At 43.8% G+C, this 69,149-nt stretch overlaps 9 protein-coding genes across 14 annotated transcripts; 4 read left to right on the top strand and 5 right to left on the bottom strand.

The window, feature by feature from the left end:
* On the top strand, positions 2,376–12,239 carry LOC8077047 (basic leucine zipper 23). 2 transcript variants are annotated; one of them, XM_021447900.1, is made up of 2 exons: positions 2,376–6,004; positions 6,098–12,239. In XM_021447900.1, exon 2 carries the CDS (start codon positions 11,318–11,320, stop codon positions 11,969–11,971), a length of 654 nt encoding a protein of 217 aa, XP_021303575.1. In that variant the 5' UTR covers positions 2,376–6,004; positions 6,098–11,317; the 3' UTR covers positions 11,972–12,239. The 2 variants fall into 2 exon arrangements, with proteins under 2 accessions (XP_021303575.1, XP_021303574.1); XM_021447899.1 differs by having other exon boundaries at positions 2,376–6,269; positions 6,929–12,239.
* On the bottom strand, positions 16,028–20,036 carry LOC8077046 (zinc finger protein 830). Its single transcript, XM_002439960.2, has 7 exons — positions 19,797–20,036; positions 19,165–19,264; positions 18,427–18,586; positions 17,269–17,695; positions 16,892–16,967; positions 16,731–16,777; positions 16,028–16,635 (listed from the first exon to the last, which is right to left on the bottom strand). Exons 1-7 carry the CDS (start codon positions 19,883–19,885, stop codon positions 16,449–16,451), a joined length of 1,086 nt encoding a protein of 361 aa, XP_002440005.1. The 5' UTR covers positions 19,886–20,036; the 3' UTR covers positions 16,028–16,448.
* LOC8077045 (transcription elongation factor SPT6-like) lies at positions 27,013–36,898 on the bottom strand. 4 transcript variants are annotated; one of them, XM_021446845.1, is made up of 18 exons: positions 36,704–36,898; positions 36,454–36,508; positions 36,249–36,350; positions 35,884–36,010; positions 35,720–35,804; positions 35,494–35,635; positions 34,814–34,952; positions 34,439–34,700; positions 34,168–34,356; positions 33,960–34,094; positions 33,473–33,859; positions 33,203–33,313; positions 32,146–32,940; positions 30,254–30,395; positions 29,009–30,174; positions 28,706–28,915; positions 28,075–28,546; positions 27,013–27,685 (listed from the first exon to the last, which is right to left on the bottom strand). In XM_021446845.1, the coding sequence occupies exons 2-18, from the start codon at positions 36,482–36,484 to the stop codon at positions 27,234–27,236; spliced, it is 4,947 nt and encodes a 1,648-aa protein (XP_021302520.1). In that variant the 5' UTR covers positions 36,485–36,508; positions 36,704–36,898; the 3' UTR covers positions 27,013–27,233. The 4 variants fall into 4 exon arrangements, with proteins under 4 accessions (XP_021302520.1, XP_021302522.1, XP_021302521.1 ...); XM_021446847.1 differs by having other exon boundaries at positions 36,249–36,347; XM_021446846.1 differs by having other exon boundaries at positions 36,454–36,504.
* LOC8064183 lies at positions 41,225–41,791 on the bottom strand. The gene has a single exon (XM_002439958.1). The coding sequence runs from the start codon at positions 41,789–41,791 to the stop codon at positions 41,225–41,227; it is 567 nt and encodes a 188-aa protein (XP_002440003.1).
* LOC8064182 (EID1-like F-box protein 3) lies at positions 45,729–47,169 on the top strand. Its single transcript, XM_002441266.2, has one exon. It carries the CDS (start codon positions 45,993–45,995, stop codon positions 46,872–46,874), a length of 882 nt encoding a protein of 293 aa, XP_002441311.2. The 5' UTR covers positions 45,729–45,992; the 3' UTR covers positions 46,875–47,169.
* LOC110430334 (probable sugar phosphate/phosphate translocator At2g25520) lies at positions 51,371–53,447 on the bottom strand. The gene is made up of 2 exons (XM_021447889.1): positions 52,116–53,447; positions 51,371–51,725 (listed from the first exon to the last, which is right to left on the bottom strand). Exon 1 carries the CDS (start codon positions 53,219–53,221, stop codon positions 52,148–52,150), a length of 1,074 nt encoding a protein of 357 aa, XP_021303564.1. The 5' UTR covers positions 53,222–53,447; the 3' UTR covers positions 51,371–51,725; positions 52,116–52,147.
* On the top strand, positions 57,547–58,796 carry LOC8064181 (cysteine proteinase inhibitor). 2 transcript variants are annotated; one of them, XM_021448389.1, is made up of 3 exons: positions 57,547–58,099; positions 58,316–58,519; positions 58,627–58,796. In XM_021448389.1, exons 1-2 carry the CDS (start codon positions 57,767–57,769, stop codon positions 58,508–58,510), a joined length of 528 nt encoding a protein of 175 aa, XP_021304064.1. In that variant the 5' UTR covers positions 57,547–57,766; the 3' UTR covers positions 58,511–58,519; positions 58,627–58,796. The 2 variants fall into 2 exon arrangements, with proteins under 2 accessions (XP_021304064.1, XP_002441310.2); XM_002441265.2 differs by having other exon boundaries at positions 58,316–58,665.
* On the top strand, positions 61,664–62,656 carry LOC8077044 (cysteine proteinase inhibitor). Its single transcript, XM_002441264.2, has 3 exons — positions 61,664–61,955; positions 62,043–62,241; positions 62,391–62,656. The coding sequence occupies exons 1-2, from the start codon at positions 61,683–61,685 to the stop codon at positions 62,238–62,240; spliced, it is 471 nt and encodes a 156-aa protein (XP_002441309.1). The 5' UTR covers positions 61,664–61,682; the 3' UTR covers position 62,241; positions 62,391–62,656.
* Positions 62,698–67,733, bottom strand: LOC8077043 (dr1-associated corepressor homolog). The gene is made up of 7 exons (XM_021447763.1): positions 67,637–67,733; positions 67,410–67,539; positions 66,220–66,292; positions 65,248–65,341; positions 64,485–64,598; positions 64,349–64,397; positions 62,698–63,489 (listed from the first exon to the last, which is right to left on the bottom strand). The coding sequence occupies exons 2-7, from the start codon at positions 67,440–67,442 to the stop codon at positions 62,968–62,970; spliced, it is 885 nt and encodes a 294-aa protein (XP_021303438.1). The 5' UTR covers positions 67,443–67,539; positions 67,637–67,733; the 3' UTR covers positions 62,698–62,967.

Here is a 69,149-nt window from a genome sequence, read left to right as displayed (position 1 = left end):
TTTGTATTTGGTTCACTTGGATAGCATCTTGTACGTTGTTATTATGTGATTGATTGTCTGCATAAGTGTGAGAATGTACCTTACCGTAAAACGAGTGCGCAAGGGAGGCTGAGTTGTAGAGGTGTTGAAAACCAAGCTAGGCTCGGGTGATTAGTGTAGCCAGCCAGCCAGGTGTGCTGGCTGCCGGTGTATAAGTTTGATTCTTAGAATTAGCTCGTCTCTCTCTACAACAGGGAGAACAGAGCCTGGACTCGACATGAGCACAGCACAAATTGCCGAGTTTCTTGATCTGTGATAAGTTTCAGTGCTCATCCAACTATGGGCGCAGCCCGACCGCACTGTTTGGCGCAGGACACCTGACGGCAGGTACACCGCAACATCTGCGTATAGGATGCTGCATGAGAGCGCAGTCTCGTTCCATGGACACAAGCTAATCTAGAAGACATGGCCCCCTATGAAGATGAAAGTCTTCATCTGGCTGTCCTTCTGAAGATGACACGGGACAAATGATCGACGTGCATGACACGGGCTGGAGGCCAGGGTGGAGTGTTACCTTTGCGACCGGTCTCCAGAGAGAGAGACTACATCCTTTGTACTTGCCCGTTCACAAGAGATGTGTGGTACCACCTGTGTCAGACGCTTGGGCGACCCTTGCCTAGATATAAGTCACCACTCTTAGCCAGGTGGTCTAGTCTGAGGAGCTCTTGGCAAGAGAACTCGAGAAAGGGGTTCAATTCACTTTTCGCGCTAACCTCCTAGAACATTTGGAAGGAACACAACACGCGATGCTTTAGGGACACCGCAACCATGATTCCAGAGCTTCTGATGATGATCAAGATAGAGGCGGAACAGTGAGCGAACACGGGCGCCAAAATTCTATGGTGTTTAGCGTCGGGGGTAGCTAGCTGCCCCTTTCTTCAGTGTAATCTCTAGGGTGCTCGCTCGGCCAAGATGTACCGAATGTTTCTCACTGCTTAATACTCTCTTGTGTATTTGAGAAAAAAAGCTCGTGACTCTCTTCAGGATTTATACTTGATAATAATCTATTGCCTCTCTCAGGTGGTAGTACATAATGTGTCCATCACCTATGGAGCCATATAAAGTCTTAGTGATGTCAAAAAAGATATGGTCTTCTAATCTATTATATGTAGTTGTGGATCTAGTTGTGAGGGTTAGCGTGGTCTTTCAATCCGTATATTTAGACCTTGTTTAGTTCCTATGGTCTTTTAATCTATTGTATGTAGTTGTGGATCTAGTCATGACTCATGAGGGTTAGCGTGATCTTCATCAGTATATCTAGGCTGTTTAGTTTCCAATTTTTTTTTTGTTTAGGATACACTTTCGTTTTTATTTGTTAATTATTGCCTAATTATGGACTAGACTCAAAAGATTCATCTCACGATTTACAGGTAAACTATACAATTAGTTTTTGTTTTTATCTATATTTAATGCTCCATGTATGTGCCATAAGATTCGATATGATAGACAATCTTAAAATGTTTTTAGTTTTTGAGGTAAACTGAACAAGGCTCTGGTTGTGCAGTATGATGTGTGTGTAGGGGGGGGGGGGGGGGTTTGTTATGTGCGTGTGTAGTGTGGCTGTGAGCATATGTTCGTGCAGAAACGAATACTCTACTCAGGCTTGTTTAGTTCCAAAAAATTTTGCAAAATTTTTTAGATTCTCCGTCACATCGAATTTTTAGACGTATGCATGGAGTATTAAATATAAATGAAAATAAAAACTAATTGCACAGTTTGATCGGAATTGACGAGACGAATCTTTTGAGCCTAGTTAGTCTATAATCGAATAATATTTATCAAATACAAACGAAAGTGCTACTATTTCTATTTTGCAATTTTTTTAAGTAAACAAGGCCTCGGACGACAGGTTTTTAAAAAAAAATAGGGGGAGGAAAAGGTGCTCCATGCCTGCACTTTTTCTACGCACAGGATTAGCACGCCAACGGTCGGCAATCAGCGGCGAAGATGTCCCACATGTAACCCACCCACTGATGAGCTTCCGCAGGTCCTAGAAATTTCTCGGTCCACGGCGCCTTCCCAGTCTCGGAGCAGGCAACACGTGAATGAACCCCCCACCCCCACCCCACAAAAAAAAAAGAAAAAGAAAAAAGAACATGCGACGCGTTGCCGACCAGTTCAAAACCAACCCGGATCCGACCAAATCAGCCCACTTTGCCGCCGTCCGCTCGGTTCGTGCGAGCGCGACGCGACCCCAGCTTTGCATAACGTCCGTCCCCGCGGGCCAGCGCAGCACAGCGGGGCGCCAAAGAGCCGTGTCCGCCTGGGATTCCTCTCCGGCTGGCGGCAGGCCTGATCGTGGCCTACCCTCCACCGCCTTCTCCCCGCCCATAAATAGCGCCCACCGGACGACCTCTTCCCCTCGCGCTCTGGTTTTCCTCTCTTCGCGTCGGTGTTCAACCAAGCGCCTCGCCTATCCCGTCCCATCTGGCCGCCTTCGTCGCATCGCCGCGTTTGCGTTTTCCATCTCTTCGTTTTCTTCTATGCTTTTCGATTCGATTTCGATTTCGAACCGGATCGTTTCTTCTCCGGTTGATTGATTTGTTTCGCTGCTACTGCGCTTCCGTGCTCTCGCAGATTCCCTGGGGCGTTTCGCTTTCGTGCGACGCGGGGAGCGAACCTGAGTTTGATTTGGCGGGGTTGTTCGGTTAATCGGTTTGCGGATTATTCTTTCCTGCGATTCCGTCTAGCTTTCGTGTCGATCCTGTTTCGTCCTCTCCTTCTCAGCGTGTGGGTTGCAGGATTGGATTGGGTCCGATTGGGGTCATATGGCGTCGTGTGTGGCGAGGAGATGGAGGCAGGTCAGTCTTCTGTCAGATCCGGCGATTCACTATTTTTGTCACTTGGACATGGATTCAGTGGTTTCAGGCTCAAAAATTGTCTGCCGGTGTGGTACCATCAGATAGTGGCGGCGTCGTAGCCTGGACACGAGGTGGATTCGAAACCTTTGGTCCATTCTTATTTTAACGGCTGATCTCGGTTGTGGCCTTTTGGGTGTTTGTCCTCCATTTACTTTAGAGAAGATGCAGATAAGGAAGTGTCCTTGCTGGTTATGGAGAGATCAGTTGATGGGTGGAGGTTTGCTTATGGTTCAGTCCTCGTTTTTTATTTGGTATATGGCTGTTTTGTTGTCATCATGGTGGTGTGAAGATTGCCACCGGACTAATTAGATTAGAAGCTTGATTGGAAAAATGTTGTTAGCTGGATCTGCAGAGGCAACAGAGGTGATGTTTTGGAGGTAGATTGAGGCGTTGACTGGACTGGATTTCCTAGCATCGGGAGAAGATCGTTTGGATATATCTACCTATTGTTCTTCTATTGATTCATCATCATACTCTTAAATTTGTGTCCGTTGCAATTCTTTTCTTATATTGGGGCTGGTGGTTTTGTCCAGCAGTTTGAGGAGGCGAGTCAGCAACTCGATTATATGGAAGGATGGGTTGGAGGCGAGTTCGATCCTGCTTCTGCTTGTGCAGTCAGAAGTTCGGAACTGTCCAGGGTTCCCTGTGTTTGTTCACCAACCGTCCTCTCACCCTTGCCAATGTTCTTTGAAAATTGACCTTCCTCATAGGCTGCCTTTGACCTTCATTAGTAAATCTGCAGTTTTGGAAAACAGTTTGTCCTCCTAGATGCAAAAGGAAAGGTCCTTGCTGGTTATGGAGAGATTAGTTGAAGGGTGGAGGTTTGCTTATGTTCGTTGTTTTTTATTTTGTTATACATATATGGCTATTTTGATGTCAATCATATGGTGGTGTGAAGATTGCCACCAGACTAATTAGAAGCTTCATTGTCCATAATTGGAAAAACTCTGTTAGCTGGATTTGCAGAGGCAACTAAGGTGGTGGTTTGGAGGTAGATTGAAGATCTGACTGGACTCAGAGTTCATAGCATCTGGAGAAGATCTGTTTGGATATATCTACCTCTCACTTTCTATTGATACTCTTAAATTCCTTGTTTCTTATCCATTTGGGCTGGTGGTTTTCTCCTGGATGATATGGATGGATTGGAGCCTGAGTTTGATTCTGCTTCTGCATGAGCAATAGGAAGTTCTGAACTGTCCAGATTCCCTGTGTTTGTTCAATAACAGTCCTCTCCTGTCGATGTTCTTTGAAAACTGAATTTTCTCGTAGGCTACCTTTGATGCTTCGATACTAAAACTGCAGTTTTGGGAGGCATCGCCACAGAGATAGGAATTGCATCTGAAATTGTCGGCGATTGATCAGGCTATCCTATCCCCACATTATTTGATGAATGTTCATGCTGTTTTAGTGTTCTCATCTCACTATCAAATAGATACTCACGAGAGGGGGTGGTCTCGCTGATTGCAGATCTCTAGGTGATGCTTGCACGGGCACAAAAGGAACCAGTCTCTTCATATACTCAAACCTACAACCTTGAACTCTCAACTCTCATTGTGTTTGTTCAGTGTCTTCTACCTCAAAGTAGATAATGATCGGGGTCGTTGTTGCAAGTCTTCTGATATTTTTTGCATGGGCTTGTCACGTGGAATATGTGTTGGGAGTACTTCTAACCTTATCAAATTTACAAAATGCTATGAATCATGATACTTCTATTGAGTTAAAATCCGGATACTTCTAATTCCATCTGCAGTGGTAGAAGGTACTGGGCATGTTTGGGACTTGGGAGATTCAAGCAGAGATGGGTAGAACTACAGCACTACAGCTTTCATTTAATCAAACTTGTTTCTGCTTTATCATGCTATGCTTTGACCGAAACTTTAATTCTTGTGCTGCTGGCATTTCTGTGTTTCACAGATCAATTAGCTGAAGTAGTAATTGGTAGTCCAACAGTCAAAATGTTTGGTTTGGGATTTCTATCTGTGGATGCTTTGTCTGGCTTTATATGTTTTTGTGCTCGCTTTTACATGTGGTTGCAGGATGAGTTTGGCAATTGGAAATTCCTGTAGCAAAGAACTGAAATTTGAAACTGGGGGCAGGTCAGAGTCTAGAGCACGATCATTCCGGTTTTGTTAGTTTCGTCACTTGTTCTCAGTGATTTCAGATCTAAATGGTTGGATAACATTCTGGCTCTCCATGGATATCACTGATAGTAAAACAAGGTTTGAGACCCTGGATTTATTCGGTACTGTATATAGCTCAAATTGGTTGTGGTGTGTGTTCGTGTCCTTTAGAGATGCAGGAGGACATTGGAGGTGGACTTTCCTCAATTGGAGATAACAAATTGGGAAAAAAATTGTGACACTTGACCTTTCACTTCTCACTTTTGTTTATTTGGTCTGCAATTGTGTTCATCTGTTTTGATTATATTTCCAGCCACTTAAACTTTAAAAGGATGGTAGGATGCCTAGGAATTCCTTTTGTGCTGCAACAATCTAAATTACAAGGAGGCTTCTAATTCTTCATTTCTATCAACAGTCCTATCCAGTTACTTCCTTCAACCAGTAACTCTTTCAAGTTTCTGCAGATGTGACACACAGAAGCTGAGATAGAATTTCCAACCATAGTTGCTGTCTCCAAAGCCCATCCCTGTTCCACTGGCCATTTGTTCCGCCTTGGATTTGAAAGTTTTTGAAGCCTATCCCTGAACCAAAATAGACAGGAATCGTAGATGGGCTCTTTGGTAAATGTAGATTCTGCACTTACAAATTTGCAAGTTCAATCTGATCCTGATCGTAATATGTGCCTGTCCTTCGAACTCTGCTACCTTCACTTCTGCACTGACCAGGGAACTTCCGGACTGACCTGCTGTTTGGATGCTCTGCGCTAGTTAGATGATTCACATGATCACAACCAAGACAATGCTCTGCCCAGAGTTTGCGCCAACTACTATTATGATTATTGACTGCACATCACTTTCCAGTTCACTTGTTTGATTTGGATTGGTGGTTTTCTTGGTTTCCAGTTCTTTGAGAGCGTTAATGCTTGGAATCTTGGATGTTAGGAGTGATGGGGCACACCTTACAATATTCTTCCATCTAACCAGAGTTGACACCTAATACTCTTTGCTCATACTGGTCCTTTATTTTGGATCCAGTTGTCTGATTTAAGTTGATGGATGTTTGGTTGGATTCCCGCAGTTGGAGCTAAGGTGTGGATGGGATGGTTAGGCCTTCTGAGTTCTAGACGTTTCCACCTATGGAGTCTTCCTTCCAGTGATAAATAATCCTTTGCATAAACTTTATTTTGAAGCTGCCCTTAACCCACATGCCTCAACTGATGGTGCAGGTCCACTATTTGTGTTGATTTCCAGTAAGAACTCTTGCTTGACATGCATACCTTCATTGAGCAAAATTATTCTGATTCTGGAAACAATTGGTTCCTAGTAGGATATTTTACTTGAGAATATGTGGTCATCATATTCTTATGTCTCAAATTCCCAATCTCTCCATTAGGATCTCTACTAATGTTTAATCTAGTTCCTAGTTTGCTTCTGATTTTACTAACTTTGGTATAACCCCTAGTCCACCTACTCGTTCAGTAAGTGCATTCGTTATTAAATTTGTCATATTGCACAGTTCTTTTTAGTAAGCATATAAGTATTATATATATTATATATTATATATTATATATTATTATTATGAGCAAAGGCAACTTACTAACTAACTATACTCCTTTTAGTTCCTGGTTTGCTTTCGATTTTACTTCCTTTGGTATAACCCCCAGTTCAGGTATTTGTTATTAAATTCGTCATATTGTACAGTTCCTTTTAGTAATTTATTTAGGTCTTATTGTGAGCAAATTCAACTTACTAACTATACTCTTTTTTGAGCTGTAATAACTGGAATAGAAGAGAGATCTCATGTGATACTGTTATTTAGTTTTGTTTGTTATCATGAGGTTGATTGCCTGGAACGAACAGAGCACTTCCTTTACTGCATCCTTTATGCCTTTATCTCTATTTTATGCAGATCCAATCTGCTGTTTGTGACATTGGTCCTCCCTTTTTTTGAACTTCGTTCTGCAATTTCCTCACTTTGGGCTTCCATCTGGTGCATCTGCTGTGGATCAAAACCGAGAAAGGATGTTGCTCCTTTTGTTCCTCCCAAAGAAAATCTGTCTGAACAAACTTGTTTGGTTGCTCTTGACTATGCCAGCTTATATGCCCATCTTGGTGACGCAGTGCAAGCTTCTCTGTACTTTGGATGGAACTGGAGTCTTCTGTTTGCTTGCTGTTTGGCCATTTCTGTCATGGACTAGCAGCTTACATACATGGATTTTCAATTTCACATTCGGTTTCACAAGTTTGGGTTGAAGTTGAGTCATCCTGGTTCAGATTATTCAGGCTGTTGCATTGATATGCAGTGTTTGAAGTGGAAGATCTTTAGGATTGGAGTGTAGCAACAAAAACTCGGTGGAAGCTTCAGTGCTTGCCTAAATTCATTACGATTGGGTTTCTTGACCTTAAATGATTAGTGAACTGGTTGGTTCCATTTGTCACCTGTACATGTTGGTGTTTGGTCAACTTGAATGCAAGCTAGGCTGGAATTGGTTCTGTTTGTGTAGAATCTCCAAATTAGTATGGTTCATCTTGTTATGTGGTGGTTTAGTAGTTAGTTTAACTTCGCACTAGGATTGGTTTGATTTGGTTAGGTTGGAAACCCAACTGCCTGCCTTGCAAAGTGGTACAAGCAACATAGGCCATGGCAATAGTATCGTAACATCTAATGTACCATGTTTGTGTAGTATCTGCATTTATTGGAGCTGACAGCTGAGAAATGGGGATGCTAAAATGAAGAATATCAGTTTAATCAAATTATTAGCCAAAGAAACCATATTTTTTACTTGGATTTCTGGTTATCAAATAATAATATATGGAATTTGGGAGAAAACTTGGTACTTCTACTAGTGAACTTGAGCTGGCACCTGTGTTTCCCTATCAGCGGTCGGATATCTCAACTGTAAGATTGCACGCGTGCTGGCTGTTTTTTTGGTTGTGCACTTTGACTTTATTGGACAAGATTAACTGGAAGCATGTGATGTTTTACAATTGGCACACGTTGAATGTTCGGAGTCCTGAGACTAAATAAACTACTAGATGCAAACTCCACATATTTGAACTAGGTTTATTTACTTGTTGATTGTTGATTTTTGACTTATTGATTGTTCCCACTAAATGTTTTGTTGGTTTTTTTCAAAGGGTCTTCCTTCCTTGTTTGTTGTTTTGCACGATTAACTTGTCATAACACATGTGCTCAATGCTCATTCATAAGCTATGCCTTGTTTATATGCTGAAAGAATAGCTACTTTGTTTGGCGCACAAACCGGTGGCATGATTTGTTTAAATTTTTTCAAATAATGTCTGAAAACATGATTTTTTTTCCTGGCTATTATTTGTGTTTCCTTGATTGTTTTGTTTGTTTGTTTGTTTGCGGTTTAACACTGCCTTTGCCGGTCCCAAGCCCGGATGCGAAAATGTGGAGGGAACTGCAGGTTGCTCAGTTGCATGATTGGCATTAGGCTACTGGGAAGAAATGTGGTTTGGTCAAACAGCTAGACGCTGAAAGCTCAGAGTAGCATACCTAACCATCGTTCAGCACCTGTATTCTGGTGTCGCATTCTGAGTCTCTTTCAGTTCCACTTTATACCATTGCAATCTGGAATCTGCTGGCTAAATGTTCAGTAGCTGCCGCTGGTTCTATTCATTTCAGGTCTGGTGTTCAGACTTGCAGATGAGGGAGCAGGGCATGTAGCAAAAGTGAACCAGTTTTTTTCGAGAACGCATATATTTCTTTAAGCAACAAAAGTGAACCAGTTGTTAGGACGGTCATGTCTCCTGCCGTGGCTGGTAATACTAATTGTTTTGGAGATTGCTCTGCTACTGGTGCTGGACAAGTTCTCCTTTTCTTTTAAAGAGAAGTGCTGGTCAAGTTTATTTCATTATCCACTGAATGAACGCATCAAAATAAACTTGTCCGAAGTGCCCGGACACTGGAGGCACATCCTTGTCATTGTCCCTGTTAGGCGCGCGGCAAGCTACCTGAACCCGTTTCATTTCATCTACTGAGAGGTGGGAACTGATTTTTTTTTTTTTTGAGCAATCAGGGGGGGGGATTTTCCCACCTGGTTTTATTGAAGGGTGACTCAATGTCACAAAGGATTACGAGAAAGTTTTTGTAAGGGAGACTTTACAAGTATAAACATGCTAGTCTAGGTAAGCTGGTTTAGAATCGACTGTAGAAAAATACACCAAGCTGTGTTGATGTCCTTCTCTTTCTTCTTGAACCTGGGACGCCAAGCTTCTGCATCCATGGCACAGGCGTGTATCACCTGGCGAAGCGTAAGACTTTCACCGGTTCTCCGACTTCACATGAAGAGTTGATCTTTGATCCAATGGATACCTTTAATCTTCAGCAGTATTGGTGCCTAAGCGTGCCTTAATATTGTTTATCTAATTATTAGCTTTGTCAAACTAGCTTAGAACTGTAAGTTAAGCCATGTACAGTCCCAGGCCTGCGGGCTGCGCCCTTATCGTGGAGATAAACGCTTAGCAAATAGCAGTAGCTATCCAGCTCCTTCCCTGGGAGATATCTGTACTGATGGACTCGCTGGATTCAGTGAAGTAGCTGCTACTTGGTCCTAATTTCTCCTTCCGTTCTTGTTTGCATGTTGATTTCTGTTTGCCACTCATGCTCCTCGCATCCCTGTTTGGAGTAGGTATTTTACACCACCTGAAAGTTTTAGCTAAGTTTGTCAGACCTATGCACAAAGCACAAAACTTTCGAACAGAGAAACGAAGTAGCCGCAGGAGACGAGTGGCCGTATGGGCGCACGGGGCAGGGAACAGCGAGGGAGGCTTCGTCGGCGGCGGGGGTGAGGGGGTTCGCTGCTCGCGGCGCCGGCCGCACCGCCAAGCATGGCGCCGCTGCAATGGTAACGTGTGTTCAGACCTAAGGAACGTGTAAGAAGAAATGTAACTCTGATCACTAACCTGCATACATGAAAATGGTAATTAGAGTGAAGATCGGAGAAGTAGAGAAAAACTGTTGGACACGAGGTTGTAGAAGAGGACAATATTCTTCTGTTTAGGAATAGGGTGGATGGTCGGGCAACATAATCTTGGGCACATTGGATGCGACCCTGAATGCAACGAGCCCAATTTGTGAGTTAAACCGAGGTATTAAATTCCACCTGGATGCTGAAGTTTTATGCAACTAAAGATCAAGTTCTCCTTGTTATCTCCATATATACTGCTTCTTTATATATTATTGCAGTTCTAATAATGCAGCGACCTTACCAACCCTTTGCTGCTTGTGCATATATTTATAAATAAATAAATACATGATGATGATGATCTTTCAAAAAAAAAAATATTGATGCGAATAGTCAACTAGGCAACAATATCTTACCTTAAGGAGTGGGCAAAAAAGTCTAACTGAATGACAAAAACCTGGCCAAGTGGCAGGCCACCGCAAGCGAAAAGATTCGATCATCTACGAGCGAACAAAAACCTTCGTCCAGCAGTGGCAAGAACAGGGGATCATCGTCCGTCGCCTCTCCCTCCGTCCGTCTCCTCCACCCCCACAACTCATCCAATCACGTCCTCCTCCTCCTCCTCCTCCACACCTCCCTTTCCACGATTCTCCCCTCCTCCAATCGCCGCTAAAACGCAAAGCACTGGATCGGACGTCACCAAACAAAAAGATCGGTGGCGAGACGAGACGAGAAAGAAAGAAAGGAGCCGAGAGAAAAGGCGAAAAGGGGAGGTAGAAACTAAAAAGTTGGTTTTCTCCCCGCTAGAGGCAGAGGTAGCTAGCTCGGCGGCGGTGAGGGAGCGAGAGAGACCTGTCGCCTGCCCTACCGTCGATTCCATATCGTCTCCCCCCGAGGTTCTGATGCCGGAATCCTGCTTTTCCGGCTAGTTTGTTTACCGATACCGCCTGGGACGGGTGGTTTCCAGCAGTCCTCAGCTCACTCTTCCAACCTCTACCATCTTGTGAATTTGTCTTTCACCCAATTCGGCCGGCAGCTCGCCATCTCTTGCAGGAGTTTGCTTGCTGTCCTGTCCGTTCTCGAGTGCATGCTCCCGGGTTCTACTGTTGTTCAGTGGTGAGGTCTGCTGCCCTGCCCTGCCCTGCACCTGCAAGTTAGTTTCATCTGTGATCCGCCAGTTTGCCCCCAGCCACAGCCAGCAATCGCTGCTCAGAAATTCAGCTCTTATTGAAGCTTCAAGGAGCATCCTTTGAACAAGTTCTTGATTCCTTCCTCTCCCTCCGGGCATCTTTCTTGTGCAACTTGTCCATTGACCACAGCCACAGGAGAGGAGAAATTTGTTCTCGGGAAGCACATTCTCTGCCACAATGGACGACGGAGCTGACCTCCCCTGCCAATTGCTCTTCTCCCACCCGGAGATGCCTGACAGCTTCGACGAGTTCTTCAGCAGCGCCACGACGACGACCTGCACCCACACGCACAGCTGCAACCCTCCCGGCCCCTCGGCCGCCATGCACACCCACACGTGCCTGCACACGCACACCCAGGTCCTCGGCAGCGGCGGGGAGGACGACGACGACGCCAGGGAGGAGGAGGACTCGGCCAAGCCGCGGAAACCTCTCGGGAACAGGGAAGCCGTGCGCAAGTACCGGGAGAAGAAGAAGGCGCACGCCGCCTTCCTCGAAGAGGAGGTCAAGAAGCTCCGTGCAGCCAATCAGCAGCTCCTGAGGCGGCTGCAGGGCCATGCAGCTCTGGAGGCGGAGGTGGCGAGGCTCAGGAGCCTCCTGCTCGATGTCCGGGGCAAGATCGACGCAGAGGTCGGCGTGTTCCCGTTTCAGAGGCCGTGCAGTGTGGGCTCTGTGGCGTGTGCTGATCCAGCTCTGTGCTTCAATGGCAACTCGGAGGTAGGAGGCTGCTGGGAGGAGAGCTCAAGACCAGCAGTTGCGGATGTTTCAGAAGGTTTGCGTAATTCCATGGATGTTGTTGCAAGCTTCGTGAGTTCTGATCCTCTCGCTGAATGAGCAAGTTTGCCTGATTGGCAGTTTTGGGGCCTCTACCAGCTTCTTTGGGCTTGCTTGAAAGATCATTTTTTTTTCATGGAATTAAAAAGAATGAGGATTGATAATCAGTATAACTATCTTCGCTGTGGTTTATGCTTCTTGTGCTGGTGTTCAGTGTGTATATAGGGGTACAGAACACTTACATATGAGCACTGAAGAAATCAAAAATGCAAAATTGTACTGCAGGTATGTCAATGAACAATGAAGTGCACTTGACTTCTGATTTGGAGTTTGTTTGTACTTAGCTGAAATTATATTAAACTATTAATACAAAATGCATTGAATACGGTTTACATCTGAAAACTCATTTCTGTGAGCACAAGAATATTTATTTTCTGCAATTATTAGACAACAACTACAAAATTGTCAGATTCTTTGTTCATTCTGCAGAACATTTGAGGATATTTTTTTCCCAGGTTATTTCTGGAATACCACGGGCCTAATCATTTGGCAAGGTTGTGGTGTGCAGACTGTGTTGAGCTTTCAGTGCTGTCTGAACCAACTTGAATTTAGTTCACCAGCTGTCAGGATTCTCCTGCAGAAAAAGATATGATCTCCTCAAGTCAACGTTTTTTGTCATTCTGCACTGGTCTGCTCTGAAAGAACTTCTGTTGCTAGTTTAGGCCTTGTTTAGTTCATGAAGGAAAAAATTTCGCGACACTGTAGCACTTTCGTTTGTTCGTGGTAATTATTGTCTAACTAGACTCAAAAGATTTGTCTCGTCAATTTCGACCAAACTGTGCAATTAGTTTTTATTTTCGTCTATATTTAATACTTTATGCATGCGTTTAAAGATTCGATGTGACGGAGAATCTTGAAAAATTTTGGGTCTTTTGGTGGAAGTAAAACAAGGCCTAGAATTTTGCCCGGGACTACAACACTTCACTGATACTACTGCAGTACTGCTACATGCTTGCTTTCAGACTGTTATGGAGTTATCTGACTGCTACAGCCTTGTTTCTCTAGATTCTGTGTGCAGCTCAGCAGATGTATCATGTATGCAGTCTGATCTGCAGAATCTTTGTGGAGCTGTATAGGTTTCAGTTACTGGTTGGTAAACCCTTCTGAGTAATATGAAAAAAGGGGAGAAAAAAAAAAGGAAAAAATTCAGACCCATGTGGTCCATGGAAATGAATTATGATACACATTTAAGGCAGTTTTTTTTTTAACGATGCAAGCGTTTAACGTCAGAGGATTTATGCAAAGAGCAAAAAACTGGAGTTAAAAAATATTCGTAAGAAGAAACTGGCTAGATCTTTTCTTTTTGTGAAAGGAACTGAAGAGCTAGCAGCTGCAACTCTCTAGCTTGGCATGTTACTGATGGTGATGTAATGTAATCTGGCCATCTGGGAGAGGCATCACCGCACTGTTCTTGTTTACTCCAAACAAGTTGGCCTTCGCCATTGCATTCCTGATTCCTCCTGAGCCAAACATGGCACAGGGGAAAGATTTTTATTGGACATGGTTCCCCAGCGATGTTTTTTTTTTTTCCTTCGACAACTGGTACTATTGTAAACTTTAAATGATTGAAACTTTTGATTGAACTGTTTCTGCAAGATAATGGGACCTTGGTACCATCTTCATACAGTACCCCTCCAGGCATTATTGGTCTGTGTCTTTGATTTGTCGCCTGAGAAACTATTGTTGTCAATTGGCTATCTAGTGCCCTGCTTCCTTTTGATAAAAGTCTTGTGCATCATTTTTCAGCTATGTACCTTTTGCAATCGGCTTTCTATCAAGATTACCCAAACTGGTATATGTCTATTATATAGAGCTACAAGTTATCTCCTTAAGCGCTAGAAAATTGAAATTAGAATTCACAATGTTTATTCGCTTTATATAAGACCTGATTATTATCATTTGTGCGAAAAATAATTCTGGTGCTGTAGCACCTAGTAGCTGTGTGACTCGCTAGATGCAAGCTAGTACAATGAAGAGCCGTGTTCTTGAAACAAAAAAGGCTGGACCAAATGTTGTTTTCTAGTTTCGTGTACGTATCTTGGATTTGTGTGAATCACAAATATTAGGTATTGACATCTTCATCACTGTCAGTTTCAGAGAATTTATTCTGATTATAATTGGCTACAAGCACTCGTCTATGATTGCGAAATCCTACAAACACCAAAACATGTTGTGATCGAATACTCTTGTACTAGTTCAGACCTTCATTTTCATTTGCGATTGCATGATTAAAAATAAGATGATACTGTTTCCAGTACCATCCGTGGATTATTTACTATGCTTTCTAGATGAGTTCTATGGATTGTTTAGGCAGGTGGCGTCTCCCGACGTAATTTTTCAGGAGCGCACGCACCCAATGAATTGACCGGATTAACGTGTTTCTTTACTCCATATTTCATATGTTGCAGCTAGTTATCGGTCTGTCAAGAATCGCATAAAAAATCATGCAACCAACAGCGGTCCAAATACAATAAGCAGATGACAAACCTGACAAGAAAGAAAAACAGTTTCGACCTAGTTTTCCTATGTCATTTGAGTTGAAAGTTCCAACAATTATCGTTTTGTATAATGGCCTGTCATTGACAGCTTATCCGTTATCATTTGCCATTTAATTTCTCAAATGCCTCATGAGACGTCAAACGGCATGTTCCCAATTGACAAACCAAACTCCCGTTTGGCTCAACAGTTGTTGATCTCTGTTACTCTGTTGTATGTGTGTATGAACAGTCAACCGCCGATCCGCAATCTGCCACTAAATTAACTTTATGTTTTTTTTCCCAAAATAGAATATAGATGTAGAAGACACAGATACCTTAGAGCAAGAGCAAGTATAATAATAGCAGGGTGTAGTGGGTTGGATGCTAATATGGAAGTAAAAGAAGAGAAGAGAAATGTAGTCGCAACTGAACCTGATCAGTTTCAGACATGAGCTTGCTTGGTAGCCGCGTGGGCGCCTTGCAATTGCAACAGGACGCAAGCTAGTGCCCAATTAATAGTTCTAAATCAATGCGTCAATTCATTTATTTTTCCCTTATTTATTTTAGTTTTGATTTGAAACTCAGACTGTTATGTCTATATATGTATTAGATCAAAATAATGACCAAAAGAAGAAAAACAATAACATAATATTTGTTATAGGCGTAGGGGGCGGAGGGAGGGGGGGCACTCACAATGCAGACTCTATCATAGAGTCTAAAGTTATTTATTACCTCGAACAATGTGGAGTTAGAGTCTAAATAAGACTTGGTGTCTTATTTTTTCTACTTTTTTCTTCAATAAATATGCTGCCACATCAGCAAAATACCATAAATAATATGTAATTAATTGTTTTGGACTCTACGATAAAGTCTTGCATTGTGAGTGCCCTAACACTCCCTATGCAAACGTTAACTCTCTTACTATAAATTTACCTCATTTAACAACTCATCTATAAGTACTTAGCTATCATCATCATCATCATCATCATCATCAATTGTATTTTCTTGCTCCGTCCCTGCTTACTCCCTCTGTCTCTTTTTAATTGTCGTCGTTGGTGTGCGTGCCACAAGTTTGATTCGATTTGTAGAAAATACGTACAACATTTGTATTTTTAAATAAATTTGTTAAAAAACTAGATTCAAAGATCTTTCTAATTATACTAATTATGTATTATAAATATTAATATTTTTTAATATATAATTGCCGGCAGTTGTTTTTCGGAAAGCGCAAGCGACAATTAAAAAAGGGACGGAGGGAGTACATCCTTACCCGCCAAAGTACAATTTTTTTCTCTTTCAAAAACAAGGCCACCGTCACTTGGTCAGTCATCAATCAGAAAGAAACATGGTCAGTCATCACTCTTGGTCAGTCATCACTCTTGGTCAGTAATCACTTAGAGAAAGAAACATGGTCAGTCATCGCTCAGACAAAGAAACATGGTCAGTCATCGCCAAGAGAAAGAAACATTATTGGATAGACACAAGCGTTGAAGCATGGACAGGGAGGTCAATCTGCACAGGCGGAGGCGTCCCTTCAACCATCCAACAATCAACCAATTGAAATTGTCAGATATCGTTGTGACGACAGCAAAGATTGAAATGCACGAGCAAATCTTTGACGGTATCGTGATCTAGAGGCAGATAACTTGCTTAACATGTGTTCCTATTGTACAAAATCGGAAGCAACGTGTAAAATTTCTTGGAACAAGTTAAACCGTTGGTCAGAATGTGCTACAACCAACAAGGTTCAATCAGTCAAGGGATTCGCAGCCTGGTTGAGGTAGTCAGAAGACTCAGAACTCCGGTGTATACAAAGTTGCCAATGGGTGCTACACAGAATGATGGGAAGTGGTTACTACTGTGGGAGACGAAAGATGCAAAACTACAGTGTTTTCTTCATGTAAAAAAACTGAAGAACTGGGCTAGAATTCTCGACAATGGCAGGATGCTAAAGGTTCTGACTTTCCACGGTAGTTCATACCAGTTGCAAAATGTTTCCATCATTTCAAATGCTGTGCTCTCCAATCAACAGCAAAATCTGTGTTGTCATCCTCCTCATCGCTTGATGATTCGCTGCTGCTGGACTCAGCATCCATACCGATAGGTTTGCTATTTAATTTAGCAGTACGGGTGGCTTTTGACTCTACTAGCTGTTTCTTCAACATATCAACTTGCTGCCTGTACTCCCTGTGTAGAAAAAATAAAAGGATGGCCACGGTAAAAACCTTCACTTTGGTACACATGTTTTTCAAAATCTAACAGGATGTGGAGAAGTATATTACTGTTGCTCTAGAGTCAAGTACTCCTCCCTCTCAGCAGCAGCATCAATCTACAGCAAAAAGGAAAAGTTTGCTCGTATCAGCAGTCTGAAACTAACATTGATAATGGTAGGTAAATATCTTTTTCACTGTTAGAATATAATGTAGATATAAATTTGACTAACCTCCTCTTCTTCAAGGCGGTCATCAACTTCCTGCAAATCCTCCTGAATTTCCTTCTCGAATTCTTTGTATGCATCACTGCAAAAGATTTTTAATGAATTGACATGATAATGGCAGTGTACAGACAGCAGATAATATTTTACTGACAGATGCAAAAACACAAAATGGGCATGGAAATGACAATAAAATGGTCATAAAATACTATCCAGACTCCAACGTATAATCTGTCAATCCTAACTAGTGACTGCAGAGTCATGACAACAGAATGTAAAATTGCCAAATGAAGAGGACAATACATGACAAACAGGTAGGTCTAGTAAAAATGGTTATGCATGAATTCTGAACATAATCCTGGCAAGAGATGGACACTAAAACTTACTTCATGTCAACTTTTTGAGGTTGGATACCACGTGCACGGAGATCTGCATCTTTGTTATCAAAGAAACCTTCAGGCAAGGATCCTTTTATTTGAGCAGTTTCTGAACTTGGTTCATTGGGTTGCATGCCACTGCCAGTTTTGTTGTGATCAAAGAAGCCATCAGGGACGCCTTTCACCTTCGTGTGAATGGAACCAGCAACAGTTTGAGATGTACTAAGCTCTTTTGGAACTGGAGCTGGAGCTTCATCTTCTTCTCCATAGTCAAAAAAATTCGCTGGAAGGGTTCCTTTGACACTGGTATTGCCTTGACTCCCTTTCTTTGACATTTGATCCATCCTAACAGATGATTTACCAGTACTTGGTTCTATGGTCTTCGGTTGAACAACAGCAACTTCTCGGCGCACAGACCTTCCCTCAGAACCAGCATCTAGAAATCAAAGTTATTATATCAGGGCACTGATGTTCACAAAAACTGTTGAGATTACTAGGGGCGCTAACAAATAGCCATTTTACTTTTTTTAGAAACAATCCATTTTACTTTTTACTGTACCATATTGCTACAGGTAGAAAGCTATACAGAAAACACATCTAAAATTATATTAGACATCGATATGGCAAATGTACTGAAAACAGAATAACTAAAACATTATACTTACACATTGTAGGTAAAACATTCTAAAACAACTTCATGATGTATTAAAATCCTACACCATGTTTCATTTAACAGTTAACGAAGTGGCAGACTGATAGGTTTAATGATTTAGCATGTACAGCTAGGAAGGACATTAGATTTAAATAAGAGAAGAAAATGAGAATTTTATACAGATGGTTCATTTTAAAATAAAAGTGAATAGGTTATGATGCACAACTCTACAGAAACATGGCATCTGAGAGCAATGCCGTGGGGGCAATCTTTCCCCCCCACAAGTCGAGTTTTTATTTTAACATGGTGTCTGAGCAAGTGTACATAGAGGTTACAACAAAAAATAATGGAAGGACAAATGGCAGAACAAAAGGAGGAGAAATGTAAGCTCAAAAGCAAAATAAGACATGTTTATTTCCATGATAATGATAATATATGCAAATGCCTCTAGAGCAATACTACAGACCCAGTTGATTTTACACTATTTGGAGCAAGGGAGGTCATTAGGTATTCACCATCACTTTGCCTTTTAGTTCCCTGATTATCAAAAAAATTGGTAGGTAGTGTGGAAGATTTTTGTTTCTGAGACTCCAATGGTTGCTCTTGCTTGGCACTGTTGCCTCTAGATCCTGCACTTGTTGCAGCCTTAGCGGCGGCGGCGGCTGCTGCTTTTGCCTGTAATCAGAATACAAGCTCAGTTCAGAAGTAAAAAAAAAAAACTTCAACTTCAAAAGCAAATACACTTTGAATGCAGTATATCAACATGATTTCATAAACCATAAGCCTATTCTTGGAGCAATTAAAGTATATTTAATTAATTATGTCATCACAGAAATCATGTGCATGAGGCTCTGATCAAATGTATGTTATCTAGTAGTAAGCAGAAACTAAAAAATTGAGGGATGGGGGCGTGCGCATGGGGGGAGGGGGATATAATGGTTTCCAAAAATGCTTGAGGTGTTTTGGATCGAACAGACAAAAATAATCATAACAACAAAAGCATCAAATATATATTTATCTAACACCATTCAGTTTCAGATGGAACTAGCAAAACAAGCAGCGGAAACAACCATGTATGGTTTCATTACATAGTGATTTGTCTAATCTTTTTTAAAATGAAGTAAGGACAAGACTTATTTTATATACGATAAGATTGCACAGCAATGTATTGTGTCAGGTGGTTTTTTTCAACAAGCAGCCGTAAACACCAACTCAAAAGTGTAAATCAATTAACACAGACAAAGCTTTCTTACCTCATGATGCTTCCGTGACACTTGGTGTGCAGGCCAAAGTGCTTCAGACTTTAGCGTAATATTGCAAACTCTGCATATAGGCTGATCAAATTCGTTATACCTGCACAAGATTATGAAAATTTAAGATGTCAATTTGATGTCTCATAGTCCATAGTGACAGTAGTATATATTAACTAAGATCCTGATTCTCTCAGCACTGCAGAGTGCAATCTGAAACACATTTACAGTTCATAGTTAAAACTCAGGGCGACTACCTGTGGTCTTACATCTATGCTCTCAAGATCTATGACAGCCTGTGCAGAATAACTAAATGATGCACACATGCAGGATACTGGAATCCACTCGAACAAAAAAAAATCAGGATGTAATCCACGCAATGTAAGAGTCCCAACCATGATAGTGCCAAGCATTAATTCAGCGAACCAAGAGCCATACTGTAATCCGGAAGTAGATAACTGCACACGACTAGCCAGAATTCGCGCCGCCTGTTCATCTTAATGCCCTAGGGTTACTACCCTGTACAGGCACAGCAGCATCCCCAGCCACTGAACGAACCTAGCGGCAGGATTTCCGACAGATAATCGAGAGACAAATCGAAGGCACGGATCGAGACAGAGAGTCGAAGGAGGCACCTGACGAGCGCGGGGTCGATGCGCCGCTGCTGCTGCTTCTCCTTGGTCTCGCGGAGCTTCGCGCGGAAGATGGCCTTCCTCTGGTCCATACCGGGCGAGCAAGGCCGCCGCCCCTAGAACCCGAGCCTGCCTACCTCGCCTTGGCGCACAGATGCTGCGGCTGGTGGCCAGGTTCTCTTCGGTCCGCGTCTAGAAGGTTCTGAGGAACGGAAACAGTCGCGTCAGACTGGCCATTTCTGTCACGGTTCGTACCGTTCGTAATCCTTCAGCGACCGAAGGCCCAGCAGAGTAGAGGAAGAGGAGGCCCAACGCTCGCTTCAGCGGCCCAGAATGCGGCAGGAACGCATCGGGAGACTGTTGTCTGAGAAACAGTGGGAATTCCAAACAGTGGTAACGAATGATTAGAGCAACTCCAGGTTTTACAAATAGGTTTGGTATTCTTGTTTTTTTATAAAAACTATCAAAATCTCATATCCAACAGTTTGGCAATTGAGTTCGGCATTTATAGCAAGTTGGCAAATTCTCTTTTCTTGGCATTTATGCACGCCTGAATAGGCTTGGCATTCTGCATGCGCGCTCTTTTATAGCAAGTTGACAACCTGACGTTTCTTCGTTCATCTCCGAAACCAGTAGATTTTTTTCTTTTTTGCCAAGTCAAAATTGTCAAACACTTGTAGATGCCCTTTTTGTTCCCTCCTCATATCGTTTTAGGAGTTGACAAATAACAACATTTATCGAACAAAATTTGCAAAACTGTTAGAGTTACTATAGGAAACCCCAACTTGGCTGGGTTGTTGTCAGCACAAGAGTATCTTCAGCAGCTTCCTAATATCTCTTCTTATCTCTATATAAATTTGCCATGTTAGAGACAGCATCTAAAACTGTAAACCAAACCAAAGATTCTAGTGGGAGCCAAACCTCACAACAGGTGGAGGGGAAGGTGGGGGAGAAACGAAGAACCTATTGATTCACAACAAGCGTGGTCCGTAGCCAATTTTTTTTTATCAATTTGGAAGGGGGGAGAGGAAGGTTGAAGGAACATGGGTGAACTCTTCTTTTTTATAGCCTAACATTGGTGAACTCGAGGAAGATGGTCATGGGAGAATGAGTTGAAGAAAATATAGTTTTGGTGTGTGACACGATAGGTCCATTGATAACATTAAAGGTTTTGTTAAGTGGATTTGGAATAGGGCTCTGGAATAATTCCCTAGTGAAAATTATTCAATAATTTGTACTGATCTTGAGGAGCTAGAATTGTTCCTCGTGCAATCTTAAAAAACCGAACGGCCCTAAATTGGCTGAGAAGTGGCTCAAGCCAAGTTGTTTGATTTGGTTTGGGTTACAAATTAGTGCTCACACAAGGGTCTACACTCCACACCGACCATCTTTAGTTTAATTGTTAGTATTTGTTTGTCAAAATGTGATCACATTGTGAATTGAGCTTAGCTCGGTTGGATAGGATCCTACCTATCTACCCATGTTCAATTTCTCGTAGTTACGTTGTGAGCGTTTGTGTTTGTACTGATTAATTTAAAGAAAAAAAACATATTTTATAAAAACTAGTACTCCCTCCATTCTAAATTGTAAGTCATTCCAAGAATCTTGGAGAGTCAAACTATCTCAAATTTGACCAAATTTATATGGTAGGATAATAATATTTATGATATCAATTAAGTATTATTAGGTTATTTATTAATTATATTTTCATATTATATTTATCTAATTTCATAAATCTTTGTAATTTTTTCTATAATTTTGGTTAAACTTGAGATACTTTGACTCTCCAAGATTCTTGAAATGACTTACAATTTAGAATGGAGTGATAACTTTTAAAGGCACAGTAGAGCCCTAGGGCCAGGGCACCAGTTTGTAATTTTGCACACTGATCTAGATTGGACTGTAAACACAGCTATGGACGAAAATCTAAGTCGCATGCTCATTCACCGTACCTCGTGGCTGTCGAGCTTGATTGGTTGAGCACCAATCTTTGCCACGCCAATTTCAAGGCAAGCCAAAATGTGGGTGTAAGCCAATATCCTGGCAATGCAAGTGGAACTTGGTTTGCTACCAGCGAGAGAGAAAAAGAATTCTTGCCAAAATATTGGAAGAAATTGTAATGTTTTAGCAACAAACCAATTGCATGCCAAATTTTTTGTAACACTCTGGTGTTAAGCGAACTAAAACATGACATGTCATCATGAGCATTGCATAACTTAATTGTTAAGTAAACCCTGATGAATTAACTTAAAATAAGTTTAATTTGGATGAATGTGTTTAGGAATTTAAAGTGTGCTTATTTTGTGTATGGATGCTTGTGTTGGAGTTTTAAAAACCTTGGGTGGAAGTTTTCCGAGAAGCTTAGGGGGGAAACCCTAGTTTTAAAAACCCTAGATTTGCCCCTTTTTGTGCAATTCCAAAACTAAGCAAAATTTGAAGTTAAGTTCAAAAGCAAAGTTGTAGGTCTTGTCAAGATGTATAATTTTGGTGTTTTGAGTTTTTGAAGTTTCAGTACAAAATTCAAAGTAATTTTGAAAATACAGTTTTCCAGAAAGTGTCCCCTTTTCCAATTTGAATCCCCAATTCAAATTCTATTTGGAATTTTGAAAAGTGGTCAACATGAAAGTTGTAGAGCTTAAAACGTTGAACAACTTTCATGTTGGGAGTTTTTCAAGTTGTTATGCAAAATCAAAAGTAATTTTGGAAATTCTATTTTGCCCCAATTCAAAAATTTGGGTTTCTTTGGATTGACTTTAAGTTTCAAAACTGTTTGGCCAAATTAGCTACTTTCCACTCAGATTTAGCTCTGGCCACCAAAAGATGTTTTGTAACTCACAAAATTTTACACAAGTTTCTTTTTGGTGAGAATTTGACTTCAGTTCAACTTTTGGTTGATTTTCGCAAAAGGACAGAAAGGGGTAAATGGGGAAGGAGGGGATAAGTTCTAGCCCTGTTCATGGCGGTGGACAGCCGAGCGTTGATCGGCGTTTGCCAGCGTGTGAGCCACCGTTTCACCTCGTCCAAGCACGTGCTCACGTCCGTGGCAAGGTGAAGCAGCTGCTGGCGAAGTGGAGCGCGACGTGTCCCTTCCTTTCGCGCTCACCGACGCCGATTGCCACCGGAGCACCGACGGACAGCTTTCCACTCCAATCTAAAATTCACCAACACGGTTGATCCATATCCAAATTCACCGTGGGCATATCTTCGTTACTTCCTTGCGCATCTCCAGAACCCACCCTTCTTTCCTCGTTCGCACCAGATCACCGGAGCTCTTCGTTTTCCTCTCCGCCGGTGACAGAGCGCCACCGTGGTCAAGCTCACCGTGGTCAGCCCATCCGGGCAACTCTCTGCTTTCTCTTTCTTTTGTCTTTGCTTCGGCATGACCCCGTGATGCTCATCGGCTCGCTCTTTTCTCCGTTGCTTCACAGCTGTCGCCGGAACATCTTCTTCTTCGTCAGAGCTCGCCGCCGGAGTCACTGATCGCGTGGACGAGTATCACCCGGTTGTTCTCCGCTCCCTCTTTCTGCGTCAACGCACCCAGGGTGAGAAACCGATGCTTCCTGACCTCTCCATTCTTTCTCTACCAGTCTAGAGCCACCGGCGTAAGCACCGCCGCGGCCATGTCCGCCGCCGCTCGTGGCCAGAATTCGCTAGAACAGTAGAGTTAGGGTTTTCTGGCTCTTTCGGTTGCGGGTTGCTTGCTGGTGCTTGTGCTCGCCTCCGTTTGGTTCGGGGTGGCCGGAGTTGGCCGGCGTAAGCCGCGCCGCCGCGTGGTGTCGCACTCTGGACGGCCGGGTGCATCGGGGACCTTGCAGTTGTAAAGATGAGAAAGGGGAGGGGTTTGTTTGTGAAGTCGTAGGCTCATGTGAATAGTAGTCTGGACTGCGGGTTGGTTTCTAAGGAAGCCGAGGGCTTTTCTGCAAATCTGTCAGCGCGCGCGGGGGAAGGCCGGCTGGGCCAAGTTTCGCGCGAGCTTGGGCCGAGCTCCTGGGCCGCAGAGGCACAGTGTTGCTTTTCTTTTTCTTTTTGTTTAAAAATGATTGATGTTTGAATTTATGCTATAAATTATGTGTTGATCCAAAATTTATAAAAAATTTTGTGTAAGTTCCAGAGAATATAAAAAGAACAGGAAAAATGTTAGGTTTTATTTTCTGGTAACTTTCATATAAATATAAATTGCCTTTGTTTATTAATAGATCAACCTTCCATGAATTTTAATAATTTATGGGTATATCCAAAAATCATGAAATTTAATATGTAAACTTGTGTTACTGTTATCTAGCTTCAGGAATAATTTCAGCTCTTTTTTTTGATAAAGTATGATCTGTTTAATAATAAAGCTATTTAAAATGCTTATAAAAGAAATAGAAATAATTAATCCTTTTAGGATTTGAGTGGTATTTTGGGTTGATTGACAACCAGTGGTCACTTAGCATGATATGCTCCCTGGTTATGGTTTATTTCATATAAATGATCTTTGTGGTATGATGGTTTCACAACATTGTTTAATAAAGATGATAAAATTGGTTTAATAATAGACCATGCTTTGATAGCAAGATTAGTTTGTTTCTTTACCATGAAGGTAAATTGTACTCGAGATAATCATATTTTGTTGTTATCATCCAAGAACATGTAACCTGTCTTTATCATGCCATGAGTGTATCATAATCATGCATATGCACTTTTACGTATAGAATACGCTCTGGAAGAATCTGATCCTCAGTGGGTTGCTTCCGAGTTTGTGGATCCTTCGGGTTTTGCTGAGTTGCCGAACTTCCCTTCCGGTCAAGGCAAGCCCCGGACATTAAACCCTATCCTTGTATTTTCATAAAGTTATTTATATCACTTGAGTTAATATGATGCATTAGGTGAATAGGAGTTGAGTGAATCCTATTTGTTGCATTATCTACCTTGATGATTTCAATATTAACCTTGATACTTGTTTTATGAAAATGCTTAGTATGCTTAGCCCTGCTTATTAGATAGGTTTTCAAATGAGAAAGTTTGAAGGGCTGTTGTGGAATATTTTTATGGTCAATAATGTTTCAACTTGAGACCGGTCGGTGGACTTGCTTTAAGAATGGAGTCTTAAAGTAGTGTCTCCAACTGTGTCGATTAAGGACCGTTTCGTTGTTGGCCTGTTGTGATTGAGACCTTTGAGTACAGCCCACATGCGCTGGTAAGCCTTACCTATAGCTATTCCGATACTTGAGAACGGCTAACCGCGTACTGGGAGTGGAAAGATGGCGAGAGTAGCGTGTACCCACCTTACGGATCTGAGATGACCGGGAAACATCTAGATTGGCTGTAGGATGGTGGTGTACTGTACTCTCAGGTGACGCTGGACCCGTTCTTGTATGGGAGGATCTATAGAAAAGGTTGACATATGCAAGATTAAGTTCTACATATGTCGTGTGGTACTGAATCCCCAGCTGGGTTTAATCGATTCGAATCGCCGTGTTTCCTCGGATATGGAGCCTCAATCCTCGTACCATCATCGTAGTAATAAGTGAATCTTTGGTATAAGAAAGATGTGGTATGCTTATGCAAGTTTGATAATAGTTTTGGTTAGTCATAAATGATGATCTTGAGTTAAAACTTGAAAGTAGGTTTTACTCTTAGTAAGCTTTTATGCAAAAGAAATGCTTTGATCTTGTTAAAGCTTTACCTTGAATCCCTATAGCCTGCATACCTGAGTCTTCACCTCTTTTATAGTCGGTTAAGTCTTGTTGAGTACTTTTGTACTCAGGGTTTATTAACCCCTGTTGCAGGTGAACCTTTTGATAATCCTTTTGATGGTCATTGTTACTTTACTCTTGTGGAGGAGAGTGATGATGAGGAATCTGATGTGTGACCTTGGACAAGTAAAACTTGTTGTGTGATCTATGGTTTATGTAATAATAAGTTCCCAACCTTTTATGTACTAAATAGTTATGGTTTGTAACCGTTGAACTTAAGTTTCAATCTATGTTATGTAACCTTTCCGCTTTTACTCTGATTTCTCTTATCTATGAAATGTTGTAATACTGTGATGCTTGATGAGGGAATTCCTGGAAAGATTGTAACGTGGATGATTCGGGTTTCCCGAGGACACCCGACAGACTTCTTGAGTCATTTGGAACTCGTACACGCCGATCGGAAGTCTTTGAGACAACGATGGGTGTATGTGAGCCACTTAATTCAGGAGGTTCTGCCACATTTTTGGAACTTGTCCATGCTTTGTTTTATCGAAAATTGGTTTACAATCAACCAGGCTCATCGTCTCACTTTGAGTTTAGAGGTATGCACTAGACCCCGAAATAACATATAGAAAATGCTTTTTTGAAAGGGAATACAGAAAATGTTACTAAAAAATAGTCTCGTGCGCATTATTTCCGTACGAAAGGACCAAAGGACGACAACGACGATGATGGAGGTGTCCGTGGAGCTGAGGTGCCTGCTGCATCTACCCGCACACGAACCGGCCGGAGTAGCTCTCCGTCGCTGGTACCCGATCGCATCACACAAGCACAGGGAGGAAGACGGGGGAAAGTTAGGAGATCTCTATGGGAGATAAGAATGCTTCCTAATCATGGGTCCTTTTTTTATAACAATTAACAAGTACTAGCTTTCGATCAACCCTTTGTGGAGCCAACAGTAGCATGGTAAAACCCATCGAATAACACCACCGCTGCCTTTTCCTGCCTAAAACGTTTGGGCTTATCAGCCGAATTTGTCAGCCATTCAACAACGTTTTTCTCTCACAATAAATCAACCAACAATACTTTTTGTCATGGCTTATCAGCCAACAGTAGCATAGTATCAGTATTGTTGCGCCAATTTGTGTTTCTTCTTTCAAAGACCCTAGCAATAGAATTATTATCGCACCAAGGTTTCTTCAAAAGCCCTAAGAACCGACATGGGAATGTGACCATTTTGACCCATGCCTCTCTTTAACAATGTTTTGGTCATTTCAAGCTGTCTACCGGTCCTGTTTCTTCAGAATCTCGGACCTGGCAGATGAACACTACCCATACCGCCATTGCAGAACGACCACAAAGAGAGAGGCATTTGGATGGTCGTCAAACATTGAAACACTTGGAAGATACTGAACAAGCGGACTAATATAAAGAGAAACAAAATGCGTCCAATGGTCAAATTCGTAGCAGAAAACCGTGGGATAGGGTACCAAACATGCCATAATTGCGGATTGCCATAACGACGAGGCACCGGGGTCAAATTCGTAACAGAAAACCATGACCAAATATATTAGATTTATGTACATGCATTGAAACATAACACTGTTCACAATGCAACATTTGCAGGCTTGAAGCAGCTGCAAGACTAAGTGTCACAGATAAGTGCCAGTTTTCTCCCACCCACAACATGATAGGACAAGAGTTAAAACGAGGAAACAGTTTTCATCTAGCTGTCGTCTGAACACAACGCAGGACACAGCGGTCACCAGCCACTACCACCGCCAGACCCCCAGCCGCTTCCACCTTCCTGTGCTGGGACGGCCTTTTTGGCGCTACCCCATCCTGAGTCATTAGAGCCACCAGCAGCTGCTCCCCAGGCTCCATTTCCTCCACCAGCACTGTCAGCACCACTAGCAGCTGATCCCCAGCCGCTTCCACCACCACGGTTGCTGTCATCGCCTCCAATGCCTCCACCCCAGCCAGCGGCATCAGATCCTCCACCAGTACCACCACCACCCCAGGAAGAGCCACCACTGCCACCTGTGCCCCATCCGCCTCCACCGCTGCCAATGTTATCAGTCCATCCTCCACTGTTGCCACCACCACCTCCACTCCAACCTCCACCACCATTATCGTCATTGCCAAAATTACCCCGGCCACGCCCCCGTCCTCGTCCACGACCACCAGAGCTATTCCTTGAATCAAACCTCCCTCCTGTTTTAGGAAAACAAGGCGCATAAGTCATACCTCACATATTTCTAGGGGTCTATTAATGTATCAACAATGTACACAAGTCAGACCACAAGCGTTTCTCAAAAACCAGTGGTAAAATAATGGCTATATCAGAGTACCAGACACAGCTTGACTAGATATTGGCAAAAATCAACTGACATGTTGACAATCTAGGAAGCAAAATTATTAACAGAAAACAAAAGATGACAAAGAACTGGCTAGTTTCTGAAGAACCAGATGAATGTCACCTATTTCAGAAATAGCTTTAACTCATACAACGAAAAAAGTTGCATGGGAATTCACCACAAGAATGCAAATACCTCAAAAATGCATATAACTTTATCAACATCTTAAGCTCATTAACAACTGACCTGATCTGCCCGAGAAAGGTCTGTCCCTATCATTACTACCATCTCCTCTCCAACCACCGTTTGCATCCCCACCACCACCACCACCAGAACCCCAAGCTGAGTTTTTCATAGGTACCATTGCAGCAACATTTCGCATTGATGGTCCAGCATCAGGTGGTGGTTTGTCTATATTCTTCTGGAAATAGGAAACAAGGCGGTCAATGTTGTCAAAGTCTCTCTTCCTGAATCTGAAGCCCTTCGGGTATAATCCAATATACTCGTGATGTGGATTTGTACTCCTAATATATGACAATATAAAGGTGCCAGGATGTTCATGAGAGATGCCAAAACTATACACTATTCTCATAGGGTTCTCTGCTTTCTCTGCCCTTAACATCTCATCAACCTCATTTTTTAAACCCTTTCTGAATTTACGATAAGAGAGCATGCTCTTCAGGTGTCCTACCAATGGGTCCACATATCTGTCAATGACCTACATGATAAATGAAAATTAGAGTAAGACCCAGATAACACAAAATGTAAGAATACCAATTCAACTAGAGCAAAATCTTGTCACAGAAAATGGAATCAGATAACTAAAGCGGACAACATAACTGAGAGGAGAGCAGGTGTATATATCAGGTGCACCAACCTCATCGAGGTCTTCAAAAGTTTCATTGTCGATTGTTAGTGTTTTCCCTAGGCGAAGCAAACTTGTGATGTCTTTGTGATCCTTTCCACTTTCGGTTATCTCCTTGTGTGCATAAACGCCGTCAAAAATTTTCAGAGTAAGTGTCAAAAAAGATGGTCCCCTGGAACTTGGCCGGATCACCTTCTCACCATGCTCTTTATCTGACAAAAACTGTTTCAAGAGAATCGTTTAGATAAAGACTGGCATAGCTTACCATAAGAAGAGATGCAAAGTGCACAGATTGAGTTTAACACGGCAGCAAACCTGCATGGCTTCTTCGGCTGTCAGGTTCTGAAAGTGGGGATGAACAATCATTCTGGGCTTGAAATGCTTCTTTGCAAGTTCCTTTTGTTTCCGAGCCTTATCTTCTACAGTTTGTGAGATCATGTCTTGTTCGTGATAGTAAGGATCCTGATCACCTCTGGAGAATGGCCTTCTCCTCATCTCACTAGCCTTGCACGTTAGGTAAACCATGAATCTATTTTTATTCACGTTTCGAATTTTGCCAGTTAATACATCACCTTCACGTAACTGTGATGATTCTAGATCAAAACCCTCATCAGAATAGTTGTCTGCCATAACTATGGCTTTCAAACCAGAATCAAAGGTGCAAATTATTTTGTTCTCTTGTATATTGCGAACAGTTACTTGAACAATCCTTCCATCAGATATGGTGTCTTCAGTTTCACCAGAAAGCATCCAGAATTCGTCATCTGGGCTTGGCTCAGTATAGGGGGTCCTCCAGTCAGAAAAACCAGATAGAAGCTCTCTCCTTATATCGCGCAGAGTTTCCAATTTACGGTATTCTTCTGAAATGCTCTTAACATATTCCTCAATTTTAAGACTTCGAAGCCAATCTGGCTTTTCTCTAACATGCTCAATAGCCATCTCTTGCTCGTCATCATCCATTTCATTTATTTCATGCTGTGCATCCTCAACATAGACATCCTTAGCCAAATTTTTTGCTAATACATATGATTCAGGATGGATCCTTGTATCCTCGAGCAGATCAATGAGTTGAGCACTGGCGGCGGCAGCACCACTCCGCCGAACACGTAAAAACCCAGAAGCATTCATGAAGACTTTCCTGCCTAGAGGTTTGACAAGCTCCTTGCGACTAAAAATGGATCCCTCTCTTACAAGATCTTTCTGCAAAGCTGAAGCTTTGCGCGGACCCAAACCAGCAATAAATTGTAGAGTAGAAAAATGCCACTCGTGGCTAGCAGCAAGATTGACATCAAAACCTATCTGATTCGTTGCATCAACCATTACTTGCTCAACAACTTCATACTTCTCATCAGGAGTCAGAAACTGTTCCAGTGCGTGCAGTTTCCAAGAAAGTATCTCTTTCCCAGGTCCACAAAGTGTTGCGATCATCGCCAATGGATTCTGAAGGTAACGTCCAAGCGCAACAGCCCGCTTCACAATACCTGTACAGTCAATGATGCATGCTGTTTGTAAGGTACCAAGCAGAAGAGATAACAGTAAATCACCATGTTGCTACGGTACCTGGCTGCCCAGGAAGTTGATCCGAAGATATTCGAGAGTTCTCATACAAGCGAGGCACAGACTCGTCACCATAGACAACGCTCAAATTTTCCATTTGGGGGTTAACGTCTCTTGGATGGTCCTCTACAATTCTAAAAATAACCTATCACAATGATAAATGTCAGTTTCAAATTAAGAGATGATAGATGAGAACACAAAAGCTTAAAAAAAACTTCCAGTGTGCCATTGCTGTACAGCTATTTAGAAAGTATAAATGAAAGTTTCAACTAGCTATATACGCAGTTACAAGCACTGAGAACATGTTCACATTTATAGCAACTGCATCCCTCACTAAAAATGCAAAGCTACATAGCCAAGAGACTGTATAACCATATTAGTCTGTATCATGTCATCTGGCAACATTTGTTACGTTGTTAACAAAGAAAACTTGGGGATGTACAAAATAAACAGTAATCATGTCATCAAATATGCATAACTTTCTACTGATACAATAAGTTAAATAAAAAAATATAGGGTGGACTCCTACCATAAAGAAACAAACAAATAACAAAAGTGAAAGATATCAACAAAAGCCAACCTAAAATAAACTTCCAAACTCCAAACAAGTATGCTCATAGTGGACAGGCTAGCAGAAAGCAGAAGCATGGGCTTAACTCAACTAAAGAAACCCAGCAGTCGAGCCCAATATCAATAAATACAGTTGGCCTCGCTCCATCACAAAACCAAAACGAACAAATAAAAAGTAAAGTCAGGCATCTCCTAGGCGATGAGGCACGCTGGGATTCTTGGCATCCCAGCCACCACAACCAAAAAAACAGCAAAACAGAGGGAGGGAGGGAGGGAGGGAGGGAGGGAGGGAGAAGATGAGAGGAACAGGAAGGGAGCTTGCCAGCAAGGCCAAGAACTTGCAGTCCTGCATCCCCGCTGTCTCCCACATGGGTGATTAGCACAGAGCTTCCTCCGGTCAGCCGTGACATGTTCGATCTGGAAGGAGGTGGAAGCAGTGGAACCGAGGGCACAGAGCGGTGAGGAAAGGGAAGGGAAGAGGCAAGGAGAGTTGCGGGATGAAGTGTGTTTCTGGAGAACAGAGAGAGGAGAGAAGACACGGACAGAATGCACGGGAGGGACAGAGGGGGAGTCGAAGCTCTGCATGCTGAATCAAGGGACCACAGGTAGGTCAAGCCACATGAAAGATATATGGGCTGTGTGGTGAGATGGGCCAATCTCTTACTCTCTTCCTTAATCCTTAGCCTCTTCACCTTCATTTCTTCTCTTTTCGGTTCCTTTTTCGTCCTGTTCCATACTGCTGTTTTGGAAGTTTCTAATATCAGTATGGTGTCGCCTTGCCTCCCCTTAAGCACCTAGGCTGGAAGGGGGTGGCTCACCACAGCTCCACTTACCACCTTAAGAACCTTGGTAAAGTGAAACTTAAGAAACAAAGAAAGCGCTTGAAGCTAAACCAAAACAATGGGCACAATGTCAAGTCAATCCAAGGAACCCATCACTTGAATCCAATACAATACAATTCATAAAAGCTAATGGGTTGCCTGCTGCATCTAAGGAACAAGATTGGGGCAGCCTACAATATGAACTCAGGAAACTAACTACAAAATCAGAATAAAAAACGTCTGCGTGCATGCTAATTTTATAAAGTGTTCTACAACATCATAGTGAATTCAATAGATGAGCACAAAAACAAGGTGCAACAATCCTCTGCAAATGCTTATTGTAAAAAATATAATGGAAAAATTGTAGAACAGTCAGTCAAGCGACCAATTTTAAGACATGTGCAGGTGCAAGTGCAACTATATAATTCTGAAAGAAACATAGCACTTGCTTGGTCTATTTTGACTATGTATTTACACACCAACAAAAAAGACACAGAAAAATACCTCATAAATATCATCCTTGAGTTGTCTGCAGTTGTAGTTTGATGCTCCTACACACACAACATGTGGTTGATGATCAGTCATAAACTTTAAGACTCGTTGCTGGTCATTCTTCTTCCGCTGCTGCTCAGCGACACCTTGAGACCTGTTACTGATAGAACCCGCATACAGAACATCAACCAATTCTCCTGAGGAGTCTAACATAACAAAGGTGGTTGCTGGCTTCCCAGGACCCCAGCAGCAGGCCATAACTCTCAATTCCGATTCATCATCCAAATCAATGTCAGCATCCTTCTTGTCTGCATCTTTCTTCTTCCAAGGAGCAACAGTAACATTATTCCACAACTGTTTCCCATATTCCATATGGAGCCAATGTTTGGCTTTTGCCGTCAACAGTGATCGAGCTTCCTTTTCCATTGATGGAAGAAGGAAATTGAAGAAGGCATCATCCAGTATCATCTTCCGTTGCTCATCCCACAGTTGTGCAGACTTGCTGACACAATCACTTAGATAATTCTCACGTGCTTCAGACATGAGTTTTTTCTTTGCATCTTCTGGCAATTTTACGGTAACCTTGAGGAGCTTTTCTTCCTCTGCTTTCTGAATAAGAAGCCACTGTGCATCTACAAACTTGCTAAGTGGTTTCTCTCTCAACCACTTAACACCCGATAGCTGATGATATGGATCTATGATTGTATTGCCCTCAGGTGTGGGACTTGTTGACACAACTGCTTTATTCATGAAGATGCCTCGAACATGCTTTCTCACAATTGGCTCACAACCTATCTCAACTGCTGCCTGACAACAAAGAAACAGGGGGGCATGGAATACTGTTGTCAGCTGGAACAAACCTATCAACTAAGTTTAATGTACTACTGCAACCATTCCAAATTATAAGGCATTTTAGATTTTCTAGATGCATAGTTTTTGCTCTGCACTTAGATATACACTATGTCTAGATCCATAGTAAAATTAATGTATCTAGAGAAGCCAAAACGTCCTACAATTTGGAAGAGAGGGGGTACAAAAAAGGGTCAGGATTGTGGGGTCTATTAAATACCATGTGTCTCGCACCCCGAAGAACATCTTGTGCTGTTTCAAACATTGCACATGTGAAATTTGCAGCAACCTCTTCAGGAGAATGTCTACCGCTCTCAAGCTCGCCTGCTTCCTGTAAGAAACATATGCATGTGAGGTGTCAATATTGAAATCGTTTTCTATACAGAACAACTTTCTATGGCATGAAAATATATGCAAAAAATGGGTAGGTTGCACAGGCAGTATTGTTCTCAAGAAGAAAAAATGTGAAGTGCAAGCTTAGATCACTTACAGGTATCTTAGTTAATGTCAGATGGTGGCCTAATTGCTCAGCACTGCGCCCAAATTGGTTGGCAACCTCCCATAACCCTGCCTTGTGACAGATACTGTACAAGGATTTCCTTTTAGGACGTTTAAATTGGCCTTCTTCTTCTACTTCCCCAGGAGGAAAATGTAAATTGAATTTTGCATCAACATCCTCCACCTCTTTCTCAGATTTAGCATCCTTTAGTGCTTCAATGATGGAATTATAAAGTTGGCTATTAAGTTCTTGCCTCGTGACATCATCTATCCTCCGTTTCTCATCATCAAATCTTTTCTCATAATACAACTGTAAAGCAACCTTGCGCTTCTGAAGAAGTAGCCACTTTCTGTCCAAGGTCTGAACTGCCCAGAGCAACTACATAGAACACCAGATTTGTCTTAGTAATTGCAAATAGTTGGTAAGTTCGGTGAGAGGAACAAGTACTCAGTGAATAATAATAATAATAATTGATTACCTTATGCCACTTCATTTTGCGTGCATCAGATTCATTATCCTTATTATCCTCATTATCCTCATTACCCTCATCAGAATCAAGGCTTTTTAATAGGGTTGGACAATTCTCTTTTCTGTACATTGCAATGAATGGAATCTGACAGGTAACAGAAATTAAGTCAGACGAGAAAGCATAACATTGAGAAGCAAATTTGCATAATTTTGCATACTTCAAATTTGTTGACATGCAACATGGTCACGACGTTAACAATGTCCTTCTGGTCAATATCCTTGTTCATGCGCTCATTGCCAAAAAAGGACAGAAATCCATCACCAGTTAGGTGGCTGTGTATCCATAAACTCTCTTCCTCAATCATCGTTTTATCCGTTGGAGGATACCCAGTCAACTCTTCAGACAACTGCCAAAAGAGCAACAAATTAGACATGCATCTTAAACTAAATCATGATGTAGTGTAAAAATACAAATTAGCCAGTACATACCTGCATCCTCTCAGGGACATCATTTTCTTTTATTTGCTCATCTTTTGTTGTCATATACTTCTCTGCAAGAATAAATGGCTCAAACTCATCTTCAAGCCTCGCCCCTCTTAACTCACTGGAGTTAGCAGCCTCCCTCTCAAGCTCTTGCTTTCTTAGTGCTAGCAACTCATCAACATCACCAAAAATGTCTTGGGCCTCTTGCAGAGCAGATGACGATACACCTGCTGCTTGCCGTGGCACCTTCTTTTTATATTTCTTCCTCCTGCAAATAAGAAATAGTGCACATTATTGGGAGTGAACAGAGTCAGATTACAATTCCACAGAGCCAAAGACATGGAAGTGACGTTCAAAAGATAGGAGGACAAAGATCCACACCTTACAACTTGTCCATTCCCATCGATTTCATCTTCCTCCACAATAAAATCTGCCATTTCATCTTCATCATCGCCAACTTCCTCCTCACCCTCCCCTGCCTGCTGATCGTCCTCAAAGTCCTCCTCAAACGGCGCAGTATCTGAGGAAATTGAAGTTTATAGAACTGCGGGATTTTCTTAAAAATAAATTATTATATACATAGTATTACTATATGGTATTTAGTCTATTATGTATGTACACATACGAATTTGACTTGCATGTATTTTATTGTATTAGATCTAGTAAAAATTGCTAAGCTAATAAAACAAAAAATAATATTTGGTTACATTATAGAGGAATTAATTGGTGATGAAACAAATAGTGTATGTACATGACTTGTATGTGAATATATTAAAGATTTAAAGTATTTCACATGATATAGATGGCATGGTTATTTTTTATAATTAATATGGAATGACATGGACTTAGTGGGGAATGATGTGGACATCTTGCATGAAGAGATAAAATATTTAGTGGGTCACTTAGTGGGGAATGATGTGGATACCTTGCATGAAGAGAGAATTCATCTAGTGGGGTTTAGCTTTATAAGAGTTATAGATAGATAGATAGATAAATAGTTTCAGCTACTTCCTGGGATAATTCAAAAAGACACAAGGGAGTCCAAATTCTGGTTCTGGTACCTTGATGATCACCAAATAAACTGTACTCGACTCTCTCCTTGCCACTGCGTTTTTTCCCTGTTCCATCACCATCTGAAAAACCAGAGCGCTCATCCATTTCAGATTCCCTTCCAGCCTTTTTCAAGCGCTTAAACTTGTTTCCCTACACGAGAACAAAAGGAGCATTCTTCATAAACAGGCCCAAGAAAATTGGGACAGGACAGCAAACTGTGACTAAAAAACATACAGGCTTTGGGCGACTGATGCCAGTGATGTTATTATCCTGGAGCAACATATAGTCATCCTCATCAAGCATGAAGTCTTCTGATTCCCTGGGTAATATCTCTTGCATTAGATGACGGTGTACACAATAGATTCACATGTATTTCTAGTAGGAACAAATGCAGGTACCTCTTCTTTTTCTTTTTCTTTCTACGCCTCTCGTCATCACTTCTCTGTTCCTCTTCCTCGCCTTCCACTTCTTCTTCCTCATCATCCACTATGAAGTCATCCTTCTCAAATTCATCTTGACCATCCTCTGCACATAAACATATTTCTGCAGTTGTTACTTCACAAGCCCCAGGAGATATCATAATTTGACACTGACAAAAAAGGTGAAAATGAAACAATAAAACGCAACAGCAAAGCATAAAAAAAACTGAATAATTCAAATAATAAGGAAGCAAAATTGCTCCATGATAGGGAGAAAACTAGACAGCCCACAATCAGGGCGAGCCAGAGTCAACACCATGAAGAAATATAGAGAAAAAACAGACCGTCATCTTCATCATCGTCATCATCGTCGTGCTCGTCCATATCGTCCCTGCCCCTCCGGGAAGACCGCGGATCCTCCTCCTCGTCGACCTCAATCTCATCTTCTAGGGTTCCAACAAAGCCACCAATTTCCATCAGCAAATGCACATAAATCACCACGAAAACCGCTGAACACCACAAACTGCAGAAATCAGCGAAAAAACATACCTTCTTCATCGGAGAGCACCGTGCGCCCCATTGTTCTCGAGGGATTTCAACCTAACTGAACCAAGGAAGGATGAATCGGGATAAGTTCGAGACAGGATCGGACTCGGTAAAAGAAAAGAAAAGCAAAAGGTTTGTAGGCATAATACAGGTATCATACACTAGTAACTGGATCATCAGATCCGGATACAGATAGCTAGGGTTTCGATGCTCGGTTTCGCGAAGAAGAACGGAAGAGAATGGGTGCGCGTACCTGGTGGGTGCTTGTCACCGGCGAAAGTCCCGAAGATGGAGGCCTCGGCAGTCGGCACCTAGTGTAGGGCGGACCGGCGGCGGCGGCGGCGGCCAAGTCGTCGTGGCCAACAGAGAACGAACGCGAGAGGAACGGGAGAACAGGGAGAGTATGACGGGGCCCGGGGGCACTGGAATGGAGAACAAAAAGGCGGGCCGCAAGGTGAAGGTTCCGGCCCAGTAAGGGGCTGTTTTTGTTTGCGTTGGCTCGAATATGGGAGGATACAACTCTCTCGTATTTGGTTGACTACTTAATTACCTTAAATAATTTAGATTTAGAGTCTAAATAAGATTTGGAGTCTTATTTTTTCTACCTCTTTCTTCAACAAATATGTTGCCACATCAGCAAAATACCATAAATAATATGTAATTAATTGTCTTAGACTCTGCGATAGAGTCTTGCATTGTAAGCCTGGGCATTCGGGTTACCCGATTTTTTCGAGTCGGGTAGTTCGGGTAATTCAAAATTCAGGTAATGAAAATTGTTACCCGATATTAGTCCCGAAAAAATACTACCCGCAATTTCAGGTACCCGATAATTCGGGTTCGGGTTCAGGTATTCCCGATTTACCCAAAATTTCAAAAAAAACAACACACTATACAAAATTTCAATAGTAAATTATATATAATTTCAGAAGCAATTTATATAGAATTTCAATAGCATTTTGTAGGGAATAATATATTACTATCATTTGTTCAAACAAACAGAATTATGTTCTAATAAATTGATAAGTTCTAATATTTAACTAATAATACATGATAAATACAAAGATATAGACAAATATTTGGATAATTCGGGTAGTTCAGGTACCGGGGGATACTACCCGAATTACCCAAACTAATTTCGGGTAATCAAAATTGCTATCCAAATTTAGGATCGAGTACTTCGGGTTCGGGTAATTCGGGTACGGGTTATGTGTATTGGGTAATTTGCCCAGGCTTATTGCATTGTAAGTGCCTTAGTCTGGTCGAGAAAAGATGTTATTTAATTAGTGGAAAAAGTCTACTTTTCTCCTTCAATTTTCACAAAAGTACATTTTTTTCTCCTTTAACTCCAAAACCAGATAAACCGCCTCTCTCAACTTTTCAAACAATGTGTTTTATCTTCCTCGAGCGGTTTCGAAGGCGGTTTTGCCATAGTGAATAGTGGTTTTGCTATAGTGACAGTGGCTTTGTCCTTTTTTTTTAATTATTTCGGTTGAATTTTTGAAAAAACACAGTAAATCACAGAAAAATTATAAAAATGAAAATCCAATATTTTTGAACTCCATATAAGTAGACCTACATAATAAACATATAATATAGTATGCTTAGCACAAAGTTTTTGCTATAAATGTTTTATCCTTTTCTTTTTATTTATTTGGCTGAATCTTTGAAAATCATAGTAAATCAAAAAAAAATCATAAAATAGAAAATCTAATTTTCTTAGACTCTATATGAGTATATATACACAATAAATATAATATATGTATACTTTAGTTCGACAAAATAATTATAGAAGTTGCAGCTATAAATTATTTCAATTAATTATAGAAAAAGCATAGATCTAAAACTACAACAAAAAATATACTAAAGTATACGAGTATATATTTACTGTGTAGATATGCTCATATGGAGTCTAACAAAATTATACTTTATATTTTATGATTTTTCTGTAATTTATTATGAATTTTCAAATGTTTAGCCGAAATAAAAAAAGACACAACTTGTATAGCAAAAACTTTGTATTAAAATATATCATATTATATGTTCATTGTGTAGATCTACTTATGTGGAGTCCAACAAAATTGGATTTTCTACTTTTATAATTTTCTGTGATTTATTATGATTTTCAAATATTCAGCCGAAATCATTAAAAAGGAAAAAGACAAAATCACTATCGTTGTAGCAAAACCACTATTCACTATAGCAAAAACTGCCTTCAAAACCGCTCCAGGGAGGTAAAATGCATGATTTGAAAAGTTGAGGAAGTGATTTATCCGGTTTTACATTTGAGGGAAGAAAAGCAGACTTTCGTGGAAATTAGAGTAGGAAATGTAAACTTTTTCATAAACATATGTTACATGAGAAAAATATTATAAGAATATAATTATGATTTTTATGCTATGAAAATACACTTCTAAAGTATGTATTTTATCTAACTTTGTGTTAGACATCTTTAAAACATCTTAATATCGTTTAAACAACGGTCGGCGAGCCAAACTCGCTAGAAACGGTCGATTGGATCATTTCTATAGAGCCTAGCCACAAGGTGGCTGTTGCACACGTGGAGCTTGGCTCAACCACATGAGAAGACAACCAAACGACCACACTATGTATACGGCCAGATGCAGAGAACCGAATAGACCCTAAACTACTTCTTTCTACTCCTTGTGTTCCTTCAAAAAGAAAAAGGAAAAAAAGACCTACTCCCTTTGTGTCCTAGAGATGATGGTTTTCTCTACTCTTCTTTTCCTCGAGCTACGGTAGAACAGCAGTAGAGGACGACCCAAGGGCGACAGCGTTGATTTCGGATATGTTTGGATCGTTTACCCAACCTTATCTAGGCCTACGTGTTTGGTAGTAGTAAAAAAAACTGTGTCTTGCTACGCTAGCTTATGGGGGCTGTTTAGAAATTTTGTTAGAGACTGTGTTATCTTGCCAAGCTAAAAGTTTAAATGAGTAAGGCGTTTTCTGATTTGTTTGTTTGAACTTATCAGTCGAATCTACTAGCCATTCGACAGTGTTTTTCTCTCACAACAAATCACCCAACAGTGTTATGGCTTTTCAGCCAAGCGAATTCTCACCTTGCTTTGTCTCGAGTTTTGTGTTGGCAAGGATTTTCCTTCATGAGACAAGCTAGCTAAATTGGCTCACCTAAGATGACAAGGTTTAGCTTGCCAAAATAGACCAGGCTAGGCTAGCTTGCTTGGAATATTGGAGTATATCTCTTCAAGCAGGAAATCCTTGACTAGTCAAGAGAGCTTGATCGGCACTCTCATGCTTGCAAGGTCACTAGTAAGCACATCATATATTATGCAGTGCAAACCTAAAGCTCCACTGACATCTCCATACATGGTTGATTCACCATTGGGCCCAGATGAGCACTTGGTATTATAAAAAAAGTGCTTGCATGTGCTGCTAACTAAGCTTTTACACTAAGCAAAACAATCAAACAAATAATTTTATTTGGATCGATCTTTCTACCCAGCCTGCTAGCCTGATTAGGTGCAAAGCATAAAAACATCCCCTTTATCGACTATATTTCCTTGCCTCCGATGGCCGTTCCAACACCGAAGGAGAGAGGAGTTGCAAGATTGGCAATCGGTGTAGATACTCTCTACTAGCCTAAGTTTAGATAGGATAAGAAAGTTAGTTTGCTCATGGCAAAGGCTTCATGTCGGATCCTCAGATTCATCTTCAGCTTTGACGAGCCCTACACTGCTTGCTTTTGACGACAAGGGTGTGCGAGGATTTTTTGCTTCGTCATGTTCCTTTTCTATAGGTAAAATGATGAGTGGTGCCGTTTCAAATGAAGGTCCGAAGAGGATTTTATTTCTAGAGGGCGGTTTCTAGCCATGGCAATGATGTGATTTCGTAAGCTACACCTTTCATTTCTAACACTAATGGATTTAAACATAGCGTAAATGAGAAGAATTGATTGTTCTAGTTAAGACAGTTATAATGCCGACTAGCTTGCCATAAACAACCTTGATTATGAAATTAATGAGTACCAAAAGAGGAAGGGTTTTTAGGGAGTCACTATTTAGGCCTTGTTTACTTTCCAAGAATTTTCATGATTTTTCGTTACATTGAACCTTTGAACGCATACATAAAGCATTTAATATAGATAAAAAATAATCAATTATACAATTTAACTTTAATTACAATATGAATCTTTTGAGTATAATTAATTTATAATTGGATAATAATTATCAAATACCAACGAAAATACTATCGTAGTCAAAGCTAGAATCTTTCCGAAACTAAATAAGGCCTCAGTTTTTGAGCGTGAATCTATATGTTAAGGCCTTGTTTAGTTCACCTCGAAAACCAAAAAGTTTTCAAGATTCTCTGTCACATCGAATATTATGGCACATGCATAAAACATTTAATATAGACGAAAACAAAAACTAATTACACAGTTTAGTTGGAAATCACGAGACGAATCTTTTGATCCTAGTTAGTCTATAATTGGATAATATTTATCACAAACAAACGAAAATGCTACAGTACCGAAAACTTTTTCACTTTTCGGAACTAAACAAGGCCTAAATCGTGTGGTGACAAGAGATTTGGTGACGGATAAATAGCAATTCTTTTTCTATACAAATCACTAATCGTACAACAAAAACACCAACTCCGGTAAAATAAATTACAACACACACACACAAAACAGTGGAAGGAATAGGAAGAAGAAGAAAATAAACTGTTCTTCAAAATGGACACGGCCCATTAACACGCCGAAGTAAAAACCGAGTCATACACTCGTCCACTTGACTGCCTAGTGCCTACCCAGCTTGCGTGAATTCTCATCACTGCCCTCGGCCGCCGCTTCCTCGCCGCCGCCGGCAACTGTCCTGTGATCCCCAGCCTCTTCCGCCGCCGAAGAATCCACGCGACGCCGAGAGGCCTTCATCAGGTGGAAGGCCACGAGCTCCGCGGCGGCGGCGGCGGCGACGGTGGTGGCGCCGGGGTTGAAGGACCCGAACTTGGGCGTGGTCTGCGCGCTGGAGCAGCTCCGCGCGTGGAACGAGAAGGACGGCTCTACTCCGCCGCAGCCGCCCACGGACTCGTCCTCCCTGCTCGCCGCAGCGGCAGCGGCAGCCGCGGCCGCGGCCGCCACCTCCGACGCTCGGGGCACGCTGTCGAGCGCAGCGATGCGCGCGCGGGCGCGCCGCCGCTTCGGCTCCGGCGGCCGCTCCACTCCGTCCTTCTCCTTCTCGTCCCGGTCCGCCGGCGCGCGCTTTCCAGGCGTCGCAGGGGCGTCCGCCTCCCCAGCCGCCGCCGCCGCCGCGTCCCCGGTCCGCAGCGGCGGGGGAGAGGGCGCCTCCGCTGCCTCCGCGGCCATTTCCGAGCGTCCCCGACCGGCTCGGCTCTGGATCGTGGGTTTCAGGGCCGCCGGTGGGACGGCGTGACGAGCGAGAAGGAACCGGGGACGGACGGGGATTCCGATCTGCGCTCCTCGGCGTCGCTCGCTCGCTCGCTCGCGTCGCGTGGGTGCCGAGTGGGTGGGGGCCGGTCAGATGGGCGAGGGCGACACACTCACATGGCCTCTCGATCGGGCCGAGGGCCGGCTGGCGTCATGCGCACACGGCACACCTGCACAAGCGAGCACGTCCGCCCGCCCTGACGCGCCGTGCGGTTGCCCACCGCGGCCAGCCCAGCGTGCGGGCGCGCGCCGCCCAAAAATCGCCCGGGCTCGCCGAGAAGGACGAGTAGCGACGCGAGACGGCAGCTGCAGGTCCAACTCTGCAAGTCTGCAGCTCACTGACGATTCGATTTGACACGTTTCAGATGTGGCTTCCCGAGACGAGTTGGCTTCCACCACTTTCGTAGCACTACTCCTACAGTCCTACTTCAGTGTTTGCCGTTTACAGGATGGTGATGGTGATGAACTGGGACGTGAGGCGGTGACCGGTAACGGTGAGGGACGTAGGCACAGTAGCGGCCGGTTACCGATTCAGGTGTTCAAAGCTGATACTTTTCTTTAAGGGAACAATGACTTCGTTTATTCACAGTAGGATAAGAATTACAAATTCCATACAAGGGCTCAGAGCATTCATAATGCAAGACTCGTAGAGTCCAAGACAATTAATCTATTTATACCTAATAATAAATCATGAAAATTTCAGTCTGCCAAAACTTATTCTGTCTGTCCGTAAACACGCACCCTCGCTGCGCAGGTCAATTGAAATTGGAAAGGGAGACGCTCTCTTCAAGCAGGAAATAGAAAAAGCCCCCCCTTCATCCCAGCGTTGAGCAAGCAGAGCTGAAACGGACCAAGCGCACGCGGGTTCCAAAGCCGTGCGAGCCGAAACGGAAAACCAGAACCCCCTTGGCGGATTTTAGGGGCTGTTTGGTTGCTAGCCACAATTTGCCACACTTTACCTTAGGCAAGTTTGACCAAGTTGGCAAGTGTTTGGTTAACAACTAAGCTTAGGCATGATTCTTTTAGGCTCCACATGTCATAGAGTTAAAAAGTGTAGCAATATTCCTTTAGTCATGACAAAGTGTGACAACCAATTTGTTAGCCATATTTTTTGTGGCTTGCCACACTTACCTAAAGTTAGTTGTGGTAGACTATGGCTAGCAACCAAACATCCCCTTATCCTCTTCGACCCTCACAAAAAAAAAATTATTTTAATGAGAAAAACTTGCAACAAATAGTTGTGCGGGCAGTCCACGGCAGCGAAATGACGATAATGCCGAATCCATCGCATTACTTGCGTAGCGCGAGAGCAAGAGCTCCAACACTTTGCTCATCTTCGACTTGTTGCTGCCTCTGCACTTTGTCCCCTCCTGCTACAGCTGTTTGTCGACGTGAATCGAGAATAAGAACAAAAGCTTTTCTCTTTTAATCTACCTAGATATAAATACTAGAAAAATAAAAATATAAATAAAATTTTTCTTTTCTTTTTAATCCAAAGCAAAAAAAATTGTAAGAGTTTGCGTAGAGTTAGCGGCGGGGTGTCGTGCTGGAGTGGTAGACAGGAGCCCTATAATTAGGTTAGGACGTCGTGGGAGGTTGGTAGGGCAGTGATCCTGTGTGACTTGACTGTGGGTGCTAGAAATTCAATGGAGAGGACGACAGTTGAGGGGTGCATGAGGCAGTGGACGCAAGCGAGAGCAGGATTGGAGACGGCGCCGATAAGTAGGAAGAAGGATTATGTAGTTCTCAACCATGTGACCCTTCTCCCGTAGTAACGCATGGGCATATTTCCTAGTTATATATTATTTATAGTATTTTGCTGATGTGGCAGCATATTTATTGAAGAAAGAGAAAAAAAAATAAGACTCTAAGTCTTATTTAGACTTTAAGTCAATATTACTCGAGGTAATAAATAACATTAGACTCTATGATAGAGTCTGTGTGTTGTGAGTGCCCTTGAAAACTGACATGTCTAACAACAAATTTAAGAGCTTCTAGCTAATGAAGGTCTGTTCAAAGCTGATGAAGGCCTGGGGAAGGACTTGGGCTGGAATTTCGCAGGGTCCAACAAAAACAAATATTTTATTCTGTATTGGATACTCGGCGAGACGGGCCAGCTATTGCTTCCTTTTCCGCAAGGCCAGGCTTGATTTGGGCCGAGCCAGCCATCCTAGCGTCGCATTGCCGACCTTGTCTACGTATCTAGATTCTTCTCTGTTTCAAAGTTTATTTATTAAACTGATCATGCGCACTCTAAACACCTGAATCCATCAATCCTTACCCAACGCAAATGTTATACGCGCGCGCCGGACGCTCACTAGTGCTGGGACCAAACATTGCTCTCGCATGCTGCTTGTAGTTCACGTTTTCGGAAGAATTCAGTTCCGCTGTCCGGACGCATCGCCGCTGATAGCAACGACGCATCGCCCGCCGGATGCATCCTGCCGGCTGCACCTTTGGCCGACTTGGAATCCTCTGCATTTCACCTTTTTTCACGAGCACCGGACAACACACAAACCCGATACTCCTAGTAGTACTACCAACCTCGTAAGCTGTCGCGACACCAGTCATTAGCAATTGCAAAATTCTTGTTGCCAAGTCCCACACTTACGATAATTAACAAACCTCTGAAAAAGTCTCGAAACACAAAAAGGCGAGTGGAGACATCACCTGAAAATAGCAGAAAGATGAGCCAGTGCGCTAACCGTCTCTACTGCCTTGTTTAGTTCGCAAAAGTTTCCAAGATTTTTCGTCACATCGAATCTTTGGTCACATACATGGAGCATTAAATAAAGATAAAAATAAAAGCTAATTACACAGTTTATCTGAAATTTGTGAGATAAATCTTTTGAGTCTAGTTACTCCGTGATTGGATAATATTTGTCAAATAAAAACGAAGTGCTACAGTAGAAAAAAATCAAAATTTTGCCAACTAAACAAGGCTACGTGTGCGGCGGCGATCGCTTCACGTTTCGACAGCCCAGCCCATCGAGCCCCACCAAATCGCAGCCATCCCCGGCCGGCGCGACACGTGTCCCTCGGCCAATCGCGGCGCGGCACGTACCCCAGAGATATTTTCGGTCTCCGGGCCCCACGCGCCCCCCGCCGGCGGCACACGTGTCGACCTGCCGGCGCGCCCTGACGCAGCGGGCGTGTCCCGGGTCCCGGCCACCCCGCGGGAAGCAGAAGCAGAAGCACCGAAACGAAACGAAACAACCCGAAGCCGGTTCGAAAAGATGCCGCCGGTAATTATTGGGCGCCGGGTTCGCGGCGGACCCCGGAGGCGAGCGCCGGGACGCCGGACACGCGTCCTCCACCCGAGCGCCGCGACGGCACGTGGCGGGCGAGGAGCGCGGTTGGGACGTGGAGTGCCGGGAGGCGTGTCCGGGTGCGCCACCGTCGCGTGCGACGACGGCACCTCCGGTTTGCCGTGGCGTACGGTATGGGAGCGCTGAACTCGTCCCGGCGAGCGCATGAGGCTGGTGTGACGACGCGACAGTGAACGTGAGCCATGGGTGGTGGATAGGCACGGCCGGCCAGGGTGTGGGTGTGTTGCCATGTCCTGTGCCGTGCAGAGCTGCGTCAGTTCGCGAACGCAGGCACGGTTGCGCCGACCAGGGTAGGACAATAGTAGTACGAGTCGGTTGGTTCAGGATCGCGACGTCGCGAGACTGTTCCAGAAGTCTGTTTTGCCGTTGCGTTTCGTCTCGTTCAGTTCAGGGAAACAACAGCACAGTCGGCAGGCAGCCAACGTCCACCGTCAGCACTCAGCGCGGCGCTCGCACAGGGATTAGCGCGTAAGAGCGGAGATATTTAGAGGGGGGGGGGGGGGGGGGGGGGATGCCTGGGAGGGATTAGTCCACTTGTCTCGTGACGACGCGACGAGAATCGGGTCCGTGTCCGCGCACCTCACCGCCGGCAACGGCACGGGCGTATATAACCGGCTCCGCCCTGTGAAAATTGCGGCACGCTGTTATTGGCCACCGACCGACCGACCGACCGAGCGAACCAGCGCCAGTCAGGCAAGTGAGCGGCTCCTCATCACGAGTCACTGGTCGGAGTCGGTCGCGGGCTCGTGCGCTGCGCACGCGCGGTGCGTGAGGTTGATGGGCGCGGAGGGATGAGGGAGAGCGCCCTGACCATGAGGCGGCTGAGCGGGACGTCGAACGGCGGCAGTGGTGCCACCAGCGGCGTCAATGCGGGAGGGAGCTCTGGCGCCGCCGCCGGCCACTGGGAAGGAGGCGGCGGCAATGCGGCGGCACGGGTCCGGGGCGTGAACGCGGGGATCATGGACGAGAAGGTGCTGCAGCTGGTGTTCCGGGCGCTCAACTGGGACCCGCAGTCGCTATGCGTGGTGGCGCGGGTGAGCCGGCGCCTGCGCGCCGTCGCGGAGCGGGTGCTGTGGCGGGAGCTCTGCGTCTCGCGGGCGCCGCGGATGGTGGCGGCGCTGACGGGCGGGGCCGCGTCCTCGGCGCCGGCGGCCGGGCGCATCGGCGGCGGGTGGCCGGCGCTGGCGAAGCTCCTCCTCTTCTGCTGCGGCGCCGCGGCCGTGCCGGGCCACTTCGCCCCGGTGTCCCGCTTCTCCAAGACGTCCGGGCGGAGCTTCCTGTCGCGGCGGTGCGCGGGGGACCTGCTGTACGTGTCGGACCCCTGCGAGCACGCCGTGCCTGGCGCCGCCGACGACGTCGGCGCCTACCGCGGCGTGTTCCGCGGGTTCATGCGGTCCCGGACGCGGGCGTGGCTCGTGGGCCACCGCGCCGCGCTGGAGCCCCGGGTGCGCTGCCCCTACTGCGGCGCGCGCGTCTGGAGCATGACCGCCGCGGGGCTCGCCCCGCGCAGCGCGTCGCGAAGGCTCGGCGCCTACGAGGACCGCCTCGAGTACTTCGTCTGCGTCAGCGGGCACCTCCACGGCACCTGCTGGCTCGCGCGCCTCTCCGACAGCGAGGGAGGCGCTGGACCCGATGGCTCCGACGCCAGCGACGAGGACGGCGCCGACCTGTGACGCCGATCGACGGGAGGGACGTGTACAGAGAGTTGTAGTTAGCAATTTTTTTTCCACCTTGTTGTCTTTTGATTCATCGTGTAAATGCAGTGGTTCTGCCGTTCTGCATTTGCGGTGTTGGCTATTGCATTTCACAGCAGTTTGCCTGCTGCCATCGTATCGTATCGTATCCAGCCTTGCCGTTGCAGCCCACAGCGTGCTTTCGAGCCCTCGCTAGCGTGGTCTGGCTCGGTGTGTTTCACATGGGCCACGGCCTAAATCTTTGAACGGACAGTGCCGCAGTGGACTTGTTGTTCGCTCGTCTCAAAAACCGTAACTTAAAATATTATTTGATGCAAAATAGTGCCGCAGTGGACTTAGATGTTTTTTGTGCGGTGCGTGAACAGGGTCGCACGTCAAGTTCTCTTACCTTAGGTCTTGTTTAGTTCCGAAATTTTTTGCAAAATCGAAACTGTAGCACTTTCGTTTGTATTTGACAAATATTGTCTAATCATGGACTAACTAGGCTCAAAAGATTCGTTTCGTCAATTCCGACCAAACTGTGCAATTAGTTTTTATTTTCGTCTATATTTAATACTCCATGCATACGTCTAAAGATTCGATGTGACGGAGAATGTGAAAAATTTTGCAAAATTTTTTGGGAACTAAACAAGCCCTTAGTGTGTTTCCGGTCAATTATGCTTGGCTCTGCAACAGCTGGGACAAACAACAACAACAACGAAAACATGACCGATTTGTAAAAAGCGACTGAATTCCTGAGCTTTAAGGGAAGCCCTCTCGGAACACATCAGTGCCGGCTTGTGATGCTCGGACTGATCTGCAAGTAGCTGGTAGTTTCGACCCAAATGCCTGCAGAAAGGAAGGCGCAATCTGTAATGTTTTTGAATTCAGCAGACGCTGGAACGATCACAACAGCAACTTGACGGAAACAACAAAATGGCACGGAAGGTATGAAATTTCAGAGCAAAGGAGTGCACACTGCCACTCTACACCTTTGGGTAATGTCCTAGACCAAGCATCGGCCAATAATTTAACTACTACAGCATACTGTAATGGAAGTCCATTGCCAGAAAATCGAATGCCTGAGTGGACACTGACGCTAGGTTCAGGCATGAAATGTGAAAGTCAACCGATATAGAAAAGTAACACCACACAGATTTGTCTGTCATGAAAAAAGGTACAAATTCAACCATCGAACACGTAGGCCTGCCATGCATGAAATGTGCATTTGCTCATTTAGGTATGCCTAAAATCAGAATACAGTAATTAGTGCCTGAATAGACACTGAAACTGATTCAGGCACCGACACTAAAACTAAAGCACACATGCTCACGTTTCATGAGAAAAAGGTCACATAAAACCTGCCAAATCCAAGTAGGATTACCACAAAAAAAAATGAGCATTGAAAGTATGAATTTGATGAACTGACATAGATGCCAAATCCAAGTAGGATTACCACAAAAAATGAGCATTTAAGGTATGAATTTGATGGACTAACATAGATCTTGGTTGACAGTGACATACTGACATGCTCTTTTTTTTATCAGTGCAGAACCGAAAACAAAAACACGTAAAGCATGGTTAACTTAACCCCTTTTTATCTAAATAAACTGCATAACTGGAAACCAAAAATTCTTAAAACCATCAGTATGTTGGTATCCCTTCACATAGACACCTATTAGATTGTGAAACTGAACCCATTTCCTCTACTGTATGTCTGAAGAGATGCTGAAACAAAACTTCCGACAGATGGGTGCTAAAACAAAACCCAAACAGATTAAAATTTTAGGACAGAATAGATCTATCAGTTGCAAGTTGCATTGCCGAACAAACAATATCCAATTACGAGCGGATCCAGAAATCTAAACCTAACAGAACAGGAACTCTCTGTTAATGGCGCTGCAGAGGGGTCGATACTTGAGGCCCTCAAGTTGGGGGTGCGCCAATTCCACCTGCCGGTCATGCAGCAGCGATCGGTACGGGAGTGGTGCACCGATTTCAGAGTGGCAAAGCCTTATTGCTTTCGCTTTTTTAAGGAAAATAGGAGGGTGCAAGAAAACGAATCGAAGTGATGAAAGGGAGAGGAGTGCGAGTTAGAATTACCGAAAGGAAAAGCCTAAAGTGGAGGCTAATAATGTGGTTTTGGTGTTAGTGGGCATGCAAGAACATTAGTGCCATGCTAGTTATAGTAGGAATTCATTAGCACAATCAGTAACTGTAAGATTATAACATCGCTTACCGGAACTGAGATGTATCGTATGTCGGTATGTGTGTGCGATAGATGGGGTAACAAACATGTACTGTATGTATGCGGTGCGTGAACAGGGTAGGGTGCCTGCTGCCATGCGGCCCATGACATCGGATCAGACACGCGAATCGCGAGCCAGCCTTAACGTTACAGCCCACAGCGTGCTTTCCAGCCCTCGCCACCGTGGTCTGCTCGGTGTTTTACATGTTACGACATATATATATATATATAGAGTATTAAATATAGATAAAAATAATAATTAATTATATATTTTATTTATAATTTATAAGATGATTTTTTTGAATCTAGTTAGTTTATAATTAGATAATATTTATCAATTTTAAACGAAAATGATACGATATCCATTTTATAAAAAAAAAATAGAACTAAACAAGGACCTAAAATAATCTTTAAACGGACAGTGCCGCAGTGGACTTTGTTTTGTGAACAGGGTGCCGCGCGTCTAGGGATGGTCCTATCCTATCCTATCCATTGCCTCCCTCAGCCTGCTCGAACAAGGGAGTGCTGGTGCCCATCCCCGTCCGGCCACGGCACACTCAGTTTTCCGGTGGTTGTACCGTGGCGGACTGACGATCAAAGGCTCACGGACGAGTGGCTGCCTGCCGGCCTCCGAGGTCCGATCGAGCCCCGGATGCATTCGGGGTTTCAGAGTCTGTACTGGGACATCTCATTTGTATCCGTCTGAAAGACTGAAATGGTACATCAAGCCACCGTACGAGGAAGATGGCGACCACCAGTCCTCCACCACTTCTTGGTTTTCACGATAATAATGACTCTGGAACATTTAGAAGGAACGGGAATTGAAGAACTTCCTACGGGGTGGTTGTTGACGCCGGTCAAGTGTTTAGCCTAATCAAGTAGGAGTACGATGTGGGGGGCCGTTGGGTTGGTTAGATGGGTAACAGCCATGTTTTTGTGTGAAATGGTTATTACTGTATTTATGTAACAAAAGCATGATGTAAAACTTCTTCGATGAAAGATATAGCAATGCTCCAACCGGTCAGTTGGAACAAGAAAGGTCACAATTCATACATGTTACTAGCAGTCTATTTTCTGTACTGGGCCAGTTGATGTATGTGTATAGACAGCGTAGCACATGTTACGGCCGGAGTTTGTTGGGTCAACACTTTAGCCAAAACACCCAGCTCGGTCGCCAAGACGAATGTTTGGTTTGGTTTGCCTTGTGTTCGAAGCGATAATGCTGTGGATAGCCCACTAGCTCCAAGTGGTCTTCCCTTGCCCCATGTGCATCCGATCGGGAACGACCAACAACAGATCAAACAATTTCCAATTTGGTCGGTCCTAAGAGATCTTTCTGGGCTCTGAAGTCTGAAAGCAACAAACAAGGGCCCAACTCTACAAATTTCAGTCACTTGAACGTAATTCAAAAATTATCTGGTCCAGGTAATTCTGGAGCACAGGTTGATCCTCACCAAATGCACGGTTTAAAAAGGCCAATCTTGTTTCAGGTAGATGTTGCAACCCCAATGTTTAATGGTGTAATTCTTGCAGGCACAAAACACCAAGAACTAATGCAGTACCAACAAGCAAATTTTAAAGATACAAGTACTACGAGATCACATGTTTGCCTACCTTGCTGTCACTGGATTTCAAGCAACTGTGATTCTAAACTACAAAGCCGACCCTACCACTCTGCACCTAATTCAGCTTGGATTGAAAGCTTAAGCTGTTGAAACCATCATAATCACAAGAAAGGCTACCAGTACCACATAGCAGCCGGGAGATGCAGAACCACCACATGGCAGCCGCGAGATGCAGGACCGGCGATTAATAAGTCAGCTTAGCCATATCATGTTCACCAACCATCAACCAACCTAGTTCAATCAGCAGTGGACCAAGATGCAAATTGAAGTGTCATATAATGCTTGATCTCAACAAGCAAGCGAAATTAATGATATATGTATCCCAACCTAGTTCTATGAAAAAGCAAGCGAAATTAATGAGCTATGATCCCCAACCCCATGACACGAGTCTGAATAGTGAATAGCAAGCTACAGCAAATTTGTTTTATAGCCAAAAGCTTAACACTGTAACATGCATGTGAAAATAGATATGTAAGACTTTCCTTCCTACCATTCTACCAATGTAACCATCTGCATGTGACAGAGATGTATGACTATATACATCTCAACTAATATCTGAAAAAAGGCATCCTAACATACAACATGCCGATCAGTCCGCGAATAAACAAAAAAAACTTTGCAAGAGAGACTCAACTCAACTCGTACATTACAGTAAGCTCATTATATATCGAAAATAACGACCAAATTAACAATCTGCAGCAGTACATCTTTAGTCCCTAATCTACTAGTAGGAGAACAAATAAATGTAGGCAATGGACAAGAGAGGTAGTAAGGCAAGGCTGCCTATCTGTAGAACAAAAGTGTCTAAATAAATAACAGGGCAAAGCTCTCCAGAAAGCAGGTGCATATTTCCTAACCCATAAATACTTCTGATTTGCTCTTCGGACCCAAAGTTAAAGGAGCACAAGAAATCGGCATACACCTCCTTGAAAGCAACCGTAGACCAAACTCCAGTCTTTGCACCTTCCATCAGTTCCCCTGTACAATATTCCAGCAAAATTAGAAAATGAAAATGACCAAGTAGAACAACAAAATTACTAGTTTAATTTGTTCCATATTCTTATCTTATTTTCTTCAAAAGGAATAATACAGTTCCAAGTTAGTGGTAACATATTCAAACAACAATTTTGTAGAATTCTATTTCATTAGTGTAAACAAAATAGATGTGTTTAGTAGCCCATGGTCCACAATGCAAGATTGATGTTTGATTGCAACAAAAATATCCCACATTTATCTTCCATCCATTAAATGTAAACATAACATCCTTCTCAAGATGAAATCTTCTACCACAATGCAAGCTAAGAACAAGCACTTCTCTCACATGTAACTGAGAATGGTAGCAATAGCATGAATGGATCAAGAACCAACCAATATGGGAAGCCAGGATCGGATCTGGCACTCTAAGCCTGATTGTCACTCTTGCGATCACCGTGCCCATCGCGCTCCTGCAAGAGCGACCCAGCCTCCTCATCAGCCTGGGCGGCTTTCTTCTGGGCCTCCTTAGCCTTGAGCGCCTGGAGCTTGACATGATTGTAGTAGCCCACCCCTAGGAACGCGATCCCGTACCCAAACAGGTTGATGGGGGTGACGGTGTCCCGGATCACGGACCACGAGAATGCAATCAACAGCCAATCCTTGACTACTCCCGCGACGTTCATGGTCAGCGCCGAGGTCTTGCCGACTAGCAAGAAGACGGCAAGGTTGAGCGCAAAGGCGCAGAGTGAGTTGGTCCCAAAGATGAAGAAATCCGGTTGGAAGGTGCCGACGGCGCGCAGCCTAGGCAGCTCGACGAAGGCCCAGGGCACGACGAGGAAGCAGAAGCAGCACGGCGCGACATAGTAGAGCGAGGTGATAGGGTTGAGCGAGATGCCCTTGGACGTGAGCAGGATCTGGATGAGCACGAGCCGCGTGGCCTCGAAGGCGACGGCGGCGAGCTGCAGCGCGACACCGCGCACGTCGAAGCGCGCCTCGCCGTAGGCGGCGATGGCGACGCCGAAGGAGATGGAGAGCATGTTGAGCATGGAGGAGGACCTGAAGGTCTCCTTCTTGAAGAGGACGCCGATGGAGTAGACGGCGACGGGCATGAGCGCCTTGAGCATCTGGATGAAGGACACGGACAGGTAGATGTAGGCGGAGTTGGAGAACCAGAGCGACATCGCGTAGAGCGCGCCGATGGGGACGACGGAGGAGGTGTAGAGCTGCGGGGTCATGGAAGGCGAGGTGGGGAGGTCGACGACGCGGAGGACGCGGACGAGCACGACGGCGAGGGACGAGCAGAACCCCATGTGCACCATGGTGAGCGAGATGGGGAAGGGCCAGTTGTACATCTTGGGGTCGAGGATGTACTTGTTGTAGACGATGACGGAGAAGGAGAGGAAGATCCACACCGCGACGTAGAAGTAGGAGAGGAGCACCTTCCGGAGCACCGAGTCGGACATGCCGCCGGCGACGCCGCCACCGCCGTCCCGCCCCATGCCGCCGCCGCCGCCCCTGCTGCTGGTCCTCGAGGTGGTGGTGGTGGTGGTGGTGCAGCAGCAGCAGCAGGAGGAGGAGGAGGGGGAGGAGCAGGCGTTGGTGGCGGCGGATCTGGATCCGGAGGTGGGGAGGGCTCGGGCTGTGGAAGCGCGGCGCGAGGGTGGAAACGGAGGTGGAGGCGGAGGAGGGGGCGGATCTGAGGATTTGGGGAAGAGGTCGGGATGGGTCGGGGGTTTAGGTGGGGAGCGGAGCGTGGACTGGGCGCGGTGGCCACGTGGACAATCGTCTCGTGTCCGCAACTCGAAAGCATGTTTGGTGGGGATATCAATTTCTTTTTCATTATAAAATAGGGGAAAGAGCGATTTAGGGCTTAGTTTACGTTGAAATTTTAATGAGGGCCTTTGACTTGTCTTTCGTTTGTTTTCCGAAAAATTGATAAGGTGGATCGGTTGACATCGTACCGCGTGAGCACTATAGGCAGTGCTCCACTGCTCCACATATAATTGATTGATCAACTAGAAAATCTGCCGGTCTCGGTTTTGTAAAGAAAAACGTACGCTTTTAATCTAACTTTTACTGTATACTCCTTATCAATTCTCTTTATTAGAATTTAAAAACATCTTTATACTCCCTCCATCCCAAATTATAAGTTTGACTTTTTAACCACTCATCTTATTCAAAACAGAATAATTTTGACTTTTTTAACCACTCATCTTATTCAAAACAGAATCAAATTTCAATCATTCTTGTAGAATTTTTACAAAAAAACAAGCCAAGACAAAAAAAAGTGAAATTTTGCATAAAATTTTAAATAAGACGAAAAGTTAAATTTGGTGTTAAAAAAGTCAAACGTCTTACTCTCTCTGTCCCACAAATAAATATATTTTCTTTGATTTTTATGATTCATATTTGACCGTTTGTCTTATTAAAAAATTAATAAATATTTTTTTATTTTTATGATTTATTTTATTGTTAGATATATTTTATAATGATTTATTTATTTTATTATTTGCATAAAAAATTTATATAAGATGAATGGTCAAACATGAATCGTACCGGTCAAGAAATGTATTTATTTGTTGGACGAAAGAAGTATAATTTAGGATGAATTGAGTACTTAATAATGCAAGTGTTTGCATTTTACATGTATTTCATCTTCCAGTGCAAATAAACATTTGCATAAATCGGCGGATCATCTCAGTATTCCGAGGGTGACAACAAGACCTAGTGTCCTGTTGATACGGGTGTCCAAATCCCCTTCTTTTCGTAGTCAGTCCAGCTAGCATACAACTTCGACGGAAATATGTTAAAGTGCTAGCTTTCGCTGTAGATTTTCTTCTGTCTCATGCATCTGGCTACTACAGCTGCAGCTGTCTCCCAAACAGCTACAATAGTTAACAAATAAAGTAATTATTAACTATCTATATCTATATAAATCTGTGTAGATCACCTCGGTATGGACAGCTTCTGCAACTGTAGCTGCTTCAGCCTCCCTAATCGGCTACAATAGGTAACGAGTAAAATAACTATTAGCTATATCTATATCTGTATATATAAATCTTGAAGAAAAAATGAAGAGATTTGTCACATATTCTTTTACCTCTCACCGTGTTTTGTGTCTCTCCTTGTATCGTTCAAAATTCAAATGCGCAATCCTTACTTATACGAGTCAAAACGGTGATATTTGTGCATTCAACGATAACACTGAATGTAATTTCAATACATACTCCATTATATAAATCTTTTAGCTACAAATCATTTATGTGTAAAGTGTGTATTTCATTGCCACACTAGTACTAGTAGTACTATAGTAGAATGAAATGGTGCAGGCATCCCTACCGGTTAATTTGATTGTATGACTCCATCGTCCGGAGATAGTGACGGGCCAGGTCTCCAAAGGACTACACATGCGCCATCCTCTTCTTGGATCACATACCATGTCGTGTGCGATCAGGTTAATTTACATTGGTCTTGCTCGCAAGCCCAGTCAGGCAGAAGGAAAACGATGGTAAAAAGGAAAAAGAAAAAAGGTTTCTGATCCGTGTTTGTACAGTGACAAGCTCTGACCGACATCGCGTCCTCACACACAGACGACAGAGTCACAGCAACGGGTCGCGCTCAAGAGTAGGAGGATATAGCCCCGTGGCTCTTTTGCTTTATTCTAGTGCAACTCTCTCTGTTTTTTTAACTGAAATTTCTCTCTGATTAGCGTGGAATATGAATGCCTAACCTGCCGAATTGCGCTGGCTTTGGATGCATCAGATCAGACGACTTCTCTGAGACAATGACAGCAACCAGTCGTATCAATAATTGGAGAAAAAAAAAACAAGAGAGAAACGTAAGCAGTCGGTACGACACAACCCGAGCGATAAAAAAGTTGCACCTGAATGAATGTACTAGAGTGTCAAGACCTTTTCCTTGCCTGTACAAACTCCTTACCAGCAATGCACAGACATTCCGTTTCCCTGCTCGGCTAGACACTACTGTGTTCTTGTGTACAAACGCCTTTCCGTCGGTAGTCACCGCGTCTCGCAAGCAAGGCGTCAAGGATGATGACCCCCAAAAGCCAAAGCCAAAGGAGACGCGCGCACGCGACGACACCGAACGATTGCGCATCATCATCAGCGGCGGCCTGGATTCCTTCCGTGAAGCCGTCACCACCGCTCCCGCGGCGGGACCATATTCCCCCGGGGAGGAACGGAAAAGAACGCGACGCCTTTGACACGTTCCGTGTCCGCGGCGGAAGAAAAGCCCGGAGAATAAACTCGCGTCCCCGCGCCGCCGGATATTCTGGGTGGAAATCGACCCGCCAACGCCCGGCTGCTGCTCACCTAGGCGGCTACAGACCCACGGCGAAGTACGAAAAGCGAACGGGCTCACGGTCGCCGACGGCGGCCACCGCGCGGCGCGGCTGATTAACCCCAGTCGCCGGCCGCTGTCCATTCGGCACTGCGATGCAACGCCGGCCGCGGCGTCCTCGTCTCGTCGTGGGTGTTCGGCGGCTTCGCAAAAAAAAAAAAAAAGTAGCAGAAACGACCGTGTCGCGTCGGTCGCGCGTACATACAACGAGTCAAACGGTGCTGGGGAGACGTGCCACTTGCCAGCGCGGGCACGCGTGGGAAATGAGTGGCGGATTAGTTGGGGCCTGGGGTGCGGTTCGGTGGCGTGGCCCGGTCAGGGGGGAGGGAACGTGACGAGTCGCCGTCGCTGTCGTCGTTGCTCCCCGTCTCCCCGATGGCTACGGCGTCCGCTGCACGCCGGAAGAAGTAGTGGTGGTTGCTTGAATTGGTGCTCGAGACGTGAGACTTGGCAGCGGTGGACGTGGACCGGCCCAGCCCGGCCCTCGGTGCGGACGACCACGTCGCCACCGCGTTTTTTTTGCAGGCCTGCCTGCTTTGTTTTCTAATAATGCCCGCTAATGGCTAATTCGTGCTTGATTTCTTGATTGATTGAGAGCGTTCGTTTGAGCTCTCCCATCAGTGATTCTTGGCATTTGATTTGCTTCGACCGTTCGACGAATGGGAAAGGTTATTAGCGTGGAACGTCGTAACGCCATCGTATGACATGTCATGATGTCAAGCTGAACCGTGCACTTGAGTCGACGAAGGTACGCAGTACAGTAGGTACTACGCAATTTCAGGCTCGACGTGTAGCAAAGAATCAGAGCAGATTCGAAAAGCCCATCCCGTAGGCCCGCGAGCTGAATGCTGCGTTGTTTCCTGGGCTGTGCACTGCACAAGGCTGCCATCTCTAACAAACAGCCCATTGCGGGCCTAACGTCTTGCATTATATGTTCCGCTCGGTGGGGTGGGCTATAGAGTGCACGCACCGTTTGGGTTGGGCCGTGGCCTGCCTGCCCTGCAGATGGATCTCATCTCTGGCTGCTCAGCGTCTTGCGATACTGCGAGAGTCCAGCAACGCCATCATCATCATTCTCGTAATCTCGTTCCGTCGCCGCCTCCATCCGCTCGAGAGAAATGCGGACGTCACTTCTTCGGTTCTTCCTGGAGTCCAGAGGTCGGCCCTCAGCGGCGCCGCCAGGGGATGTCTGCCTCCCCCCGCGTCTTGTCTCGCCGCTCTTGTGTGCGGGTTGTTGTTGCTGTTGGTTTTTTCCTCTCTCTATCTTTTTTCATTTTTTATTGGGACTTGGGAGGCGCTCTTCGGTCCCGCTTCTCCTCGGCCTACACGCGACCGCGGCAGGGACGGCGACGGTTCACAGGAGCCCTCGGTGCGGACGAGACGACCCCCACGTCGCCACCGCGTTCTTCAGGCCTAGCTGGGTTGCTTTCTAGTGCGCTATATGCTTGATTGAGAGCGTTCGTCCGTCTGAGCTCGGGCATTCATGATCAGTTCATCACCCGGAAAAAGTACAACTGAATTCTGGGTAATTTCTGGCTCGAAGTAGGGAAGAAGAAGAAAAAAAAAACAGAGCCGATTTGAAAGCCCATCGCGTCGGCCCGCGAACAGACTGCTGCGTTGCTTCCTGGCCTGCCATCACAAGGGTAAACACTGTGGGCCTTAGGTCTTGGATTGCTCGTCTTGCGATGCGATGCGATGCAACGCAGCGCTCGCGAGAAACTGCGCAATACTCCATGTCGCTACTTCGTGGAGTCCAGAGGCTGGCGCTCGGCGTCGCCGCCGCCGCCGCCGCCAGAGGACGTCTCCCTCTCGCCGCTCTTCTTCGGTTCCGCTTCTCATCCGCCTACTACTACCCGACGTCCGCGGCAGCAGCACGATCTCGCTTCCTCGCCACGGGTTCGAGGATGCTCGCGCCCGACTTGCTGTGTGGCGGCGTCGTCGACGCGCCAGGGCACGAGATGCACCCCGACGCCATCGAGCTCGCGCGGTTCGCCGTCGCCGAGCACAACAGCAAGACGGTACGGTACAGAGACGATGCCATCGATCGGTGATCGGTCCCCTTCCCCTCCCCGGGCATTTGATCCGATCGCGCGCGCATTCCTCTATTTGCCTTACTATACATGCATGCTATTGACGACGTCGATCCTTGCATCAATTGTGAATTGTGATCGTCGTGTCGTTGCACGTAACGTACGTATCTGACGCGTGCGGTTGCATTGCATGCGTCTGTGCAGAACGCGGCGCTGGAGTTCGTGAGGCTCGTGAAGGTGAGGACGCAGCTGGTGGCCGGACGCATGTACTACTTCACCGTCGAGGTGAGGGAGGTCGACGGCGGCGCCAGCAAGCTGTATGAGGCGAAGGTGTGGCTTAGGCCATGGGAGAACTTTAAGGGGCTCCATGCATTCGACCCGGTCGCGGATGCCGCCTAGCTAATTAAGGTAAAATATATCAGCACCGAGAATTGGTTCAGTTTGCGTCTGCTCCAGTAGTTGCCAGCAACAAACACCAAATTGCCTGAAACTTACAATAAAGTTTTGTACTACAGACCTACAGTACTTATTTGCGACGAACAGTTGTGCTTTTAGTGGCCCGAAGTTTCTTTCGTTCAGGACCGAAATGTATGAAATTCGAGAAATCTGAATTATTTTGCTGCAGTTTTGAACCCTGAGTATATATAGGCACTGAACTGCCCAATGATTCTGTGTCAATCAGCGAGCTTACTACATAACCTGGGTGTGGTCTTCTATGGTTTTTTCATTGGATCATTGGAAGAAAGATAACTGCTGGCCACCATCTTACTCTTTTTTTTCTCTTTGACGAACCAGATAGGGAGCTGCCTTTTAGATTAAAAAGAAGATGAATCAAACCGGGATAAAACAATCAAATTATAACTGAGCAACATGACCCCAACAACAAAAGCAACTATGAAACAACTAGAAACAACAAAGACTACATCAGGTGATTATGTGATTGAATTTAGACAACAACAACAGAGCCTGTAGAACAATGAGAAGCACCACATTGTCCCCTTAGGCCTTGTTCAGTTCGTTTTTTTTGATTTCGACACTGTAGCACTTTCGTTTTTATTTGACAAACATTGTCCAATCATAGAGTAATTAGACTTAAAAGATTCGTCTCGCGATTTACAGATGAACTGTACAATTAGTTTTTATTTTCATGTATATTTAATGCACCATACATATGCCACACGATTCGATGTGATGGAGAATCTTGAAAATTTTTGAGAGCTAAACAATGCCTTAGTGAAAGAAGGCACGTGATGTCATTCTGTAACCAGTCCAACATCGGATGACCAAACTTACAAGTCTGATAAAACGTCGTCACTACTTGCACCACTATTAGGCCTTGTTTAGTTGTGAAAATTTTTTGGATTTTGCTACTGTAGCATTTTCATTTTTATTTAACAAACATTATCCAATCATAAAGTAACTAGGCTTAAAAGATTCGTCTCGGGATTTACAGGCAAACTGTACAATTAGTTTTTGTTTTCATCTATATTTAGTGCTCCATACATATGCCATAAGATTTGATGTAAAAGGGAATCTTGCAAAGTTTAATTTTTGGTGGGGACTAAACAAGGCCTTAAACGTAATGTTCCATGCTGAGCAGGCCATTGCCATGTAAGACAAGTCGCTGCAGGGCACTGCAAGTTATGTTGTTGTCATGGCATCTTTGTAACTTATGTCATCTGCCGACGCTATCCTACACATGATTTTCTTATAAACTTCTGTCGAAGGGTATAGACTTAGACTCTGTTTGCTGGTTAGTGCTGGTAAAGTTTAACTCCCACCATATCAAATGTTTGGACGTATGCATAAGATATTAAATATAGACTATTTACGAAACTAAAACCACAGCTAGAGAGTAATTTGCGAGACGAAACTTTTAAGCCTAATTAGTCCATGGTTGATCACTAATTACCAAATAAGACAAAAAATGCTACAGTATATGTTAAACTTTAACACCCTTAACCAAACACCCCCTTAAGTTTATGGAAAGCCATTTTATCCCTGTTTTAGATAAATTCAGAGAGATGAACTCAGTCGAAAAATTTTGCAACTGCCCATATAGGCCACTTCAGATAAAGGCAGATGAAAGAGAGTTGTGAGCTGGCCTTGTTCAATTGTTTTGGCTACTAAAATTGACTTGTTCTTTGCAAAGGAGAAAAATTCAGGTAGAGTACTTGAAAGTGGCTTAGATTTCCAGCTGTCCTTCCAAAATAGACAAGTTTTTCCATTTTGTAGGTTCACTTGCATTAATTCCTCGCATGTGCTTAGTAATTTTAGAACATCACTCCACCAGAAAGAACCTTTCTTTGTATGGCTTGTTGCTGCAATGTTTTTGCTATACTAGTTGAACCAGGGTATGTCTCCCATTTGGTCATATGTTATTCTTTTTATTTCCCACTCCTTCCCGAAAGCATTTTCCCTCTAGCAGAGTCAAATTTCTGGTGAGTTCATGTGGCCAATAGAAACCCATAGTATACACAGAGTCAAATCTCTGGTGAGTTCATGTGGCCAATAGAAACCCATAGTATACACAGGAGTAATAGTGAGGCTTGTGTTAATCAAGATAGATCTCCCTCCAAATAACAAGTGTCCACATTTCCAGGTCTCTAGTATTCTCTCTGTTTCGTCCCCTGCTTACGCCCTTAAATCTTAATTCAGCCTTAGTTAATCTTCTGTCACTTATTGGGAGTCCTAGGTATTTCATGGGAAAGTTGCCGTGTGCAATTGAAAACAGACTTTCCCTGTCATTGAGACCCACGGTAAGGCCAGTCTCAATGTATGTTTCATGGGAGTGTCATGCACATTAAATAAGGTGCCACATAAGCAAAATTGATGACTTGGCAGAGTCATTAAATGAAGAAGTTTCATCAGATGAGAGAGGAGTTTCATCTCTATGAAACTCTTATAGCTCGGTTACCTAGTTTATAGTCTTGATAACTGTGTCATGAAACTATGCATTAAGACTGGCCTAAACACCCTTTGAGTAGTGTATCCTCGTTTTCCAGACATCTCTTCATAATAAAACAACAACAAAAATCATGTGTTCATAATCTCTTGCTCCGAGTAGTCCAGAAAATGAACTGTGTCCGTCTGCTCACCATAGGTGAGTGAGACCTCCCAACTCTGGTAGAAGGCCCCTCTCACCGGCCATACCTTGGTGCCAACTGAAACGCCATATTCGATTCGATACATCATGGTCGCACAATTTCTTCCCTAATAGTAAGCTCTAGCCTAGGCAGAGAATCATTTCACTCCGCGTAAAAAAAAAAATCAAAACAGGTGACGGGACCCGTCCACGGAGCCAAAGCATACCGTCGGCTCCACAGCATTTCCTTCGCCGCATCGCTTTGCTTCCTCGCAAAGCATCGGATCGGAGTCGCCATCACCGCAGCAGGTCCTTCGCCCCGCCCGCGTCCCAACGCCCGTTGCACGTCCCCATCACCGTATTCGCCGCATCGTCCGGCAAACGGCGACCAGCTAGCGCAAAACACACCTTCCACACGCCATTGGTTTTTAGTTTGTTCCCCTCTCGCTATAAAACCTGCCCCCTCTCCTCCTCCACTCCAGACGTATGCGCATCTGGCTTCGTGGAGCAACAACCATTCGGCGGTGCAAGTGCTACTCCTGCTCCTTCCCACTAGCGGTAGTGCCCGTCGTCTCGCCGCCGCCTCCTCTCCCTCCGGGCTCCCGCCGCCGGACCGCGTCGTCAGCGATGGCCGAGGCACACAGCGGGCGGCGCGTGGGGATGGTAGGCGACGTCCGGGACGCGCCGGAGGGCCACGAGAACGACCTCGAGGCCATCGAGCTCGCGCGCTTCGCCGTCGACGAGCACAACAGCAAGACCGTAAGACAAGTTCCTTTGCACCTTTTTTTTTACAAAAAAAAAAAGTAGAGACCGGAGATCGGAGCCGTCACTGACGATGTTGTGCAGAACGCGATGCTGGAGTTCGAGAGGCTGGTGAAGGTGAGGCACCAGGTGGTGGCCGGGACCATGCACCACTTCACCGTCCAGGTGAAGGAGGCCGGCGGCGGCAAGAAGCTGTACGAGGCCAAGGTGTGGGAGAAGGTGTGGGAGAACTTCAAGCAGCTGCAGAGCTTCCAGCCGGTCGGGGACGCCGCGGTCGCCTGAGGTACAGGATCTTTCACATTCACAGGGACTAGCACAAGAAATGCGTACGAGGGAATAAAAAACTGAAATGGTTCGTTCTGTACAACCTGGTATTAGCGAGCTGGGATCACTGTTGAAACTTCTCCTTGTGCTTGGATAACCATGTTTCAGGTAGTGAAGGTATCATCTTCCAGTGCCATGATGATGTGTTTTTTCCCTCGAGGCTCACAAGCTTTTGGCTGGGGGCTGGAGCACAACAATGAAAGAATTTAGCCGTCGGACATGGAATACATCCCCCACTGGAAAAGTATATATATGATATGATGAATAAACCAGCATCTTACCACATGTATTGTACGCTGTATGAAATATTGACTCCTGTAATGGAATGAGCTGTGCTAAGAAATCTAAAAGCCTTCTTGCTTTTCATGTTGCCATACATGACACATCAACCAAGAGATTTCTCGACTATCTAAGGAAGCAAAAGCCTAATTAACATTAAACTGGAAAGCAACTGGAATGTACAACTGGTACTATCTGCAGAAGCACTAGCTGTTCACAGGAATCTAACTTTAGAACATTACAGTCAACTAGTCGAACGACCTTAACCTCTGGAACATTGTAAGCTACATCAGCAGCTTCGGGCGGCTATGATACAATGATACATGAGAACTGCTACAGAGTTAAGTTGAACCTACAGTTGTCCTGCTATTCCTACTTACCAACTCTGAAGCTATAAAGGCGGAGCTTAGTCTTCATTGTCATAATCCTCATCCTCCTCCACTCTATGGTTTGTTGACAAAGCAAACTGGACAGGGTCCATCTCCATATTGCTCATGTCAGGCAGTCCCCAAGCGCCAAGAAAATCCTTGAGTTTTGCTCCTTCCTTTGACCGTGGAACAGATGGTCCAGGTCCTGCAGCAGATGGTCCAGGTCCTGCAGTGGCTGCGGCGGAGCTAGTTGCTGGAGCTGACAGCTGGGCTTGGGGTGGCACTGTAACATCATCCTCGTCATCAGTTGGATCCAAATTCAAGTCAATGTTCCTTATGGAAGCCCTGGCATTGCTCACTGGTGTAGTAGCCTCTTTTGCTTCAGTTGCATTCGAGACCTCATCTGCTACCTCCACCTTTAGGCTGGCTAGCTTGCTAGATTGGTTCTCTGCAAATTGTTCATGAGTTGTGACAACCTCCCGCCAAGCTCCACGTCCACGGCGGCCTCTCCCACGGCCCCTCCCACGGCCTCTGCCATTGCTTGTATAGCTTTCTGTCTCCTGCACAAAAGCAACTCATTCAGCAACATGAACTCAGAAAGTCTAAGGCTCAATAGAAAATGGGATTATCATATTTGATAATATGAAGTGAAACCTGGAAGACACATAACAGCAGGAAATTAAGTTCTGACATACTTTAGATTAACATTAGTAAAAAAAATTAGACCACTTTGTCCATCCTTGGGACTTTCAAACCGACCAATCTAGTCACTAAGCTATCTTTTTGGCTCCAATATATCCTTACTCCAACATGCCATGCCTAGCCAGTGTTGGTCATACTTTGTTGAGCAATCGTGGAAGAGAAGTCTCTTTTACACTTGTTTTGCTACATTACCAAAGGAATGTATGATGTAATCTCCAACTAATGCCTAATCCACTACCTTGGCAGCTATAAAAGGTTATATATTATGTGATAAGCGAGAGTACGATTAACCATAATCTAACAAGGAAAGAAAGGGCATTGAAGGAGACAGTGAAGTAACATATCGGTAAAGAAACAAAAAGGATAAAATATAGTTAAGGATGCTCATAGTCAATTGGACTGGGATATTGTTGCATCCATTCCCTTAGCAATTGAGCATAACAAGAACAAAAGAGACATTTCATGTGTGATGAAACAACAACGGATGTCCATGGGTGACAAGGCATGCAATGTGGGAGCAAGGACAGGTTTGAGCCCCCAAAAGAGAAAGTTATAGAATTGAAATGGCCGATCCAAAAGTTCAGGGACAAAATTGATCCTCTAGTAAAACTTGAGGGGCGAATTGGTTATTTCGCCAAATTTTCTGAGAAAATGTAGGAGAGCTGTGAGATATGCAACATCCACATAGAGTTGGTCTTATGGATCATAGTGACTTACATTTCTTGTCCTCTTTAATTCCTCCTCACTTCCATCTTCTTCAGCTTTCCTGATGACAATTCAGCATCCATTAACACTTCGTAGATGATGATTGGGACATGTAAGAACCTTGTTAACTACAAGATAGATAAATTACCTCCTTTTGCCAAGCTTATCATCAGCAATAACATCAGAAGGACCAATGTCTGGAACTTTACTGACTACTTCAGTCAAGAAGTCATAGACGTTGTACGTTTGTATGCACTGTTTCCTGAACACATTAAGCAAAAACTTAATAATGAGTTAAAGAAATGATGAATTAAAAACATGCAAAAAATGATACTACAATCCAGAATATAAGTTCATTTTCTCTCCAAACAATGACATAACACTATACCCCAACCCCATGCCTCGCCAGCACCTGTCTACATTTTTTTCCCATCATTCAACAGGCCATGCAACACAAACTTAATTTTTCTTTCTCATAAGAGTGGGATCATTATAAATATCCGCAAGAAAAGAATTTAGAGGATTCAAACACAACTAATGCGGACCCTAAACAGCAGTTGGTACACAGGATCACCAGATAATATAACTCAGAACAGTTTAGCTTGAAAAGGAATACAGAACCTATACTCCTGCCAACCCAAAACAAGGCCTTCCTTGCCAATACCAATATATACTTAAGTTTATTGCTTGCTTGTATAGAATAGCCTACATGCGACATGTAAAATCAACATACAACAAAGGAAAGACTAAAATGTAAAGCAGATAAATACTACTAAGCTTCTTTTTTTTGATAATCAAGTAGGGGTATACGCTCATATATTTTCTATAACTTGCTCCTCCCTCTTACATTGATCAAACAAAAATATATACCTAAACTCCGTACGACAAGAAGATGTGTCAAGTATACTTACAAATGGGAAGAACCCACAGTCTTGACCCCCTTTCGAATTGTAATATCATATGTCCTATCACATAAATCTTGCAGAAATAGCTCCAATGCTTTGGCTACAAATCAAGGACATTGAAGAGTTAGATAATTTGAACAAAATGCGGACAATGCTAAAAGAAATTATATATTGATATTGAAAAACAGACTACAAAAAATACAATAGGCTAGTTTAAACGGCAAGACAAATTTGGAGTTATTTTGCACAGTATGCAGACATATCATCTCAAACTCTGGAAGCCAATTCAATTTAAATAAAGAAAAGTGCATGTATCACCTGCGGCAGACAAAGCAGAAATTAGAGTACAGATATCAACATATGATTTAAAGCATACTTTGCATTCTGCAACTGATAAATAATCCGCACTATTTAAAACAGTGGTCCTGTTTAGTTTTCTACATCCACTACCAAATAATGGACCAATTTAATCTTGCTACCACATTACTTAACTTTCTTTAAATAATATGTTGTAATGATTGACGAAGATTGTGATAACTATAGTATAGTGCACCATACTTCATCAAAACAATTACAGAAACAATAGAGAGCTATCACATTTTGCTTATGGCAATTCTTATAAGTACCTAAGTTTTCCAAAGAGAACGCCTGACATTACATAACAATAGTTTGGCACCAATGTCAAAAATCAGAGAACCAATTAAAACATTCTATTTCTGATAAAGTAATACAGTGACAAGCATGGGAAGTACATGCTTTACATGAAAATATAGTTCAGTTGCATGTGTTTTTATCCTTTTTGTCTCCTAAATTAAATCCTAATCAATTCTTGGATAACAGAATCATAACATGGCGGGAAAAAAGATTCATTCTGCAGTGATTACTGATTAGTGAGAACTATATGGCTCAAATTGATCTAGTAGGATGCCAAACAGCTATCTAGGTAAATGGTAACAAAAAAATAGTAGATTGACTTACACACTAGAACAGGTACAGCTAAAGCAATCTTGCCCACATCTTCATCTGCTTGCATGATCTTCTTAATCCGAGGCTGTATGTTAAAACACAATAAGTAGACATTAGATCAACACAAGGGTATAGTCAAGAAATTACTCGAAGCAATGTTCGTAATTATGATTATTATCCCATACTAAACATCAACTGTTTTTTGTCGCAAAAAAAAAACAAAAAAAAAACATCAACTGCTTTCCATTCCACAACTTGAGTAAAAAAATGGAAGTGGTATGTAATTAATTTTGTCTATTTGCTTTGCTACATGAGGTGACAAACATCAGTCCTAGCATATGTAGAAAGATAATTTCAGAGCAAATGATAGTGAAGATTGCATCCCAAATGACAATGCAACACATATGGGATTCCATGTGAAACAGACTTTTGCCGCCTAAATATTTAAATCTACAAATGCATAACACAGCGATAAAATACCATTGCAAAATAACTAGGCATTCTCACAAAACTAAGCTGATAATCCAGTAACCACACTATCAACCACCATAGGTCTTGAATTATGAGGGCTTGCAGACAGTCGGTAATGGTTAAACTGGCAATGGTATAGCTTAACGAACATCCAAAAAGAATACTGGACAACTTCTCAATGCATCCGGACACCAACAATTTTTCTCTTCATCATTCCTTACATTACAACAGGTCCTAGAATTATGATCTGGTAGTTAAGCATGCAAGTCTAAAAACTATCTTCTCAAACAAGATCCCCTGAGGTAACCTGATCCACAGCCAAAAACCTATCACAGAAATGCTGGTGGTAACAAGACCTACCACAGAAACTGCTTAGATCTACAGCGAATTTCACCAAATCACCAACCAACCAAAATCCTGAAGTGTCCTGATGTTTGTACTGAACGAACCACAAAAAGTTTGTTGAAACACAGGCATGCATACCACAAGCCTAGAGCATACCGATCCAGTAAAAATGTAAAATCATAGGGAAAACTTTTCTTGAGAAAGCAAAAAAAAAAGAACGAAAAAAGAAGAAGAAAGAATTCGCAAGCAAACTTCACCGTCAGAAAGAAATTCAAACAGCCACATGCATAACGACGGCACACGCATCAAGCATCCGCGCAAACATACGCACAGGAACCAGGACACGGGAATTCAAGCCGATCGCAGGATCTGGGATTCAATCTTACAGCGGGGAAGCGCGTGTCCAGCTTCTTCCTCATGGCGCCGACGACAGGGCGCCGGAACCAGCGCCGGAAACCTCCTCAACGTCGGCGAGTGCCGCGGCCCGGGGTTCGATCGCCGCGGGGAGCGCAGCAACTGGGGAGGACATCGGATCGGAGGGGAAGAACAGGAACATTAAATAGCAATTCGGGAGGGATTGGGAGATTTGGGGGATCATTAGGGTTTCCGTTACCGGCTTTAGTGTTTGCCTCTTTTGTGAAACACAACACCTTTTTTCCCCAAATCGTTCGATCCGGGGCCGGGCCGCGCGAACCGGGCCACAGCCTCCTCCGCTCTCCGTCCCGCGGGATCTGGACCGTGGACCCGGTGCATAGTCTAACGCCGCACTGAGCAGCGCGCGGGGTGGGGTCCGCACGGCCTATGTACAACGGACCGGGTCCACGGAGCTGGTTCTCGCCCTCGGTGCCCTCACCTCACCACGGCGCGCGGGTAGTAGAACGCGGGACGGGAGGGGAGGCGCGGGCCCCACGTCCATGGACCTTGCCGCGCGCTCAGCGCAGCCTCTCGTTTCGTCTGTCTATCCGCGGGCGGGGTGCGGGGCCCGCTTGCCAGAGCGGCGTTGGGTGGGCGGCCAGAGCCGTGGCGCTGTTGGCCTCTCGTGTCCGCCGTCCGTTTGGTCTGGTGGTGGGGAATCCGACGGCTCACCGAGCGGCCCGGACGCGCCTAGAGTCCTGCCAAATTTGGGTGCAACAAACCCTGTGAGATAAGTGCCTTGACGCGATCCCACGTCATGTCACTTAACTCCATCATCATCTACTCCTTTTCTTCTCTGCCATCAGAAACATCATTATCGTTTTAGATTGCTTATGATTATTATTTTTATAGCAGGATAAAATAAAAAGGAAATTAGGGAACGGCAACGAGGCAAAGATTGCCTAAAACGAGAACGACGCACCGCCCTCGAACCTACGAGAGCCTCTAAAGTTGAACGGTGGCGATGTTCCCGTTTCGTCGCTTGCTTTATTTGATGTCAAAGGAATACAAAATATGTAACTAAAATCAAAATTTTAAGCTTCACTTGTTTTTTAAAAGAAAATGTACTTCCTATATTCTACTTTCTTCCATCTCAGATTATAAATCGTCTCGACTATTCTAAGTGCATAATTAAAAACAATCAAAATAATTCATAATTTCGAATGGACATAGTAATTTATATGTCATTTTGGCATATTTAGATACAAATATTGTTATTATATAGTTGTCATAGCGTATGTCTATGTGCATAATATATATATATATATATATATATATATATATATATATATATATATATATATATATATATATATATATATATATAAAAGAAAACTAAAATTAATTTACAATTTAAAATAAAGAAAAGAACATATTTATATCTCTATTGAATCTAGGCTTTGTTTGGATCCATTATTAGTTGTTAATAGTTAGCTAGCAAATAGCTCATAGTTAATATTAGATGATTTGGTCCAACTAGTGAAATAGTTGACAGTTGGGTACTGATAACCAATTAGCAAGATGTATTAGATTCAAAGGAGCTAATTATTAGGTCTATGATCAAACAAGGTCTTGCTATGATAGTATAATACATGATTAAACTAATGATACTTATTCAAGGCTTGTTTCCATGTAGCTAGCAATTAACTGCTAAATATTAGTTGAGGTTATGTTTTGCATCCTCAGTTAATGTCTCACCTACCATACAGCTA

This window comes from Sorghum bicolor, chromosome 9 (genome assembly GCF_000003195.3).
Source record: "Sorghum bicolor cultivar BTx623 chromosome 9, Sorghum_bicolor_NCBIv3, whole genome shotgun sequence".
Lineage (NCBI taxonomy): Eukaryota > Viridiplantae > Streptophyta > Magnoliopsida > Poales > Poaceae > Sorghum > Sorghum bicolor.
This window is presented reverse-complemented; position numbering and strand designations above follow the sequence as displayed.

Bases quoted from the DNA above. Each gene is read 5' to 3' on its own strand.
- LOC8077047 (XM_021447900.1), top strand. From the start codon at position 11,318: ATGGACGACGGAGCTGACCTCCCCTGCCAATTGCTCTTCTCCCACCCG.
- LOC8077046 (XM_002439960.2), bottom strand. From the start codon at position 19,885: ATGGACCAGAGGAAGGCCATCTTCCGCGCGAAGCTCCGCGAGACCAAG. The intron at 19,265-19,796 runs GTGCCTCCTTCG...AATCTTGTGCAG, and splicing joins ATCGACCCCGCGCTCGTCAG to GTATAACGAATTTGATCAGC. The intron at 16,968-17,268 runs GTAAGTTTTAGT...AATCTTTTGCAG, and splicing joins CCTCAAAAAGTTGACATGAA to TGATGCATACAAAGAATTCG.
- LOC8077045 (XM_021446845.1), bottom strand. From the start codon at position 36,484: ATGGGGCGCACGGTGCTCTCCGATGAAGAAG. The intron at 36,011-36,248 runs GTCTGTTTTTTC...GTTTATGTGCAG, and splicing joins TGACGATGATGAAGATGACG to AGGATGGTCAAGATGAATTT. The intron at 27,686-28,074 runs GTCAGTTGTTAA...TTCCTAAAACAG, and splicing joins ACCTTTCTCGGGCAGATCAG to GAGGGAGGTTTGATTCAAGG.
- LOC8064183 (XM_002439958.1), bottom strand. From the start codon at position 41,791: ATGGCCGCGGAGGCAGCGGAGGCGCCCTCTCCCCCGCCGCTGCGGACC.
- LOC8064182 (XM_002441266.2), top strand. From the start codon at position 45,993: ATGAGGGAGAGCGCCCTGACCATGAGGCGGCTGAGCGGGACGTCGAAC.
- LOC110430334 (XM_021447889.1), bottom strand. From the start codon at position 53,221: ATGGGGCGGGACGGCGGTGGCGGCGTCGCCGGCGGCATGTCCGACTCG.
- LOC8064181 (XM_021448389.1), top strand. From the start codon at position 57,767: ATGCGATGCGATGCAACGCAGCGCTCGCGAGAAACTGCGCAATACTCC. The intron at 58,100-58,315 runs GTACGGTACAGA...GCGTCTGTGCAG, and splicing joins CCGAGCACAACAGCAAGACG to AACGCGGCGCTGGAGTTCGT.
- LOC8077044 (XM_002441264.2), top strand. From the start codon at position 61,683: ATGCGCATCTGGCTTCGTGGAGCAACAACCATTCGGCGGTGCAAGTGC. The intron at 61,956-62,042 runs GTAAGACAAGTT...GATGTTGTGCAG, and splicing joins ACGAGCACAACAGCAAGACC to AACGCGATGCTGGAGTTCGA.
- LOC8077043 (XM_021447763.1), bottom strand. From the start codon at position 67,442: ATGAGGAAGAAGCTGGACACGCGCTTCCCCGCT. The intron at 64,599-65,247 runs GTAAGTATACTT...TAATGTGTTCAG, and splicing joins ACTGTGGGTTCTTCCCATTT to GAAACAGTGCATACAAACGT. The intron at 64,398-64,484 runs GTAATTTATCTA...AATTGTCATCAG, and splicing joins GATAAGCTTGGCAAAAGGAG to GAAAGCTGAAGAAGATGGAA.